At 39.9% G+C, this 72,030-nt stretch overlaps 6 protein-coding genes across 6 annotated transcripts; 1 reads left to right on the forward strand and 5 right to left on the reverse strand.

Annotated features, from left to right (window-relative positions):
* Window positions 1-7,876: 7,876 nt before the first annotated feature.
* On the reverse strand, window positions 7,877-8,803 carry LOC128467047 (olfactory receptor 6Q1-like). The gene has a single exon (XM_053448585.1). It carries the CDS (start codon window positions 8,801-8,803, stop codon window positions 7,877-7,879), a length of 927 nt encoding a protein of 308 aa, XP_053304560.1.
* An 11,038-nt stretch (window positions 8,804-19,841) lies between these two features.
* Window positions 19,842-20,789, forward strand: LOC128467136 (olfactory receptor 6B1-like). The gene has a single exon (XM_053448704.1). The coding sequence runs from the start codon at window positions 19,842-19,844 to the stop codon at window positions 20,787-20,789; it is 948 nt and encodes a 315-aa protein (XP_053304679.1).
* A 7,514-nt stretch (window positions 20,790-28,303) lies between these two features.
* LOC128467216 (olfactory receptor 6B1-like) lies at window positions 28,304-29,227 on the reverse strand. The gene has a single exon (XM_053448820.1). The coding sequence runs from the start codon at window positions 29,225-29,227 to the stop codon at window positions 28,304-28,306; it is 924 nt and encodes a 307-aa protein (XP_053304795.1).
* Window positions 29,228-33,002: 3,775 nt separating this feature from the next.
* On the reverse strand, window positions 33,003-34,951 carry LOC128467307 (olfactory receptor 10A7-like). The gene is made up of 2 exons (XM_053448942.1): window positions 34,937-34,951; window positions 33,003-33,956 (listed from the first exon to the last, which is right to left on the reverse strand). The coding sequence occupies exons 1-2, from the start codon at window positions 34,949-34,951 to the stop codon at window positions 33,003-33,005; spliced, it is 969 nt and encodes a 322-aa protein (XP_053304917.1).
* A 6,959-nt stretch (window positions 34,952-41,910) lies between these two features.
* Window positions 41,911-42,864, reverse strand: LOC128467382 (olfactory receptor 8H1-like). Its single transcript, XM_053449057.1, has one exon. The coding sequence runs from the start codon at window positions 42,862-42,864 to the stop codon at window positions 41,911-41,913; it is 954 nt and encodes a 317-aa protein (XP_053305032.1).
* Window positions 42,865-53,814: 10,950 nt separating this feature from the next.
* On the reverse strand, window positions 53,815-54,645 carry LOC128474606 (olfactory receptor 10A7-like). Its single transcript, XM_053456974.1, has one exon. It carries the CDS (start codon window positions 54,643-54,645, stop codon window positions 53,815-53,817), a length of 831 nt encoding a protein of 276 aa, XP_053312949.1.
* Window positions 54,646-72,030: the final 17,385 nt, after the last annotated feature.

Below are 72,030 nucleotides of genomic sequence, written 5' to 3' on the forward strand. Positions count from 1 at the left end.
CAGGCTTGCCACTCTGCCCCCTGATATGCCTTCTAACCCCCTATATGCCACTCTGCCTCCAGAAATGCCTTATACCCCCTATATGCCACTCTGTCCCATGATATGCCTTCTAACCCCCTATATGCCACTCTGCCATATAGGGGATTAAAAGGCATATCATGGGACAGAGTGGCATATAGTGGGTATAAGGCATTCCTGGAGGCAGAGTGGCATGAAGGGGGTTAAAAGGCATATCATGGGGCACTCTGCCTCCAGAAAAGCCTTATGCCCCCCTATATGCCACTCTGCCTCCCTGATATGCTTTATACCCTCCTATATGCCACTCTGCCCCATAATATGCCTTTTAATCCCCTATATGCCACTCTGCCTCCAGAAATGCCTTTTACTCCCTATGTCACTCTGCCTCCAGAAATGCCTTATACCCCCAAATGCCACTCTGCCTCCCTGACATGCCCCAACCCTCCTATATGCCCCTCTGCCCCGTGATATGCCTTTTAACCCCCTTTTTGCCACTCCACCTCCAGATATGCCTTTTGACCCCCTATATGTCACTCTGCATCCAGAAATGCCTTATACCCCTATATGCCACTCTGTCCCAAGATATGCCTTCTAAGTTCTAACCCCCTATATGCCACTCTGCCATATAGGGGGTTAAAAGGCATATCATGGGACAGAGTGGCATATAGGGGGGTATAAGGCATTTCTGGAGGCAGAGTGGCATAAAGGGGGTTAAAAGGCATATCATGGGGCACTCTGCCTACAGAAAAGCCTTATGCCCCCTATATGCCACTCTGCCTCCCCAATATGCTTTATACTCTCCTATATGCCCCTCTGCCCCATGACATCCCTTTTAACTCCCGTTATGCCACTCTGCCTCCAGATATGCTGTTGACCCCCTATATGTCACTCTGCATCCAGAAATGCCTTATACCCCTATATGCCACTCTGGCATATAGGGGGTTAAAAGGCATATCATGGGACAGAGTGGCATATAGGGGGTATAAGGCATTTCTGGAGGCAGAGTGGCATGAAGGGGGTTAAAAGGCATATCATGGGGCACTCTGCCTCCAGAAAAGCCTTATGCCCCCTATATGACACTCTGCCTCCCCGATATGCTTTATACCCTCCTATATGCTCCTCTGCCCCATGATATACCTTTTAACCCCCTTTATGCCACTCTGCCTCCAGATATGCCTTTTGACCCCCTATATGTCACTCTGCATCCAGAAATGCCTTATACCCCTATATGCAACTCTGGCATATAGGGGGTTAAAAGGCATATCATGGGACAGAGTGGCATATAGGGGGATATAAGGCATTTCTGGAGGCAGAGTGGCATATAGGGGGACACACTTACATACACACACATGCCGATTTTTTTTGTTTTTGACAAATACAAAAAACATTATACAGTACAAAAAATACATTATTTTACTCACCTTCTACTTCTCTTGACTTCCTGGTAGCTGCACACCGTTCTCCTCTATGCTGAGAGCCAGGATGCCACTGACCTGACATCCGGTGCTGCAGCAGTGCGAGGGGGCGGAGCTTCCACCTCACGCGGCTCCCATCACTATGCAGCAATCAGACTGCCGAGAATGTAATCTAAATGGCCGATGCGTGCTGATGCCGCCGGCCGGAGCTACTTTAACACTTTTTTTTTATTTTTTTTATTTATATGGTAAGCTGGATCGGCTTGCCATATAAAGTAAAAAAAAAAGTATAAAAGCAGAGGCGGCCGGCGGCATCAGCACGCACCGGCCGTTCAGATTACATTCCCAGCAATCTGATGGCCGCATAGTGATGGGAGCAGCGTGAGGGGTGAAAGGTCAGTGCGAGGGGCGGAGCTTTCACCCCTCACACTGCTCCCATCACTAGACGGCCATCGCACACGGCTGCTGGGTGCTGATGCCGGCCGGCCGCATTAGCACCCAGCGGCTGCTTTGATTAGTTTTCGGGCAGCCTGGGGGGCAGCTCAGCGGCTGTCTTCATGGCCGCCCAGCCCACGGACCTTCCGGCCCACCGGGAAATTTCCCGGTATCCCGGTGGGCCAGTCCGGCCCTGGCCGGCGTCGTCCAAAATGGAAGAGTCTTGTTCCAATAATGGTGAGGCCCATGCTAAAGCTTTTCCTTTTAATAAATTGATTATAAAAGTCACTCTGTTGTTGTGGAAAGCGAAGGTGTGAGGATATGCACGAAAGTGTAGAGTGCATTGATTCAAGAACCCTCAACACTCATGTGGGTTTCCATAGTATTTTTCAGGCAATGGTATCTTTGGTGCTTTAACAGAAGTGCCTATTCCAGGCGCAGGAGGTGAGGCGCGACGTGGAGGCGCGCGCCCCGTCAAGATCCCTCGAACTCGCCGGGGACGCGCGTCTCGAAGGAGGACGGACCCGGCGGCAGCTCACCGCAACGGAACGAGCAGGGAGCCGACCGCGCAGGCTGCGTCTCGGCGTCCCTGCCGGCGGCAACGTGACGGAAGCGGTAACACATGCACAGGTTGTGCTTTCTGCGTCTAGCCCGCTTCGTATCCGAGATAGGACCTCTGGCCAGACCCATCTGCATGGGTTCCTCCATCGCCGATGCTGATAAGGAGGGTACTGAGACAGAAACAGCAGGACGTGTTGAGAAGCCCGGACGCATGGGGGGTAGAGGGTTGTGTTCCAGGTGGCGTTCACGGATTCTACGATCCATTTGGGTTACGGTGTGGATCATAGCCTCGAGAGTGGGAGGGGACTCAACCCGGGTCAACTCATCCTTGAGGGATTCCGCTAACTTGAGTCGAAACTGATGAAGCAGTCGAACCTCTACGGGTTTTCGACCCTGTCTGAGGTTGTGGAGTGAGGCTTCGGCAGTGGATCTTTTATAGGGGTCCTCGTATAGTTCATCCATGGCCTGGCGAAAGAGTACAAAGAGGGATGCTGGGTGTGCAGCAGGTGATGGGCTTAGGTCATGGGGCCTTCTGGATTTAAAACAAACAAAAGATCACATGACTAGATGAAGGCCCAGTATTTGCTGCGATCCCAAGCAAAGGACGCTGGTAGCCATACATGGAGTTCGGGTGAGACTGCTGCCCCCTCTACCAGGGGGTTCTAATGCGGGTGCTGTCGTTGCTAGCCCCGGTTGTTTTAGGGCTTGTACTTGGTTCTGCAGTTGCATTTGGTTCTCTTGCAAACCTTGCATGGTCTGGGCTATGGTGGCTATTTGTTGGGTGAGGGCTAGGAGGGCTTCAGCCATTCCTGCATGCTCCCTACTTGGCTTACTAGTTTTGTCAGGCCGGGAGGAGCAGGAATAGATAACAAAGTCCAGCACTTCTAAGCAAGAGCGCAAATCCACAAGAGAAGTCGGGGTCACGGTCCAGGGGTCAACGCAGGCAGCAAACAATCGGGGTCACAGTCCAGGGGTCAAGGCAGGCAGCAAACAATCAGTATCGGGGTCATGGTCCAGGAGTTGAGGCAGGCAGCAAAGATCAATAACAGGGTCACAAGCCAAGAGTCAAAACCAGGAAGACTTTGAAGTAGATAGAAGGAACAGGTAACAAATAGGTAAACAGCTCAACCTGTCTGCAGGGTTTATATAGGGGTAGGTATCAGGACCCCCTCCCCCTCTTCTATGGTCCCCCCCATGGCACCTGATAAGAGGTGAAGTCAGAAGATTCCACCTCCCCTCCCTTCCCCCTAGTGTCTCCCTGCCAGGCTGCCACACTCACAGAGGCTAAGCCATGCCCCTTCCTCATCGGAGGAGCGCTCGCATGTGTGAGATGTGGCGTGCTGACCGTGAGGTTGAGGATGCGGCCTGTCTTGTGGTGGCAGTCCCCGAGGCGAGGTAGGACGTGGTCTCCGTGCAGGGGAGGGCTGGCAGCCTAAGGCCTGGGGGGCAAGTCTAGTCAACTGGCCCATTGCACCATCAAAGCGGCTGCGAGCGACATTGAAAGCGGCCGTCGTGCGGCAGTCACTCCACCAGCGCCTAATGAAATTAAAGTGGCCGGCGTGCAGACACCGCATGCCTCAGCTCTTCATCACACCCCTTTTAAGACGTGGGAAGAGGAGCTGAGGCATGGCCATTGGGTCTGACAGCCGCATGATGCAGGGGCGTACCTAGAGTATTTGGCACCTGTGGCAGATCTTGTATGTGCCCCCCCACACACACACACACACTTTAAAACTGCATAGTTTCTATGGTTAGGCAAACATTGACAGGGGTACAGCATAACTGTAATCATTAAATGCTTAGGGATTACGCAGCACCACCGTCAATGCGTGCCTATACCTTGAGCCAGACACTGACAACCCCTATCACTATATACTAAGCCAAACATTGATGTGGTGTAGGCCTACCACTTTAGCGACTGGCATAGTATATAGTAGGGATGCACCGAAATGAAAATTCTGGACTGAAACTAAAAATTCAGCATTCACTTGGCCAAAATTGAAAAAAGAAACAAAAAAAAACCTTTAAAATACTTTATTAAAAGTAACACCAAAATTAGACAAAAAAATCAACAATAATATTAACACACACACATATATATAACAACAATCACAATCCTATCATGTCCAGGTTCTAGCATGTGCTGGCTGACTTAGCATGATAGGAGTGTGATTGCTGTTTGCAATTATATATAAATATATATATATATATATATATATATATATATATATATATATATATTAATACTGTCATTGAATTATTCTGTCCAATAAAAGTGTTAACACACCGAAGTTGGACCAAAAAATAATTTATAACAGCAATCACACTCCTATCATGCCTAGGCAGCCACTACATGCTGGAATCTGGGCATGAAAGGAATGTGATTACGGACTCCCTATGCCAAGCTATCTCCCAACACTTACACATCCATGCTATCTGAAACCCTCATTCACAAACATTCAGCATAACACCCATCACTCTCACACACTTACATTCAGCATAACACCCATCACTCTCACACACTTACATTCAGCATAACACACATCACTCTCATACACTTACATTCAGCATAACACCCATTACTCTCACACACTTACATTCAGCATAACACCCATCACTCTCACACACTTACATTCAGCATAACACCCATCACTCTCACACACTTACATTTAGCATAACACCCATCACTCTCACACACTTACATTCAGCATAACACCCATCACTCTCACACACTTACATTCAGCGTAACACCCATCACTCTCACACACGTACATTTAGCATAACACCCATCACTCTCACACACTTACATTCAGCATAACACCCATCACTCTCACACACTTACATTCAGCGTAACACCCATCACTCTCACACACGTACATTTAGCATAACACCCATCACTCTCACACACTTACATTCAGCATAACACCCATCACTCTCACACACGTACATTTAGCATAACACCCATCACTCTCACACACTTACATTCAGCATAACACCCATCACTCTCACACACTTACATTCAGCATAACACCCATCACTCTCACACACTTACTAATCCACTCTCTCCTACCTTTTCTTCTTTCATTCTCACTTTTCCTCTTCCTCCTCTTCCTCTTCTACTTCTTCTTCTTCTTCCTGTCCTGTGCACTGAGCGCGGAGCGCGGAAGACGGTGGGCGTGGCTTCCACAGTTGCCGCGCGCACCGTTTCTGGAGGCGTGCCGGCATGGTGGCAGCCCTCAGATGAGCGGCAGCCGGGGCGGACCGCCCCCTCCCTCCCCCGCCAGCTACGCGTGACGGCCGCATTCAATCCTGCTCGCGGCCGCTTAGTTTTTAACTTTGCGGCCGCAGCCGCATTGAATGCCTGTCTGCCGGTCGTCCGTCCGGCCCACCGGCCCGGATTTAGGGCGGCCTGGGGGGCAATTTCCCCCCTGCCCCCCGGCCCAGCCCGCCCCTGTCTCCGTGCCTCACAACCAGGCAGCTTTGGGGTTGCTGGAGTCTCTGCCATGAACCTGTCATCCTTACCCATTCCTAACACACTTGCCCAGTGGCAGACTGGCCCAGGAAGCAGGGGGCTATTGTCCACCAGGCCAGTCCAAATTTCTTATAAAGCGGAGGAAGAAACACAGTGAGGGTCACTTAATGAGATGTTACATGGCTCTGCATTAAAAGCGACAAGAAAGAAGGCTGCAGTCAAAGTAAAGTGGTAAAGGAGAAAGAGAGGGAGTAAGAGAGTGAGAGGGAAGGGGTGTTAGAGTGTTTATGTGTAGAAATTGGGTTGGGAGGGAATAATAAATAGTAGGCTAACCAAGTAACCAGGTGGTTGGATATGGGGGCTTGGTTTGTACAGATAATAGGTATTTTTGTTGATGACACAAAGGTTTTTAATTCGGGAACAATCTCACTCACTCACTCTCTCAGACTCTCATTCACTCTTTCCACTTCAGCTTCTGCAGACCGCTTCCCCTTCTTCTTCATAGTCTATCTTTTATCTTAACTTCTCTATCTTCAATCTTCTATTTGCGTCCACATCTCCATGGACATAACCCAGCCGGAACTTCTGCCAAAATAGCAGCGCTTGCATTGCATGCATCAAAACTTTTACCCCTTCGTTCCCCTATAGACGTACCGGGACGTCCAAATAAAAAGGCCCACAAAGAAACCCCTATGGACATCCTGGTACGTCCAGCCCTTCGTGCAGCGTCAGGGACACATCCCTGCCGCTGCACGGGAGACCAGGCTGGACTCCCCACTGACAGCAGAAGCCGGCTTTGCCGGCTTTCTGCTGTCCGATCGCCTGTAACAGCTTCCGGCATGAAAGCCGGTAAGCTGTTACACTGTAAACTGCCCGATCGCGCGATCGCACAGTTGCAAAGGCGCAATCGGGTATTCCCTTCCGGGTTGCGTCACTGCTGACGTAACCCGGAAGGTCATCCGGAAGGTCCCCTGCGGGGATATCCTGCCCTCTGATGAGGCACAGAGACGCTACGATCTCTATGCAGGTCTGTGAGGACCTGCATAGAGATCACAGTGTGATCGGTGCAGGGGGATCGCGGGGAGGGGAGTGAGAAACCATCTCTCTCACTCCCCCTCCCGTCCTGTAAGTGAAAAGCTGGGGAAAAAAACGATTAGTGATTTAAAAATAATATTAAATAAATCATTAAAATAATAATATAAATAATACTAAAAAAAAATATAATGTGAGCTGTGATGTCACTGTGACATCACTGGCATGTTCAGGAGGTCCCTAGGAGGACCTCTTACCATTACTGTGGGAAAAAAAAATACAAAAAAAATGTATAAAAATTAAAATAAAAAAAATATATAAAAAAAAGATAATAAAAAATTTCTTAAAAAAACCTTACATCCCATTGCCCTAGCATAACATCTAGCCAGTATAACCCTCCTGCCCCCGTTCACAACCCCCAAACCCTTTAAGCCATAGGCATAAAAATTATGCAAAATTGTACATCTTATAGTATGCTCCCTGGTGCTGGGAAAGTCTGGAAAATCTATATAAATTAGGTATTTCTGAAATCAGGACACCTGAATTGATAAACTTGGAGGGGATTTTCCATCACTTTACCTAATTTTGTGAGGATTCAGAGGAAATAGGTGAGACTTTGAGAGTGTGAGTTAATGTGGGCCCAAATATTTCAGATGAAAATTCAGAGGTTTTTGCTTTGTTTTCATCTGATTCGTTGCAGGGGGGTCTAGCCTCGCTTTTGTGACTTAATACACATCACAGAATTTACCAAAATTCTGTAAACTTGCAATCCATATCAAACCAAATACACAACTCTACTAATTAACCCTAAATAGGGAGCTCAAACTAAAGAGGGAAAGTGTCAGTACATCTTTTCTTCAAATTAAAAAAGTGAACATTAAAGAAATAGGTGGCTTCTAGGAAGGTAGGCTTAAAAGTGCAGTGTCCCCATTTTTTATATTTTTTACATGCAAACTGGAGTCAACATCTTTTTCAGTGCCTGTTTGATATCATTGTTCCTTAAACTGTAGATGATTGGATTGATCATTGGTGTAATAACAGAGTAAATTAGAGACACAACTTTGTTGAAATCAAACGCATTGATGGTTCTGGGACGGACATATGTGAAAATTGTTGTGCCATAGAAAATAATAACGATCATGAGATGGGATGCACAAGTGGAGAAGGCTTTTTGACGCCCATTTTTGGTAGGAATCTTAAGTATTGTAGAGATTATATGAATATAAGATACCATAGTGAGACAGAACGAAGTTAGAAGAATTAATGAACCCAAGACAAAATTAATCACTTCAATGGAGTCAATATTTTGACAAGAAAGTTTCAACAATGGTGGAGAATCACAGAAAAAATGGTTAATGACATTGGAACCACAAAAGGGCAGTCGAAAAATGAATATTGTTGGCAAAAGTGGTGCTAGAAATCCTGCACACCAGCATCCTCCAGTAAATTTAATGCAAGTTCTTGTGTCCATTATTCCATTATAGTGGAGAGGTACACAGATAGCCAGATATCTGTCATATGCCATTGCAGTCAGTAGAAAACATTCTGTTGTACCCAAGAAGAAAAAGACATACAACTGGGAGAAGCATCCTTTTACAGAGATGGTCTTTATGCCAGATATGAAGCCAGATAACATCTTGGGGACTGTAACAGTGACATAACTAATCTCTAAAAATGAGAGATTAATTATGAAGAAATACATAGGGGTGTGAAGACGATGGTCCAAGTGTATGACCAGAATAATTATCACATGCTGGGTGAATGTGAATACATACATTATCAAAAAAACCGAAAAAAAAATTATTTGAACTTCCTTGATACTAGAAAACCCAATAATTATGAATTCAGACACACGAGTTTGATTTATCATGTTTTCAGAAGCTTTATATATTATGCCTGGAAAATTTTAAAAAACATGAAAAATTGAGGATTATAAAAAACACAATCTGAAAATGTTTTCAAATTCAACCGTAAAATATGTTTGTTTTAAACAAAATGATTTCAATATATTTGTCAATTAATATTTAAACTAGTGATTAGTCTTTATGTTTATTAGTCCCAAGGACTAGTTGTTTTTCTTCTTTATTTGTATAAAGGCATTAAGTCTACATAGTTCTCGAGTAGCATATTTAGGTATGGCATTGTGATATTCAAAGCTGAAATGATCATATAGCTCACTTTAATTTGCAATTGACCATCAATCATCCTATACTTCTCACAAGTTGTCTCCAAAACTAGATGAAATGCAACTGCTGATACATTTAATGAAATAATTATTTTATAAGTATATTACTCAAAATATATTGTTTCATGTTTGATACCTATATTAATTCATTATCTTACAATAGGAATGTGTTTAAAAGTAAATGTTTGGTCTAACATACTTCTCATTTACTTATATCATTTTAGAATATTATATAATGTTATTTTTTATAGTTTCCACAGGATATATAGTTATCAGAATTGATTATTTAATACATTTTTTGATGATTTGTAATTCTGTAGACTATACTAACAAGCTGCTGATAAAAATAATGATAATTAAAAATATTGAAATAATGGTAATTTAATATTATTCAAACTGAAACAACACTAAGAAAACAAATGGCAGTTGACTATAAGTATTATTATTGAGTAGTATCAATTTACTCTATTTCAGTTACCACATTGTCTGCATCAAAATAATATTTGTTGTTATATTAGCTCCAATTCGTTAAAAATATTTTACAGACTTCGCTATTCATTTTGAAGACACAGAAGGGCATAGCTGACAAACTCATATCAATATATGTGCAATAAAACCATACTTATATTACGAAGGAAAAAAACACAATAAAGACAAAACTAAACCTATGTCCATACTTTTGTAATCATCTAACTAGGATTTACAAACCAGCTGATTTTTTTATAACTTTACAACTTTACTATGCTTTAGGACTTCGGACTGCCTGTTAAGAACATGCAGTGCCTAGGAAGACGACACTAAAGAGCCTGTGCTTGCTTGGCACATTTGTCCGAAGTGTGAATGGGCCAGTTGGGGAAAACTTCCCCATAGTGTAACTGGCCCATTGAGCAGCAGTATACTCGTAAGCCTGATCACTCATTAGGGGAAAGTCAACATAGTATTGTTATCAGAAAACATTGGGGATATTTTATTTATTAATACAGATGAGATACTTTATAAGAATATTTCTCAGAATATTGTCTGAATCATGGACATTGTTTGCAGATATTTGTCTGATATGTATATGACAAACACTGATGATTAAGTTAAATAGAAAAAAACATTAGAACACATGTTGCATTGGAAAATAATATACTAGTATGTTAAGATTAATAATTCTTATTTTTTATATCTTTCATATGATAAAAGGTTATCATATTAAGAAGACATTATCAATGTTCATCAAACTACCTGTTCTTGAAAATTAGGCTCAGAAAATAAGTTACGTTTCTCTGTTTCTATGACTGCTACACCTTTCTAAAAGCAATGTTATTTGCAAGGATAACAAATGTGAAGGCTGATGTATATTAGCCTGTAGTTGTGGGAGGGGCTATGGTTATTTAACCAACGCCTCTCCCTTCCACAGCTACGTTACAGCTCCTAACGTTGGCTGATGCTATACAGGAAGTGATGTCACGGAACTTCAGGAAGGAACATTGCAGTTTTCAGCTAGTATTGGCAGTGTGGCATGTCTGCGTTTCAGGAGCCAAAATACTCCTGCAAATCAGGTTTTTTCGGGGTTATTCGAGAGGGGGCACCCCCCCTTCCGGTTATGCTTATTTTCTCGTTGCTTGCTTGGTCGTTTATTAACTCATTTACGGGGTCTATGTGGGGTTTTGTTGTTGTTTACAGACTGCTTTGTGTATGCAGGGCGCTGCACAGGTGCTTTTAATCAAACATAAACCTTCCCAAGCCTGTTTTCACTTTCTTCGTAATCTCTATATGTTTCTTTTACTAACCGTGCCTAATTACAACATCTGTGTTAAAGGTAGCAGTTCAGTGGAGCTATGCTGGGTACTTCCCTTGATTCGGCTTGTTTATATGTATGCATGGCCACTCAGGTGCACTTCTCATACTCAATCGTTACTAAGCCAGTTAACCCTTTTACTACCGATACCTGTTGGTACGTCTAGTCCTGCACTATATATCATTACGCACGCTCTCTTTCCTTCATGCTTTTATACTGTTCAACTCATGTTACTCTGTCTGCACTTTTATGGAGGTTCATTTCCTTTTCCAAGCGTGTTTTCAGTCGCTCGCTATATCGTTCTTGGAGTTACTCGTTGTATGCTACAGCTGGTCAATTACATTGGTTGTACTTTCAAATTATACTTAACTCCAATTAATTCATGAACACACCATTTGTGGATAACAATCAGCATACAAGCTACATTCACTAGTTTACTCTGTTGGGAGACTGGAATTTTCTGTTGCTAGAGTCAGATAAGGGTTGCCAGTTAACCACTTTTTTAATTAACCCTTTGTTCACTATTAGTGCGAGTTATTTAGGCTGGTCACATGATTTGTATGTATATATATTTGTTGCTTTGGTCGCCTCCAAAGCAGTTACAGACGGAACAGCCACCTCATGTTCTGTTATTTCCTCTGTCACTGTTATTGCTAATTGAGGAACTGTCTGTTGCCCTCGGCCGCTTCTGCTGGCAGGCTGCTCCATGTATCAACCGGTCCTCCTCGAATTTTCTTCACGTTACTCTACACTATCCAGCCTGGCCAGGGGATACGTCTGGTTTGTGCTTATGTATTCTCTGTGCTGGTTCTTGTATGTGCAGGTTACATTTGTTGTGTATTTCTGGTAGTAGGGCTGGCCCCCCGAACTCTCGCTGGCCCCCCGAACTCTCGCTGGCCCCCCGAACTCTCGCTGGCCCCCCGAACTCTCGCTGGCCCCCCGAACTCTCGCTGGCCCCCCTCTTTTATTCATTATTGGTGCTTGTTATTTAGGACAAGTGCCCAGGTCATGTGGTCTGTTTATGTATATTTGTTGCGGTTGGTCTTCAAGTACTTTCTGTTACACGTGTTCTTAACTAGTCGTCTAGTCAGGTTCAGTTATTGCCTTTTGTTGCTAATTCAGATACTCATTGTTGGCCTCTACCGCTTCTGCTGGGAGGCGGTTCCACGTATCAACCGCCCCGCTCGGATTTTTCTTCACGTTACTGTACACGATTACAGCTTGGCCCCGAGCGGACTGCCACCTTACGTGGCCACCTTACGAGGCTATTTGCCTCTTGTTGCTAATTCAAGTATTCATGGTTGTCTTCTGCTGGGAGGCAGTTCCACGTATCAACCGTCCCGCTCAAAACATTTTTCTTCACGTTGCTTTACACGATTACAGCTCACGTTATTATTGAGGTACTCTGTTTTATCTCACAGTCTGGTTTCCCATTCCTATAATTAGATTACCGGCAGGTCGGTTCCCATCATTACAACCGGGCCCCTCTTCCAATAATTGGAAGAAACAGATGTTCCAGGGGGTTGCTAACCTTAGAGTGTTAGGTTTAGTGAGTCAGATAGGAGGCAATATTCTCGAGATCTCGTTACGTCCCTCGGTAGATAGATGGCCTCCTTGAACTAGGCAGTTGGCCCCCCCGCCCCACCCCGAGGCAATCTCCCCTCCTCGCTTGGAGGTTACGTCCCACGAGCTAGTTTTCGTGCCTCACTGTTAGTTAATTAGGCCTCCCCCTACGTTTCATCCCGCTCCAGCGCGGAGCTCGGTTAGATATTCAGTTAGTTCAGATTTAGGTCCGGGGTATATGTCCAGGTTCCGTTGCATAGATTTTTCATTCCTATCCGATCAAGAAGAGAGGTCCTCCATTCCCTGTTCACACGCTCCTGGGTCAGACTTTGCCGCCTCACATTCCCTCCATGCTCAGTCTGTTGAAAAATCGACGGCTGTATTAACAAGGTGATACATTCCTTTCTCTGCCTCTGCCAGCATAGCCGAATTTTTCTACCCACCGTTTGCTTGTCCCCTGTCTCCTCTTCATAGATCCAGCCCGCCACAATCTAGTTTTGTGGACAGGGCGCAATGAGGGACATGCTCACCTCACTAGTGGGTGGCATCGGTCTCCTTAATTCACGAGAGATTAGCCAATTTTGGAAGCCCAGCTTGCACCGGCAGGCCTGCCCCCTTCCTCTCCTGCAGGCCCTGCCACCACTGGTTGCCATGTTAGTCTATTCATGCTACATCATATTTGCACGGATGCCATTGGGCACTACCAAAGCGTTGTGCCCCGGGGCATTATTTCTCAAGCAATGTCTAGCTCCTATTAAGTGTGGAATCCCATTTTAAGTGAAGCTGCTGTTTTTCATCCCTCCCCGTAATTCCAGATTAGGGTTTAGCATGTGGTTCCTTTACAGGTATTATGGCTGTACCTCAAGAAGCTCCCTGCCCCTTATTTCCCATACGAGCTTCAGCATAGTTTCCCTCATTCCGGCTGATGCGTTTTCCTTTAAATGCGCCGCTGTGGGTATTCAGGCTAGAGTCTATGTGGGGGGGGGGTAAGATCATGGTTGTTGCTCCATGTCCGTGAATCTGTTACATGGCTGCTTCTCAGGCTCCACGTCTGTGAGTCCGTTACATGGCTGCTTCTCAGGCTCCACGTCTGTGAGTCTGTTACATGGCTGCTTCTCAGGCTCCACGTCTGTGAGTCCGTTACATGGCTGCTTCTCAGGCTCCACGTCTGTGAGTCCGTTACATGGCTGCTTCTCAGGCTCCGCGTCCGTGAGTCCTTTACGTGTCTGCTTCTCCGCGTCCGTGAGTCCGTTACTTGTCTGCTTCTCCGCGTCCGTTACGTGTCTGCTTCTCCGCGTCCGTGAGTCCGTTACGTGTCTGCTTCTCCGCGTCCGTTACGTGTCTGCTTCTCCGCGTCCGTGAGTCCGTTACGTGTCTGCTTCTCCGCGTCCGTGAGTCCGTTACGTGTCTGCTTCTCCGCGTCCGTGAGTCCGTTACGTGTCTGCTTCTCCGCGTCCGTGAGTCCGTTACGTGTCTGCTTCTCCGCGTCCGTGAGTCCGTTACGTGTCTGCTTCTCCGCGTCCGTGAGTCCGTTACGTGTCTGCTTCTCCGCGTCCGTGAGTCCGTTACGTGTCTGCTTCTCCGCGTCCGTGAGTCCGTTACGTGTCTGCTTCTCCGCGTCCGTGAGTCCGTTACGTGTCTGCTTCTCCGCGTCAGTGAGTCCGTTACGTGTCTGCTTCTCCGCGTCAGTGAGTCCGTTACGTGTCTGCTTCTCCGCGTCAGTGAGTCCGTTACGTGTCTGCTTCTCCGCGTCAGTGAGTCCGTTACGTGTCTGCTTCTCCGCGTCCGTGAGTCCGTTACGTGTCTGCTTCTCCGCGTCCGTGAGTCCGTTACGTGTCTGCTTCTCCGCGTCCGTGAGTCCGTTACGTGTCTGCTTCTCTGAGTCGGTTAAGTGTCTGCTTCTCCGCGTCCGTGAGTCTGTTACGTGTCTGCTTCTCCGCGTCCGTGAGTCTGTTACGTGTCTGCTTCTCCGCGTCCGTGAGTCTGTTACGTGTCTGCTTCTCAGGCTCCATGTCCATGAGTCCGTTACATGTCTGCTTCTCAGGCTCTAGCTCCTGTGAGTGGGACGTTTAGAGAACGGATCCAGTGTGAGCCTTCTGGTCTCGCTCAGCGACTGTCCTCATCCACTCATATTCACACATTGACGATTATACGCAAACTGTCCCTCAGAGCTGACAATTTGACCGTATCCGCTATTAGTTCACGGTGAGCACGGTTAAGCCTTTTCACTTAGCGATGAAGCTTTTCCTAACAGAAGATCAATATTGTAGTTCTAAAGAACCTCTCTGGTTTCTTCTCACCCGGATATAACGTATTAGAGTTCTGCAAGGTCAGGCCAGTGAAGTCCCCCGGTAATTCACCAATGGATGGCAAGTAAGAGCTTGTTAATGTTAATGGACATCCTGTTTAGTCCTGGTACATGTATAGTGCTTAAGCTTCCATGTAATTTTTTTTTTTTGGATACAGGCAGCTTGGTGAGCTGGCTACTGTACTTAATTCAGCTTCGGTTCTTCTGATCATTACGAGCTGTCACTCGGTCACACGAAACGAATCAATCCGGTCCGAGTACACTGTTACTTCCTACCAATGTCCCCGGGTGCCCAGTTGCAGTCCTTATTTTACTGGGACGGTAAGTCAGCCTTCGTTGGTTCATGCGACCGAAGGTACTGGCCATTACGCTTATTCTTCGCCATCTCTGAAGTCTCGGACTTGTGTTCTGTTGCTGATCATTTCGTTCTGTCCCTCGGTCGTACGACAACGAATCGGTCCGGCCAAGTACACGAATTACGTTTTTTCTTACCGACTCAGTTTGGTGCCCAGTTGCAGTCCTGGGAGCCTTGTTGTTGGTTTTTGACTGGGAAACCGAAAGCCAGTCTTCTTTTGCCCTTCCCCAGGGAGCCGTTGTCGTCAGTCATGTTTATCAGATATGTTAGGTTATTTAACCCGTTAGCATAATCAGGGCAGCGTCTAAGAATAAGTTCCAGCCCAGGTGATTAAAAGCTAGGCAGATGGAACTCCTCGTGTTTCCTTCTTTATATCTCACAACCACTCGGGAATGCGTAATGCCTTCACGTCACTCGCTTAATAAGCTTGGTCATTCATATTGTCATGTTATGGTACGACTAACTTTGTCTTCTTCTTTTTGCCCTCTATAGGCCTACCTGGTACGTCGGTCATGGCACACCTCAGACCGAATGGACCCTCTCTGGGTCTTTGGTTCTCCGTTCCACTAATCCTATTCGGTTGCCCCTCACACAAATGTGAAGGCTGATGTATATTAGCCTGTAGTTGTGGGAGGGGCTATGGTTATTTAACCAACGCCTCTCCCTTCCACAGCTACGTTACAGCTCCTAACGTTGCCCTCCCTTGCCCCCCCCTATTAATTTCCTTCCTTTTATTTCCTCTTTTCTCCTCTATCCTTTCTTTCATTTCTATTTACGGGGTGGCCCTCTATAGGCCTACCTGGTACGTCGGTCATGGCACACCTCAGACCGAATGGACCCTCTCTGGGTCTTTGGTTCTCCGTTCCACTAATCCTATTCGGTTGCCCCTCACACAACCTATTTTTAAATGCAGGAATGTTACAGAGGTACTTACATTTTTTGGTCAATACAGATTAAATTTATTTAACTTCAGGTCCCGTTGATGAACAGGGAAGAGAAAATAGGTTACATGGCTAAGGTTTTTCAAAGCACATTTATTCAAGGTCATGGGTCACAAAATATTTAAAGTATATGTGGTCAAAATTGGTCCTGGCAAACACTTGCCAGTAATGACAAAGTAGCACAGAGACAGATGTTAAATATTATTTGTCACAAAATCACTTGGGATCCAAGTACTGTCAAAGCTTATGTAACCCAGATTTTCACGCACCTTGTTTTCCTTTTCTTATGATCTCCAAACCATAATCACAAAACAACTTTAATTGTGTCTCTTAAATGGGACTTATTTGTTCCCAAAGCACTTTTGCAAGAAATGTTTGTGATATTGTGTCAGTGGACTTTTAAATAAAGTGGGAGTCATTAAAAACAATTGCAAAAATGTAATTAACATTCCTTTAACAGTATCTTGAAGCAAACAAATTAATGGCAGGACTAAGCCTATGGTCACTGACATCTGGGTGCAAGTTTTTGTTTTGTGCCCCCCAAGTGGGTGTGGCTATATTGATAATACCCCTCCCCTTAAGAAACATAACACTTCTAACCACACCCATTTTGTATGACAGCCACTCCACCTCTTTGGGCCCTCCAAGTTCACCATTTAACATGTGACCCACTTCCTTTAATGCTAGCTTTGCCCCTAAATTGCCATCTTTGCCCCCAAACAGCTTATCTGTACAATCTTTGTGACAAAAGAATGTGTCAGTGCCATCTTTATCCCCAAACAGCTTGTCTGTGCTATCTGTTTCCAAACAGCTTGTCAGCACCATATTTGTTCCCTAACAGCTTGTTAGTGCCATTTTTGTGCCCAAACAGGTTTTCCTGCCAAACAGAACATCTGTCACGCTGCTTTTGCATCTGAGGAACGAACATAAATTTGTGACCCCTCCATTACATTTCTATAGAGTTATTTTGAGGAAAGTATTTAAATAAAAAATAAAGAAATGAATGATATTAGAACTGCAGACAATTAAAATATAATAGTAAAACAAATCTCCCCAAACCCAGTGATTTATTCCCATTTTGTGCTTGTCGGGTCCTGACCGTGTGTTTTGCATGAGCTTAATAGGACATGTGGGACAATGGCACAATAACTTTTGGCACTCTAGAGGTTGTATACTATAATCCCCATTATGCCTGTCCAGGTGTTATCATATCATAGCCTTAATCAACATACAGTTAGCCAGACATAGATATGATACAGTGCAGCTCATAGTGAGCCTAAGCACATAGTGAGCCTGACGTATATGGTACAGCATAAATCCCATTACCACAATAGATATTGAGCCAGTCACTAATGATTGTACTGCTTAACTTCCATCATTATATATTGAATTAAACAATGGCAGTAGTGCATCATAACTCCCATCATGATATACTGAGCCTGACAGTGGTAAAGTACTAAGTATTGAGTACTGAACCAGGCACTAATGGTGGTACACCATAACGCCCATCACTATATACCGAGCCAGACATTAACAGGGATAGAACATAACTCCCATCTCCCATTATCATCATTTTTGCTTGTATTTCACTGCTTTTCACTCCCACTTACTCATTCTCTCTCACATGCTTTCACTTTCTCCCGCAATTTCTCTTTCTATTCTCTGCCCAGTAAGCACAGACTTCACCCTTTGTGCTGTGCTTCCTGCCAGATGTGCTGAAGTTTACAGGTTATGTCCATGGAGAAGAGAGTAAACGAGAATGTGAGTGTGAGAGTTTGAGAGAATGTGATTGAATGTGGACCCACAAATTTCAGACCAAAATTCAGTAAATTTGCAATTCATACATATCCAAATGCATAAGCCTAGTGTATACTATTTACACTGAACATCCAGTCATACCTGTCATACAGTTATTCCTCAAAATATGTTTTTCCCTATCAGTTTGAATAACCATGATATGAATATTATCAACCCTTTTTCCCTGCAAGGAAGGAGAACATTCCTTCTAGTACTTTACCACTTTTGTGATTAATCAATCTGTGGTCTAATTGTTGCATGTTTTTTTCCCCACATATATAATCTTGTCTGGATGTATTCTTATTTCATTATCCCTAAAATCTTGGAACATTTTCTGTATCACATAAATATCATGTACATTTGTATGACTTTTTGTATCATCAATGTTGAATGAAGTTCACTTTATACTTCAAACTTGTAAATGCATTTGTTATTTGTTTTAACCAAATTCCTGTTTCAATGTATATCTGGGTGTGCCCCTTTGGTGTTCTTTGCTATGCTGTCATGAGTAATTGAGACATGTTGTGATGTAAGTAATACTGGGACAAACAGTTTCACTTTGCTAGCCATTTATTATGGATAATGTTTACTTTTTCATTTATAAATATCCAGCCCACATGGTATGTATTGGTATATTCATTTTTATGCTTGTACAGAGTTAGACCTGATACATAAAGTATATAATAACTTTTTTAACATCAGATTAAATCAATTGTCATCTCTAATAAAGATTCACTTTTTAAAAAAAACCAATAACTTTGGAATGGCATATTATCCAAGGAATATTCTATCACGTTATAATCATTAGGGAATTTCAGCATTTTGAGATACATCCACTTCCTGTGGATGAAATCATTCTTGGGAGCAACTGTCTTAAGTAGATGAGCAACACTGCCACAGTTGGAACATTGCTTGAGACAACCACTATTGGAGTCTATCTTCAGCTAAGTTTTGTAGTAACATTCCTTTTTTATTCGATTTTTCATTGGGGTACGTGGAAATACAGAAATAGCTCAGTAATTATAATTGTATTTGTCTAAAATTGTTATGAGCATTTTATGTGCCTAACACTACATAATATCAAATACAGTCATGGTTTATTTAGTTCTATTTCTACTTCACTTAGTATACATTGAAACTTATCTGGAAACATAATAGTGTTTTTAATGTGTCTTTTATTGTGCTTGTGTTTTTCCTTTTAACAAAGTCATTTAACACAATTTTCATTGCATAAAATAACATAGCAGTATGGTACTCTGTAATATTAATTAAACTGTTTATTACTGGTGGGATTGAAATATCTTTGGGTCAGCATTGCAATGAATGGTCTTGATACATATATTTATTATAGATCAGTTCATAACAGTGCTATAAAAGTTATAGATAAGTCTCTGACCTTAACATGTGTGTGTCTTGTGGGGGCTCCCAGAAGTCATTCTTTCATAAAACTCATGAAAAAGTTTTATGAAGTGGTCCTTGTAAGTAAGTGCTGTTATCTTTTTTTTGTACTGGAAATGGGGGTTATAATACACAGCTGAAATGCAGAAATGATTTCATCTTGCTTAACGTAGAGGCTATATGTCAGGAATTATCTGCTCATTTATATTAAAATATTCTACTACAGGTATTGCTATTTTATTCCTAAATTATTCTTCCACAACTTATCTTTAAAAAAGCAATTTGTATTGAAATCATGTAAATAATAGTATATGAGATATTCAGTTTAACAGGGTCTACAGGAGACTGCAGTAATATGTATGACTTGATTCTAGAAGTATAGAATTCCATCAAGGCCTAGAACAATATATAACATAAAAATATTAATAAAAGTGTTTTATTAGTTAATTTAAGTATGACTAAACATACATTCATAGTATGCTCTTTTTATATTAAGAAGGCAATGTTTTGTACTTTTAAGGCAACATACTTATTTCTCTCTCTTTTATTTTGCAACCCATAATCTAGATGTCCAGATGGAGAACAATAATACCACTCAAGTTAAAGAATTCTTTCTTCTTGGATTTCCCAATCTACTGGAAATGCAGATCCTCCTTTTTATATTTTTTTCTGTTGCTTATATCCTAACAGTATCCGAGAACATACTGATTATTCTAATTATACAGCTACATACCAATCTTCAAAAACCAATGTACTTTTTCCTCAGTAACTTATCTTTTTTAGAGATTTGTTACATCTCAGTCACAGTTCCAAATCTACTGGTCAATGTTCTTACGGACATTAAGACTATCTCCTTCTCTGGGTGTATGACACAACTTTTTTTTTTCATATCACTGATGTGTACAGAATGTGTTCTCTTGGCTGTCATGGCTTTTGACAGGTATATTGCAGTTTGCTATCCACTACACTATGTCAGAATCATGAACCATGAGCTTTGTGTTCAATTAGCAGCATTTTCCTGGATAGCAGGGTTTGTTACTACTTTGATTAAGATCTCCTTTATATCCAGATTATCCTTTTGTGGCCCTAACATTATCAATCATTTTTTCTGTGACATTTCTCCTATGTTGAACCTTGCCTGTATAGACATGTCAGTGGCAGAAATGGTAGATTTCATATTAGCATTAGTGATTCTCCTCATCCCTCTTTTGGTTACAGTTATGTCTTACATCCGTATAATTTACAGTATATTGAAAATACCAACCTCTGTAGGGAGACAGAAGGCCTTTTCCACTTGTGCTTCCCATCTGACTGTCGTCACAATATTTTTTTCTACAACATTGTTTATGTATGCTCGCCCAAAGAAGGCCAAATCGGTGGATGGAAACAAAATTGTATCACTATTATATGCTGTTTTCACTCCAATTATAAACCCTTTCATTTATTGCCTCAGAAACAAGGAAATATGGAACATACTAAATAAGTATTTTTGCTGTAAAAGAGTTTTCACCTACTATAAGTAATTATAAAGACAAAAGCGTTCTCAATGAGAGAAGGCATTTGATTTTTTTCTGTAGATCAAAACCAACTTTCATCATTAAGATGAAGCAAAAAAACACACATATAAATGTTATTTTTATAGCAATATATTGAACATTATGTGTGTGTATTTGCTCCAATACCTTGTCTTATATATTCATTTGCGTCAGAATTCTGTGTTACCAAATCTTTTTATTTTGAATATATATATATATATTTCTTTGAGATGCGCTTCAGGTCTTTTCATCATTTTCATTTACAATTTTAATTTTACCTACTGTAAGTTTAAAATAGTGTATTTTTTCTGAAAAGATCCTTTTGTCAATTGACAATTTTGATTGCAAGGGAACTGGCCATTTAAAAAGGTAGTCACACTATCCTCTATAAACTTATCTGTAAATGACACTTATCTGATCAATATGAAAAATAAAGTCACTTTAAATGTACTCATTATTTAAATCTACCTATACATCTTTATCAATAATGTATTAGAATAATGTAAACAATATGTTCCTGCTTGTCCATACAAACATTAACCTCCATCTCCTTTCATGAAAAGCTTAATAAACTATGTGTCTTTTTTTTGTAAGTCATCTGTGTATGCTAGATTAATGCGAGACTGATCTATTGAATCATTCAGGATGGTTGTGGTAAATAAATGTATAAATCAGAGGGGATTCACCAATAGACCATTTCCACAAGCTGCACATGGAGGGATGACAGCTTGGAAATGTCAGGAGGGCTAGCTGATCTAAGAGTGCCTGGGAGATAAACACGTCATGTTTTAAACATGCTTCTCTTTTTTCTCCTCAAGGCTGGATGGTCATGCAGCCAGTGTTCCCCAAGGCAAAAAAAATAAACAAACTTGCTTTGAATTTACATTTACCATATTAAGCATGTTTAACATGTACATAATTAACACCAATAAAACAAAATAACATTTCTAAAATTACAATAATACTTATAAATCTTGCTACAAACTATAGATCATAAACATACCTAGTTACATAACTTGTGGGTCATTCCATTATTAGGGTCCAGAGACTAGGCCTGGACTGGCAACCAGAGACACTGTTGGCCAGTGTCCAATGGTTCCTTCAAGAATCTTTATTGATAAACATGGCCGTCTGCTGCAAAAGTGTAACAGTGTAGCACACAGCCCCGATAAATCCAGCAGGTAGCAACACGTATGTAATTTATCGGTTGGTGATCTTAAAGTGCCAGGCTCACTTGTAATCTTTAGTCTGTCCATGGTGTAGACTCAATGACCCTTCGCCTTGATGGCTTAGCATCATATGGTCTCCTTACATGTGCTTGTGCAAAATATGTACAGACACATATGCAAAACTACAAATATATGCTTAATGGAATATATATACATAGATATCTGTGCAATATACAATATCTACAAGTGTTTGCACACCAATGCAATACATACATCATTTTATGCAACATACCCACAAGTGCACTTGCACAGCATAGAGACTTATCTCAATAACAAGAAAGGACATGTATTAGGGTAAAACAGGAACTGACTTTATTGGGAACAGCACAGATATTTATACACACACAACATAATTGGATCAGGAGTATAATCCCATCAACTACCAGACAGCCCGGCGCCTCCACACAGTTCTATGGCCAGCAATGCCCACCTGATAAAGAGTCACAATTTCGGGGTGATCCTGAGCAAGCGGCATCAAACCTGGGGGACCACTGGAGAGCTCAGAGTCCGAGGCTGTTATGTTCCAAAAAGCTACTTGATCCGAAGTCAGGACCCTGAATCACAGCGGCAGAAACGCCCCCGGGAATAGTCAGCGCAGTAATCGGGCCAGAATTTTAAAGCCGCAGGTGGGTAAACCCCGGTCCTATAGATGGGTAATAAAACCAGGGCTCCCAAATGAGCTCCCTCTCCATAACCACCTCCGAGTGTTACCTACCACAATTTATGTCCGTAGCAACGTAGTTCCAATTGTCAGCGCGCATCGCTGCGGTTCCTAGCCGACATTCAGTTCCATGGATTTGTGGCTAGGTCATAGTCAGGCACATGGAGCATTTCCGGTCATAAGAGTTGACTGCGCAGACAGGCAAGGAGTTTCCCCAGGAATCCATCAGTGCCCCCTCCCAAACTTAAACCTATGTGTCCTCAGCCTCAGAGGGTTACCGTGACAACACCCAATACTGATATTCACATTCCCAGACACTCACACTAACACACACATTCAGACACTCTCACTGCATCTCTCGTCTCTTTGAAGTACACTCTGTCTGTCTGTTCTCCCTAATTGCTCTCTTTGTGACAGTGATCTACTGGCCTCCTGGCCCTACTTCCCAATTCCTGGATCACTTTGCTGCATAGCTCTCTCACATTCTTTCCTCCACAATCCCTAAATTAATCCTAGGGTCTACCACTATACTTATTGATGACCCATCCTCACCTGCTGCTTCTAAACTACTTTCGCTCTCCTCCTCTCTCAGACTCTCCTCGGACAATTGATCTCCCCCATCCACCGTGACAGTAATCAAATTCACGTAGTGTTCTCCCACCTATGTTCAACATCTAATTTCTCCAACTCTGCCTTCTGTCTCTAGCCACCTCCAAAGGTGTTCACATACAGCTGAGCGCATCTGGAGGAAGTCTCGTTCACCTGAACACTTCACTCATTACAAACTCATGTTCCGTTCCTATACATTGGCCCCATGGGAGTAGGAACTGGGGGGGGATGGGGGGACAGATCCCCCCCAGTAACTCATGCGTGGGGACCGATAATAAAGAAATCCCCCCCAGGGCCGTAGGAAGCCCCCCCCATGGAAACCCCGCAGGAAGAGAGAGGTTCCGAACGGTTATTTTCAGCAACCGCTCGGCGTCCTTCTGTCTCCTGTGCTCCCTACCGCCACCCGACTGCAGCGGTGGGAGCGTGAGGCGTCTGTCTCAGTGCCGGCACTTCATGCTGAGCGCCGGGATATGACGTCATATGACGACAGAGGCCTCTCGCTCCCACCACAGGACTGCACGGTAAGTGACCTACAAAGGGGGGTAGGGAGAGGGTAGCTAGTGAGAAGGGGGGGTAGGGAGAGTGTAGCTAGTGAGAAAAAGGGGTAGGGAGAGGGTAGCTAGTGAGAAGGGGGTAGGGAGAGGGTAGCTAGTGAGAAGGGAGGGTAGGGAGAGGGTAGCTAGTGAGAAGGGGGAAGGGAGAGGGTAGCTAGTTAGAAGGGAGGTAGGGAGGGGGTAGATAGTGTTAGAAGGGGGTAGGGAGGGGGTAGATAGCCTGTAATGTTTTAGCAGCAGGGGAGTGGGGAGCAGGAATCCTCAAAAGACCTTAGATCATTCTTCACCTGCAAGCAGAAGGCCAAGTGTCTGGATGCCCCTTTCTTTTTCCTGCCCCACTGATCCGCCCCACAGCATTTTGCATCTGTTGGAGATCCTATCTCTCCTCAAAGTAAGAGGGAGGACTGAGTGTGTGCAATGGCTGGGTGTGATGGGCATGTGTTGTGATGGCTGAATTTGACAGAAGTGAGGTGTGATAGCATGGTATAATAAGCGTGAGGTGTGATGGCTGGGTGTGATAGTGAGGTGTGATGTGTGGTGGCTATGTATAATGGGTGTTAGATGTGATATCTGGGTGTCATAGCAGTGGTGTGTGATTGAAGTGAGGTATGTTGGATGTCAGGTGATGGGAGTAAGGTATGGTAGGATAGGGAATAATTTGTGATGAAGAACGGAAGAAAGGGAGAAAGAAAGGAAAGGGGAAGAGAGGAAAATGAAGTGATAAGGGGAGAAGGAAGTGAGAGAATAAAAAGAGGGAAAGAGAAAAGAATTGAAAGAAGAAAAATAATGGGAAAATGAAAGAGGAAGAAAATACAAGAAACAGGAATAGGCAGTGATAGACTAAATAAAAAGGTGAATATTTGATCAGGACAGAGAAAAACAAGAGTCAGGAAAAAAGAAATGGGGGAAAGGAATGAGATAGAACAAAAACAGAGGAGTAAAGTGAAAGTGAGAGAAATAGAGGATGTGTGATGTGTTGACTGGGTGTAATGGGCATGATGTGTGATGGTTGAGTGTGAGGGACATCAGGTATAATGTGTATAATGAGATAGGGAGACATTAAAAGAGAGAGTAAGAGTGTCAGAGAGCATGAGTAAGAGTCATGGTGTCTCAGCATCAGTGCCTAGCTCAGTATATAGTTATGGGAGTTATGCTGTACCATCGTCTGTGTCTGACTTGCTAATACTGATAGTGGTCATGCTGTATAACTGTCTGTGTCTGGCGCACTATATAATGATGAAAATTGTCTACCTCTGTCAAGGAGTACCATTTTGTCACTAATAAACAATCAGGTTATAATAATTATGTATTAATTTTTGTTCATAATTTGTGTGTGCGTTTTTGTTTTTTTTTACCTTAGATGACCCCTTTCTCTGCGACAGCTGTCACTTATTGGAGTTGGTCCCTTATCCTCAGGGGGACATCTGTGAGGGAAGGCAGCATCAGTCCCAGCAAGGAGAATAAAGAGGCAGCATTTCATATCTAAGATACTAACAAGCCCTCATACAGAGGTATATGAATGTTAGCACACAAGGGCATGGAACGGGAGTCAAGTATTGTCAGTTGAGTTAACCCTTACTCTATTTTTAGTGAATAGACCTTATAGTATAGGTTGCCATTGTGGTGAAGGACTGGGAGTGATGCTCCTTTATCTCAAAGATGTCCCTCTGCAGCAGCGGAGTTTGACAGGGCCTGGTGCAGGGTGACTGCACTCCCCCGGGTGAGCATCTAGGGTTGTGTGGCCACATACCAGCTCCCTGACATAGCAGCTGATGTTGTCCAGAACAAATCAAAACTTGGTGATGTCCTGCAGGCCCCCTGGAGCAGGCATGAGACATAGCACTAGAATCATGTGCAGGATGCTGCAGGCTGGGAGTAGGGAAGCTAAGCAGAGTAACAGCAGAATATAGCAAGCAAAGGGGACAGAGCAAGGAACATAGCCAGACAAGACATATAAGGTACAGGACACAACAAAGGACAGGGAACAAAGGCACAGGAACACAAGGGATGGAGTAAGGAGCCAAGATCCTCAGACGCTTCTCCTTTAAGCAAGGATAGGAAATCTTAACTGGGACATGGGGAAAGGAGAGAGGAACCAAGACCCTCAGATGATAGCCTAGGACTATGTGATAACAATTGGAGATTCCGTCACATCATATGGCCATAGTATGCTTAGCTCACCGCTACGCCAAAGTACTCCAATATTCGGTGGGTCCTAATGCTAAACCCTGCCTACTGAATAACTAAAGCTGAAACTGAACATTGAATCAACACACAGAACAGAGAAGGACATAGCTTTAGACTGCAGACTGAGACAAACATAACAAACGGGTGGGGCACACCTTATAAAGGAAACAGGAGCTGAAGCAAAGAGCAGAACCGGAATGAAGGAATCAGAAGCACAGAACAGAGCATATGGAAATCCAGGAATCAGAGGTTCAGGACAGGTCATACGGAAATGCAGGAACGGATTACAGCAAAACATGGGAACTGAGGCAAGGCAGGAAACTGAAGCAAGGCAAGGGAACCAGGGGTGAGCAGCTCCGCAGCCTGAATGGAGCCTGACAGATGGTTTGATATCCTTTCTGAACAGTTTTAAAAAATCCCTGCATAATAAAATAATACATTACAATTATCATAATGTATTCTGGTATTGTAATTCAAGTATTCATGCCCTGTAAAAAAAATGATGGATTCTTAAAATATAAAAAAATTTCATTACATGTCCGAATTGGTGAACACGTGTAAAATATTAGAAAAGGATGCGGTAAACACAGCTACTATCACTGTAATTCTAGAAACCTGAGTTTCATGGGAATCCATGCCGTCAATAGAAACTGGAGGGGGGGTAATTTTTTTAGAAAGATAGGTCAGGAGGAGATGCGGTGGGTCTACCAACTAAAAACATTACATCCATTTGGACTCAACCAAGACTTTGACTTGTTTCATTTTTTATGAGTTCTGATACTGCCTTCTCCATTCTTTCCCTTTTCTGCAGGAATTCCATCCCAGAATATTTATACATTCTTTGATATATTCAATTGCGCAGTATTATTTTTGAGTTAGTTACCAATGCTGTATTAGACAGATGTGTTCATCCGTAACCTAGTATTTTTTTGTGATAAAACAAGTAGTAAAGTTTCATGCTGCTATGTGTATGCAGGCTATGTGTATAAACAAGCAGACTTTGAAGCAGTTTGCACTTTAAATTAACTATTGCAACACCAGTACTCTGCTATAATTATTAGCCCTTTGCACATTATGCAGCACATACTGTGTCAAAAGGCCTGTATGATGTATTTGTGGCTATTTCTTATGTGATTAACTCATTTAGAACACTAGTATTTTTTACGTGTTTTATCTATTAATTATATTTTATGGTAATTGAGTGATTTTGTAAAGAAAGGGTTAATGGACTCAATTAATTAAGTGATCGGTAAAGAAGGGGTTAATAGCTCTATAAATGGGAAGCCTGGAGGTGGAGAGACTATGCACCTGAGGAAGCCGATTGGTGAAACGCGTTGTGTTGAATATGCCCATTGAGGAAGTGGACACATAGGAATCCTGTGAGAACCAAGCTGTTACTGCTACAACACAGCATTATTCCGGTCCTTTCCGTGGGAGCGTTAAAGTATTCTTATATGTAACATACTACTTTTTTATTTCAATTAAAGTTACTACTTTTTTTTTAACTATCTCTCCTCTGGTCTTTTCTGTTATACTGTTACAAAGAAGAAAATCCATTCCATTCCCCAGAAGGGGCTCTATAGGCTTCCCAACACAGGAACCTATTGAAGAATCCACTTAAATGAATTTAAGTATTATTTAATTTCCGCACATATTGTGGTGGTGTTTGTAAATCTTGCACAGCCCTTTATTTATTTGTTTTATGTATTATCTTTTACACACTTGTAGTCAGTGTGTTGGTTCTGCAGCACCAAGGTATTATACTTGTTTAAGTTGTGTCATTACACCAGATATCTGGCATTTTTATTGTAAGCGCTGAATATCACTTTTTTCTTTCCACTAAGAAATGTCAATTGACTAAATTTGGACACAAATGTAATATTTTGTATCTGCTGGGATCAACACTTTTGTTAATGGGAAGATAATATTGCACAACATGGACCTTATTCAATAAGCACAATAGTGAACAAGAAGAATTATTTGAATATATTTATTTTTAGTGTAATACAGAAGAATATTCCTTATGAGAGAAAAAACTTGCAAAGCCAGCCACATTGACACACAATAGGTTTTATATGGGACAAAACACTAAACTGCACCACTCAACATAAATATTGTAACATAAATATTGCCCCTCTTAAAAATGTCATTCTCTAATCATAAAAGATTATATTTCGGTAACATATAAAAAGAAGAGATGAATTAAAATATTTTCTCATATCACATTGCATACTTCTTATTTTACTATTTGACCAAACAATACTAGATACAAAATGTGTTTTTAAAAGCCTCTTTAACCTCAGTGTTTCTCAAACAATAAATAATAGGATTTAAGAGCGGAGTCACAACAGAATAAAATATAGTCACAAATTTGTTTCTGTCAAAGGGGTTGGCCTTTCTGGGCCTAGCATAAATAAATAACGTGGTTGTAAAAAATATAATAACAATAGTGAGATGTGAAGCACAGGTAGACAAAGCCTTCTGCCTCCCTTGGTTGTTTGGGATTCTCATAACAGTCCAAAGAATGCATATATAGGTGATAATTATTAGCACAAGAGGAATCATGATAACTATCATGGCAAGGATGAAATCCACTAGTTCTGTAAAAGACATGTCAGTACAGGATAGATTTAATAATGGAGAGATATCACAGAAGAAATGATTGATAACATTGGGTCCACAGAATGTCAATCTGAAGATCAAAATGGCTTTGATCATAGCAATGGAAAATCCAACAACCCAGGATCCAATGGCCAGTTGCAGACAGAAAATGTCACTCATAATGACAGTATAGTGAAGAGGGAGACAAATGGCAATATACCGATCGAAGGCCATAACTGCTAGAAGGACGCATTCAGTGCAGGCCAGTGATATGAAAATAGAAAGCTGGGTCATGCATGCTCTAAATGATATCTTCTTGTTTTGAGTCATAAGATTGTAGAGAAGGTTTGGTATGGTGACCGTAACATACCAAATTTCCAAAAAAGAGAGGCTGCACAATAAATAGTACATTGGCTTATGGAGCTTTTTATTAAGTTTGATAGTTACCATGATGACCACATTTTCAGCAAGTATTAGAACATAACTCACTAAGAACACAGCAAAGAGAACACATTGCAACTCTGGACGCGTTGGGAACCCAATAAGTATAAATTCAGTGATGTTGTTTACAAGACTTCTTTCCATCTGTGCAGAAATGTATAACTTATCAGTCAATCACTGTGTGAGATGACAAGGAGAAAGTAGTGCTTACATAAGACAAATCAGAATGTAACCATAAGTATAGCTATATCTAAAATAATTCTAGGAATTATTGTATCAATGTGACACTTTCATTACACAGACCTCTAACAGGAACCACTGACTAATAGCATGGTGTAAATTTAAAAAGCTAAACAATTTTACAGTAAATATAAATTATGCGATTCCATAAGTAATGTGGTCTGAAATCAAGCATATGCAAACCATTAAGAAGGTAGCTGAAGGTAGCAATTAACATGCTACAATTTTAACTAAAAGCATTATGTTTTATATATTAATATATGACAAAATCGAAAAGTGACTTAGGGATGAAAAACATGTGGAATGGCACAGGTGAATAAAGCTACCCCTTATGTCTTTTCAGGAGAATATGATAAAGTTCTAGTTAAGTAGCTTGTACATTAGGTAAGGTTTGAAACAAATTAAAAATTTGTTCAGATCAGTGTTTTTTGGGATTATTAATCTTTTTGGGAATACACAATATATCATAAGAAAAAGCAAACATTACAAGCCATTGACTTCATGTGACAACTGGATTACTCCTGAAAATAGAGGCTACAAGAACACTGTGCAGCAGATTTTTCTTAGCCATAATGTCCAAGTTTCCCATGTTTCACCTAACCAAGCACTTTAATCAATAAAAAAGTGGACATACTTGTCATTTAATTATTTATTTTCTATTGTGGCCCAAACGTACAGTATATGATTATAACCTGCCCTGTAAATATATTGACCTTGTAAAAGGTATCATAAATATATATTTTCTCCTTCAGATTCCTTCATATATTATAATGGACCACTTTATATATAAACATACCAATCATTGTAACTATCAAAGGCAATTAGTATTGGAAGTAAAAATGGGAACTTACTTTGTATTCCGTTCTTTGCCTTTACATATCTAGATGTGTGTGCACCTGGGAGGAAAATACATATCATGATTAGTATAATAACCTGCATTCTATTTGTGAATTATTAAAATTTTAGCAATTGTCAAATGTTCTCTTGAATGTGCATTAAGTTTGCATAATAGAGAACAGTGTTCTAAGACTGCTGACAAAGATCTTTTATAAGTGATTTAATGTTTCTCAATTCTAAAGGGAGAGAGTGAATACACACATATGGGAACTGACTGTTAAACAATTAACTATCAAAACTTTAACCACATATTTATTGTAACAAATTCGGCAAGTATTGTAACCAAGTGTATTTTAACTGTATTTTCTCTATTTAAAATATACGGGGTTTTTTGTTTGTATAGAGAAAGGACTGGACAAAAGCGTCTGCCCATATCAAAAAATATGGTAGCAAGTGGCACTTTCTACTTCACTAGAAATCTTATTAGAAACGTTCTCCTCCCACTAAGATTGTTCATATATAGAGAGTGACCCTGACCATTCGTTCCAGACATGCAGGACAATTGAATTGGCCAAAGCATAATTAATCTCACTTGCCAGGTCAAGGTGAGCTTAATTATGCTTTGGCCAATTCATATAACCAAAACCTCTCATTTATATTATGTTGATATATTTGTTGCCAACTTTATTAGGGTGAGAAGCGCAGACAGTTTTTGTTTTTATATACACTGTACAGTCAATACACTGTATTTGCAGCATGCTCACACCTGTTTGGTAGGCCTCATTTTACACATTTGTATTATTTGAGCCTGGGACTAGCTTAGCGCAACAACATTTTTCTTTTTTCTGCATGCAGCACAGTAAGGTTGAAATTAGATCAGAAAATGGCAAAGAAAGACAATAGAAGACAGGGCTAAAGTTGGAATATTTATGTTTAGTGTCACATATTATCACTTCTTGAGCCAGAGTGCCAATTATGGGCACTCGCCACCCCCGGAAATTTAACCCCTTAAGGACCGGGCTCATTTTTTCTTTTTGTACCTTGTGGGACCGAGGCTGTTTTAACACATTTTTGCGGTGCTTGTGTTCAGCTGTAATTTTCTCCTCACCCATTTAGTGTACCCACACATGTTATATATTGTTTTTTTCAGGGCAAGATGGGCTTTCTTCAGATACCATATGTTTTGATCATATCACCTTATTTACTATAAAAAAAATATTAAAACATGGTGAAAATTGAAAAATCTTTTACTCACCTACAAAAGGAAGTAAAAAAAACTAGCTAAATAGATTCTACTATTTGTCCTACTTTAGAAATACCCAATGTTTTTATGTTTTTTTTGCTGTTTTTTGTTTTCCAAACCTTTTTTTCCAAATCTGGTAATTCTGCCTCCATCTCCTCTTTGGAACATCTTTGAAGCCGGTTAACTCAATTAATCCCCATCAAACCATATATTTTTGAAAAACAGACACCCCAGGGTATTTCAAATGCTGGTATTTTAACCCTTTCCATGCACTAATTATACAACTACACTTTGTCAAACTTTGTAATAGTAATTTTTTTTTTTTTCACACGAATTGTAATTTAGTTATAAATACACAGGTCCTGGTATATGTCACTGTTAAACAACACTCCAATATGTGTTCAGCAACATCTCCTGAGTATGGTGATACCCCACATGCATAGATTTGTCAGATTGTTTGGCTGGTAAAAGGCTACTTTTGGGACATGCGTAATTCAGGTGGTCATTTGGTCATTCTGCCTCTATATCCACTTTGGAACATCTTTGAAGCCGACTACTTCAATTTACCCCATCAAACCATATATTTCTGAAAACTAGACACCACAAAGTATTTCAAATGCTGGTATTTTAACCCTTTTATGCATGAGATTCTACCACCTGCCGTTCCCAAAATTTTATTTTGTATTTTTTCCACACAAATTGTACTTCAGGAATGAATTCATAGCTCCTGGTATGCGTCACTATCAAACAACCCCCCAATGTGTGTTCAGCAACATCTCCCGAGTGCAGTGATACCCCACATGCATGTGTTTGTCGGGTTGTTTGAGATTTAAAATCCCAAATTTGGGAAGTGCGCTTTTTTTCTCTATTTTGGTCTGTACCTATGCCCTATCTTTGAGCCCGGCCACTCCAATTTACCCCATCAAGCCATTTTTTATTAAATTAGACACCCCTTGGTTATTTGAACTGCTTTTATTTTAACTCTTTGTATGTTGAGATTTTTTTTTAGAAATTTTAGCACTTGCTCAAAATAATAAACTTTATTATTTTTTTAAAAAAATTTTTATTTATTTCTTTATTTATTTTTTACACATTTTGCTGGTACTGGATGGTTCCTCTGGTGACATCAATGCATAATTTTTTTTAAATGTTAGCACATTTTTTTTTAAGCATTTTTTTTCCATATTTTTTTTTTTTTATATTTTACTGATCAGATAAGTGATTAGAAAGCTGGGCTCCATTGACTTGTATGGTTGAATGCAGTACCTGTATTAAACCTGCAAGTGAATCCAGAGTTCTCTAGAGGGTCTGGAGACCATCTAGCGAACTTTTTCAACTTTATTTTTTTTTTTACAGGGCGGCCGCCATCTTGCGGATGGTGAAGATCACCGGCAGTGGCGTCCTGGGGTAAGTGGTGTCGCTGAATGCCTCCTGATCCATAGAGCCTTTGTCCCAAAATGTACTATGAGTAAGAAATGATCTTGTAGTTTTTCCTATAGCTAAGCATAACACATTTACAATGTTGCTTAGGTGATCTGATAAATATCCAGTCATAAATGTCAGTGATCAAAAAATGTTATGACATGTAAAAACTTACCGCTAAACATATCCCCTAAAAACCCTAATTATGACTCGCCTCATGGCCTTTTTAACCTCTGTGTTCCTCAAACTGTATATCAAGGGATTGAGCATAGGGGCAAAAATAATGTACAAAAGTGACCATGCTTTGGCTCTACCATGAGTATCAATAGATTTAGTTCTTAGATACATTATAGTAGCTGAACCATAAAACAAGCTGACTGATGTGAGGTGAGAAACACACGTAGAAAATGCTTTGCTGCGCCCAGCTGCAGAGTGTATTTTGAACACAGACTTAAAGATATATACGTAAGACCCAAGAATAAACAGAAATGGCAAAGGTACAACCAAAAAACTGTATATCATGATCGCAATCTCATACGCAAATGTGTTAGTACAGGCTAACTTCACCATTGGAAGTATATCACAGAAAAAATGGTCAATCACGTTGCCATCACAGTAGGGTAAGCTGGAAACAAGAGATATGTTGGTAAGTGGCAGGAACATTCCACCCAACCATGAGGCCAATGAAAACAGTTCACATCTTGTTCTGGTCATTATGGTCATATAGTGAAGAGGATATGAAATGGCTATATATCGATCATAAGCCATAAATGCAAGAATGAAGCATTCTGTTGCACCCAGGAAACAGAAGAAGTAGAGCTGAGCAGCACACCCTACAAAAGAGATACTTTTGTGTTTGTGCAAGAAATCTCTTAGCATCCGAGGGACTGTTGATGACACATAGAAAATTTCAGTCAGAGAAAGGCTCCTTAGAAAAAGGTACATGGGAGAATGAAGCTGACATTCAAAGGTCACTGTTAAAATGATAGTTACATTTCCTATCAAAGTGAGAATATAAATAAGCAAAAAGAATCCAAAAAGGAATGGCTGTGGGTCTGGAGAAAGACCTACTAAAATAAATTCTTTTATTTTCGTTTCATTTCTGTAGAATTTTGGCCATGATTGTAATTCCTATAAAAGAACAGACACGTATTAATTTTATTCACTCAGAGTGGGTTTTAACACAAATAGTACATTGGTCTCTTCTTGTTTCAAAAATATCATAGAGAGTACTTATAACAAAAAAAAATTTTAGACATAGGCAAAGAATAATAAACATCAGAAGGCACACACAGTTATACGTTGGTTTTTAAGACTGAAGATCCACAAGCTTATTAAAGTGGGGGTAAGATTTAGTAGATATTTTTGTAAACGAGATATGATATTTAAGCGATTGTTAGGTTTTGTGTTCACTATATTAGTAGCTAACATTAGTTTTCTGTTTAACATAAAATTTAGAATTTGCAACATTAGGCTTGTTAATTAAAAAAAATATTAAAAGTTAAATAAATTGTTTATAAAAATTGTCATACAATAAACTCAATATGCATGTCTAAGAGACAAAATGCTTTACTGGTCTATCTATTTCTTAAACGCTTACACTATGTTGAAAAAACTTAGTATTTAATTTTTTTGTGATTGAAACCTATTTCATAAAAGCTGTTTTTGACTCCATATGTATCCGAGCCATGTCTTCATGTAACCCTGATTTGTTATCTCTTTTAGGGTAAGTGGAAGATGAATAACAGCTCTGCTTACCACATGAAGTGATACTTTATTTTATAAAATCTGAAATTCATAGACATCTGTATGTAAATGAATGTATTGAAACATAATACATTAGATAGCTTTTCTTACATGTGTATTGCTCGGAGGAAGATCCACAGGTTGATAATTTATGGAATTTAATGATGCAATGGTAAATTAATATATTTGTCACATAAATTGCCTTGAGAATGTGGTGTATTAATCTAGACATAAACTACTTGAGGATTTACAGGTTATCATCACACACTTGCCTATCAGTTAAAAATCATGCAGTTTTGTCCCCTACCTGTAATAGATGTAGATATCACTCTGGTAAAACATATAAGTTACTCCTTTTAAGTTACCTCAGTGTAACGCATTATAGTTTAAAAATAACTTGATCATCAACACAGACTTTGCCATTCAGCTCACACAAGAAGCTGCCATAGAGATCATCTCTTGGTGCTCATGCAGCTGCTTCTACAGTAAGTGGGCACTAGTTTTTGCATGGAATAAGTAGATCTAGTTAAGTTCCCTTCTATTGATCTAGTATAAAAATAATCCACACACGGAAGGAGCACCAGGTGACATGATATTGTCTTCATGCCGACAGCGCTGATCGCTCAGAAATGAGCTTACAACTACAGCCGTATTAAAATAATTTTCTGTTGTCTGTCATGTTGCTGTTTGATGGGATTACGTTATTGTGACAAAACCTCCTTTAGAGCATAAGGTGTTTGTTAGAGATCCTTAAGAACAAATGTCTTCTAGGGTAATAAAAGCACATAGCAGACTTCAGGGAGGTGGTGTTATCAAATACATTAGATTTCTTCAGGAGGGGTCTGGACATTTTTTGTCAATATGTAACTTATTTTGTTCTATACGTATTTGGTGACTTCCCCACTTCTCAACATAACACAAACGTTGTAGCTAAACAGAAAACATTCCAGCAGTTTGATATTACCCAGCTCTCTAATTTGAGCTAAAAGGACAGAATGAATTACACCAGTATAGCCATTTAAAATCCTTCTAGTTAGGCCAGGTGAGCTGCAGTTAGCTTCACCTGTAAATCATGGCCTGGATTTCTAAGGCTATTGGAGCACCAGCCCACTTTGTTCTCTGGAAACTCTACCCCAGGCACTCATAACACAATTTGCAAGTATCACAATCTATTTTTATTCAATTTGCCTATCTTTACCTGGGGCTTTAACTTTGTTAGTAAGGGCAAATAAAATTAGTCAAATTCTAAAAAGCTAAAATTATTTGAAGACATTTCTTTATTGATACATAACATTCACAAATAGGATTACCTAGGTGTAGCTGTAGTTTTGTAAAATTTAATGTAGTCTTAGACACCTACCTTCAATCAAAAGTAAAATACTAAATAAAAAAATAAGGCTCTGCAATAAAAAAAAAATCAGTAATGGTATTAGCATGATATACAACAATGATATACAGATACATTTTTGGGCTGCACCACAGCAGTTTTGTTTTCTTGGGTTTATGTTTAGATTGCCTTAATAAGTATAATAATATTAAACCCTGCTGAGTGACACCCAACTTACCCCAAGACGATTAAGGTAATACGACTGCATGATAATATAAATCAATTATTGATATCCAAAAAGTCCATTCTTTAATGAATTTGTAATCTAAACTCATTGTTGAATATTCTATAATAAAAAAAGCTTTTGATATGGTGGTCCGGAATATGTATAAAGGTTTAGGCAATTCATTATTGTGCCAAGTTATACTTTTGCTTTATCTATGTCTGTAGAAAGTTTAAAAAAAATATGGAACATACTGTAATTTTGATTCTCAAATTTAAGACTATTTTAAAAGTCAATAGCAATTTACAAGGCACTTACCATATCAACAAAAAATATCAAAGTTTGCAATGTTCCTGTACTAGATGTGCAAAGGGAAATAGATTTATTTTCAAACAATAGCCCAGCTTTATTACGAAACTTGTCCTTTGAGGGATTAAGAGCACAGGGAGCTTTATTGTAGGTCAATTGTAAGTATGTTTTGTATTTTCTATTTTTAAAAATTAATAATTGTTTGCAATACACAGTTGTATACTTTTCATATGTATTACTGTATACTATTTTATTAATGTTGTTATTCAGCTATTGCTGAGATATAAAATGCAATCTCACCTCATAAGCTATTGGGTCTATTCACTCGACTGACCAGACTTGACTTCAGGGCTGTCTTAACAGCATTGTATGCCCTGGGTAGAGTAATGCACTGGCACTCCTACCCACCCAAGAAACAAGGGAAGTAAATTTTAACATCATTATACTGTATGTATTATTATTATCTTTTATTTATCTAGCACCAACAATATACGCAGTGCTTCTTACAATGCATATATTCAAAGGGCATGACAAGACTAGAATTCACAGACTATGACAAATATAATAAATAAATAAATTATTTTATTACTTGATCTGCTCCTTTTCTCTCCTCTTTGAGTGCGCAACACCTGGGTGGTTTACTATTTTTACATATAACTATTTGAAGAATATTTTGGGTGTTTTTACAGCATTGAAAAATATATATTTTCTTTTTTTGTGAATACAACCACACATATAGAAAGTGTGATGACACATATCAATGTTTGTTTGTTTGCTTGCCATACATTTTGGCCCCAGTTAGAAGAGGGAGAATCAGACATAATTGTATGTCCTCTGGAGCCAACTGCTGGAATTGTGCAACATACTATTATGTTCTTCATCACAAAAGGGTTAATTTATTTTATATATTAACTTTAAATATAATGCAGTGGGGAGCCACCACCTCTGTGGTTTGCAAAGTGAAGTTTGCAACATGGTTCCGCAATATTCCAACTCACACTTAAAGTTGGAGACAACTAGCAGATGACTGAATTTCAGTGGCGACTCTAGAAACAATATATAGGGGGGGGCACACAAGATACCACAGTCAAACTGGGGGGGGCATTAATAATTTCCACCATTAAATCATACCACTGAAAAAACACACACACACACACACACACACATATATATATATATATATATATATATATATATATATATATATATATATATATATATATATATATATATATATATTGCCAAAAGTAATGTGCTATGGAATGATACTTTTGTTATTGGACAATACAATACTTGATCATTCAACATGGGAAGCCTGAAGCCACAATTTAGTATGACTAATCCTTGAAATCCTTTAAACAACACAATACCTTAACTTTTCCACTAAATGATTTCAGGGCCTAATATTATTATATTTATAAATATATATATAAATATTAGACCCTGCTGCCGATAGCAGGTATAGATTAACACATTAACACACAAACCCAGCTTTGCATGTATAGATCAATTGAAATACACTTGTGATCTCAGCACTGAAGGTATATATATCAAATAAACAGAATCAGACATACAAATCCTGTATTTGCAGGTATACAATAATAATATATGAAATGTAGCATTGCAGGTATAGATCAAATCAATACATGGAAACAGCATTGCAGGTATTAATCAACTGAACAAGACATACAAACCCTGTATTTGCAGGTATACATAAATAATGTATGGAAACATAGCATAGCAGATATGGATCTACAGAATAACACAGAAACCCAGCTTTGCAGGTATAGATCAATTGGAATTCACATAAAAACACGGCATTAAAGGTATATTTAAAACCCCCTAAATTACAGGGATAGATCACAGGTTGCACACCCCAACCACACTGCCCACATAGAACCTGGCCAGCACCCAGATAACACACATACGATTTGCCATCTTTGTCCCATATACACCCTGCCTGTGCCATCTTGGTCCCCAAGGCTCAAACATCCTGCTAGTGCCATCTTTGCCCTTCCACAATTATACATCTATGATACACACAATCACATTAACTCATGCTCTCCCTCATTCAGACAAATCATCCATTTTAAGAAACTACACCCCTTGGAGCTTCAAATGAGGGGCTACATGTATTTCTAGGACAAAAGTTGAGTGCACAAATAATGATGGAATATGTTGCTTTGGCTTGAAAATATGTTTTTTCTAACCATAATGACATGTTCATTTGTGTCTTGCGCACTCCAGGTTTGTACTAGAAACACATGCAGCCCCTCATTTGATGCGCCAAGGGGTGTAGTTTTTGCAAATATGTACTTTTTGTGCCATAATTTAACTTCTAACGTGAGCAGTAATGCCATGTCAAGGCTTCAACCCTAATTACTGATCATTCACACGCCTTTCATGTCTTCATTCACTCACAGAAGCACACGCCATTCTTTCCATACATTTACTCACAGTAGCACACACCATTCTTTCCCCTTACAATCCCAAAGAAATGGTAAAGGGAGAAAAAAAAAATCACTTTTACAGCAAAAATAAGTTTTGCAGTAAAAATGCAAGGCGCTCCAGGGATGATATGGTTACTCACGTACCGCACAGGCTAAATGGCTGATTTTTAATAATTTATTTTTATCTGCCCTCAGAGACCCCCAAATCATTTTTTTTATATTTTTATTTTTTTTAACTTAATATTTTTTATTCTTTTTTTACAATCTATATACCGTTAGAAAGGTGAGTCGATTACCTTTCCAACGGTATATGTTGGTGGTATGTAGCTGCTTAGGTGCCTGAGATACAGGCATCTAAGCAGCATGCCCCCATACCTCTTTAACTGACAATTGTCAGTTGTTAATAAAGTTGCGCGGTGACGTCATCGCGTCATTGCGCGAGACGTCACCGGGCAGATCGGGTGGCCCCGGTGATGCCCTTCAGTGTGAGGGGCAGATCGCCGGGGTAGGTGGTGATGGAGGTCCACAGACCTCCATGAAGGTAAGATAGTCCTAGTGACGGCCGTCGTTAGCACCTGACTGGGACTGCTAGCGACGGTACCACGCCGTCGTTAGCAGTCAAGGACTGTCCTGGGTGGTTACAAATTCGGCGGGGGGGCAACAGGGGGGGCAAGGAATAACCTAGGGGGGGCAATTGCCCCCCCTTGCCCCCCTGTAGCGACGCCACTGCTGAATTTACAAGCTGCCTGCTTTTTTTCAACTTGCACATACTTGTATCTCGTACATTAAAAGCAGGGTAGTGCTGACACCTTCTGGCCCAGGAGCAGGTAAAGCCAACTCTGCCCCATCGGCCCTTTGCCCCCCCCCCCATGGGGTAATTAACATATTTTTTTCACGCTTACAGAACCGTACACATGCATACTTACACTAACACACTGATGTTATGTTGACACAAACATACTCATGCTAACACATACACAATTATGCTAACAAGTTGACCAGTCCAAGTTAGACTAGTGCATTTTTAAAAAATTTGGGGAGCCCTGTTTAAAAAGAGAATAAATATACTCGAAACAAATATAATAATGCAACTTAAGGTGGTGGGATTATTTTTATTAAGTTTGCACTATTTCGATTCACTGTGAGAAAAATATTATTTCTATTTTGGTATTTTATTTAATTCAGCTTCACTGTACAGGTTTGTATACATGACTATCTTTTGTATACCATAAGTTATGATGGTATAAATGGTATAAATATCTAAGTATATGTTAAGATGATGAATGCCTTTTAATGGAGACTAATCTAGTAAATCTGTCCTTTATAGTATAATAAAATCATATTATATCTGACTTGAGTAACCCATCTCACTACTTCTCATTTACTTTTAGAAATAGAGTAGTGCATAAGATGTTTTAGTGTTGCTTCTAATTACCGTATTTGCTTGATTATAAGACGAGGTTTTTTTCAGAGCAAATGCTCTGAAAAATACCCCTCGTCTTATAATCGAGGTCGTCTTATAATCAGACCTCAAAATGTCTGCTGGGCCATGCTACTTACCGGGCTTTGATCGCGAGCAGCAGGAGAAGAAGAAGCTAGCAGCGTGTCACATAACTCTGCCTCCCCCCTCCTTCCTCTGGGGGTGGGGCCAGAGAAGTTGCACGCACAGCCGGGCCCCTGCAGAAGTCTTCGAGTGGGAGATCTGCAGTTCAGGTAAGAGGGTGGGGGAGGGTTTTTGTGATTAATGTGTGAAGTATGTTTGATTAATGGAATGAATGAGTATTTAAATGTTTGTGAATGAGTGTGTGTTAGTATGGATGTGTAAGGGTGGTGATGGTAGCATGGCATAGGGAGGCTGTACTCACACTCCTATCATCCTCAGGTTCCAGCATGTACTGGCTGCCTTGGCTTGATAGGAGTGTGATTGCTATATATATACCTCCAGAAATGCCTTTTAACCTCCTATATGCCACTCTGCCCCATGATATGCCTTTTAACCCCCTATATGCCACTCTGGACATTTCTGGAGGCAGAGTGGCATATAGAGGGTTAAAAGGCACATCATGGGGCAGAGTGGCAAATAGGGGGTATAAGGCATTTCTGGGGGCAGAGTGGCAAACCTGGGGGCAGATGTGCATAACTGGGGGGGCAGGTTGGCAAATAAAAGGAAATAAAAAAATATATATTTTTCTCAATCAAAGCTTTATTAAATATGAAAATATTGTTTACATGAATTGATATTTACTAGTAAAACTTTTTTCCTATAGTGTAGTCTTATATTCAGGCTTTTTGTTTTTTTCCTAAATTAATATTTAGATTTTGGGGGGTCGTCTTATAATCAGGGTCGTCTTATAATTGAGCAAATACGGTAAATGCCAAACTAAAGCTACCTGATACACAGATATCAATATATAGTGCATAGTACGTGACATTCTCCTTTAGGATTTTCTGGTAGAGAACAGAATTCACGGTTCCATCCCAGTGCACTTCGGCAAAAGGGTGGAGCTTCCCGAAACACTGTCTCCCCTCAATTGGAGGAACGGAGTAGAGGCTATCCCCCTGACTCTTGTGAAATCACACCGAGTGGTCAGTGATGCAGGTAGATTAGTTGAGAAAAAGAGGTACAGAAACTTATTTTTTTCCATGAACCTAACCGGGAAAAACTCAGGACCAATGTAGGGGATGACTCTGGGGGGCAGCTCTAGGCCAAGATACAGTCCTGGTTTTATCATGTTTTATCTGATGATGAGAGATGTAATCTTTGGTTATGTTTATAATCCTTGAGATTTAGTTGAGGCATCAGTAGTATGTTACTGTAAAGCATTAGTACATAACACTGATCATTAATTGTTTTTTTTCCTAAAGTCTTTGATAGATACACGGCAGCATTGTTGCCATAGTATGCATATACTGTACTCAATGCAAAGCTTTGTTTTAAATGACGTTGCAAGTATTATAGTTTAATACAATAACACTGCAGTGATTGGATACAGTAAAGGCAAAGCATTCATTCATGTCCCCTTGACACCTTCATTGTGCTGTCCATTTTTTTTTCTCTTTTAATTTTACAAATAATGTTTCAATAGCATTCTTAACCTGAGAATTTCTTAAACTGTATATGAGTGGATTAAGCATTGGAATAAAAATGCTATATAGGAGTGACATTAACTTAGCTTCACCAGTAGTGTAATTAGACTTTGTCCTGAGGTAGGTAACAGTAGCTGTTCCATAAAATAAAGTGACAGACATTAGGTGTGAACCACAAGTGGCAAAGGCCTTATGTCGGCCAACAGTAGAGTCTATTCTAAATACAGCAGCCAAAATTTGTACATAGGACACTAGAATGAGTACAAAGGGAGAAGCTATGACTAAGGACCCATACATAAAAATAGCCATTTCATTGACATAAGTATCACCACACACAAGCCCAACTACAGGAAGTATATCGCAGAAAAAGTGGTCAATTATGTTCAATCCACAGAATGGCAAGCTAAATACAAAGGTAATTTGTCCCAAAGAAAGAGTCATTGCAGCCAAAACACATCCAAGTGAAAGCTTGAAACACTGTTTCTTAGTCATAATGCTCATGTAAAGAAGGGGTTGACAGATGGCTATGTATCTATCATATGCCATAGTTGCAAGGAGGAAACACTCAGTAGTACCCAAAAAACAGAAGAAGTAGAGTTGAGTTGCACATCCAAGAAAAGAAATAAAATTATCACTCTGCAAGAAGTCTCTGAGCATACGTGGGACGGTTACTGAAATATAGCAAAGTTCAGTAAAAGACAAATTCCGGAGAAAAAAATACATAGGTGAGTAAAGCTGAGTTACTAAGGTTATAATCACAATGATTGTTGTGTTTCCCAATATGGTGAATAGATAGATTAGGAAAAACATCCCAAAGAGATATAGCCGGATAACATGTGAATCAGTGAGACCCAAAAGAATAAATCCAGCAATTTCTGTTACGTTGCTCCTGGCCATTGATCCATGTGCTTCTTATCTATATAGATTAAACAAAATTTGGTTACAAAACCAATGTTAACCTTATTTGAGCAAATTAATTTATTATGCATGAGACAAAATAATGCTGTGTCTGAAATTTTTTTAAAGAATAATAGAATTAATTGATGTGACTGATTCAACTGGATTATCTGCATAAATGTAAGATGCCATGTATTACTGGTACATCAAAACACAGTCTAGCACTTACACTCTTTACAAATTATACTAAACTAACTAAACTACAATAATTTTTTTGTCGATAAAGGCAATTAACCTGTAAAGATGAAGTCACATGAAAGAAATATTTTACCCTTGTATACAAATATGTAGGTAAGCATTAACAAAAACTTTGTTATTTCATTTTGCTCCGATAAAATTCCTCAATCTGCAGATCAGGAAGCTGCCACTGTTGTCTGTCGTTTGACATTTTGAATGACTCTCCTTGCTGAAATCCCACATTAATATGATTGTTCATAGCAGTGCTAATGAAATCCTGGTAGTAAAAATCTAATCTGTTCAAGAAAGGGTTAAATGCACAATATGAGCCTCCGTGTCTTAAAATAAAATCTATGGTTTAGCTCAAGGCTGCATGATAAGGTATAAGGGTGTTCTAACACAGATAGAACACATACAATGACTAACAGGCATATGTCTAAAAACATCACATTTTGTAAAAAAAGAGGGGAAAAAAACAAAAGCCCCAAAATACTTTTGAAAACTTATTTTTATCTGATGTTAGTAACACAAGTATTTGATAGAGACAGGTAAAATCCCTGTCTCATAGACAAAAATCCTGCCAAAAATAATAAAACCTGATTTAACCATTGGTCTTGTCATTCAGAATAGTCTTGTGCCAATCCCATGCATAGTGAAAATGCCTCCAGACTCCATGGTAAGCAGGCACATTAGGATTAGATAAGACTCTTTGAAATTGGGGTGCTTTGACGTAGTGGCAGGCTAAGCATTATATGGCCATGTAGTTGAACAGAATCCCCAGTATGTATCTGCTAGGTCTTGTATTACAACCTCTGTTGGGCGGTTGTTTCACTCTTCTACTAAGCAAAACCTCTGTACATTACTATGACACTTCCTTAATTTACATCTGAATTAAATTTACATTTTGAAGATTCCCATTATAACTAATGTGACACATTTTGAAAAAGTGTTTTAACAATTTGAAGCTATTGCAGTTTCTCTTAAATAGTAAATAGTACTTAAACCAATGTGTGCACAACAAAACAGTCTCCCCCTGTATCTTAAGATTAACATATCCTGAGACCTTCATGATGAGCATCACAGTTGCCCATTTTTTACTAGAATACTATAACCATACCTGGGAATAAATTAACTGACCCTGAGACTCTTCAAATAATAACTCATTAATAACCTATGCCAATGTTTTATCATAATTCTAGCAGTTTATATAAAAATAACTATGACTTGTCAGGAAATAAATGTATTCTCAAATTACCTGTACTCAAGCAGGTGATATCAGTTAGAAAATGTTTTTTTTGTGTAGATCATTTCATAATGAATTCCATGTTTTAGTATTATTTATTTGTAATCCTGGCCAGACAAAAACTAATAAAACTACTGGAAGATTTTAAAATAGACTTAGGAACAAGTACTTTAGTTGAAAATTTAAATTAAATTTGAATAGCCTTATTAATTCTGTTCCTGTATAGTTACTGGGTCATGACCAAAATAATAATATTAATTAAAAAACCTGAAATTTTATGAAATAGGATATTCACTCAAGGAAGTTTGTTAAGGGGGAGCAGGGCCCTCTTTTTTTCTTTTCAGTTTGTGTCTGTTTCACTGACTTATTGTAACAGCGCTACTGAATCTGATGGCGCTATATAAATAAATGTAATGTATGTTACACAGATGTTCCTAAAGCAAAAATGTGTACTAAATATATGCAACCCATTATAAGTGATACATTGTTTAATTAAAATAAAATCATGTGCTTACCAATGAAGGTCCACAGTCAAATGATGCATTGTAACACGAATATAGTGAACCTATATATTCTATTCTCCAGTATTCTCCAGAGGATAATGATAATGTTTATTGTGTCATTGTTCTATAGAGTTATTTTTAAGCAAAAGCTTTATATATTTATTGTTATAATACATATGGGTTATATTGATTTAATTCTTATTTGACAGTGACAATGATACATCATGAATATACCGTATTTGCTCGATTATAAGACGACCCCGATTATAAGACGACCCCCCAAAATCAAAATATTAATTTAGGAAAAAAACAAAAAGCCTGAATATAAGACGACCCTATAGGAAAAAAAGTTTTACCAGTAAATATTAATTCATGTAAATATATTTTTTAAATTTCCTTTTATTTGCCAACCTGCCCCCCCAGTTATGCCACTCTGCCCCCAGAAATGCTTTATACCCCCCCTATTTGCCACTCTGCCCCATGATATGCCTTATACCCCTATATGCCACTCTGGCATATAGGGGGTTAAAAGGCATTTCATGGGGCTGAGTGGCATATAGGGGGTTAAAATGCATTTCTGGAGGTATATATGCATATCATGGGGCTGAGTGGCATATAGGGGGTTAAAATGCATTTCTGGAGGTCCAGAAATGCATTTTAACCCCCTATATGCCACTCAGCCCCATGATATGCCTTTTAACCCAGCATGTACTGGCTGCCTTGGCTTGATAGGAGTGTGATTGCTGCTAACAGCAATCACACTCCTATCAAGCCAAGGCAGCCAGTACATGCTGGAACCTGGGGATGATAGTAGTGGGATTACAGCCTCCCTATGCCATGCTACAACCCCCACCCCCCTTACACATCCATGCTATCACACACAAACACACATTCACAAACATTTAAATACTCATTCATTCCATTAATCACACATACTTCACACATTAATCACACATACTTACCCAAAAACCCTCCCCCACCCCCTTACCTGAACTGCAGATCTCTCACTCGAAGACTTCTGCAGGGGACCGGCTGTACCAGCAACTTCTCTGGCCCCGCCCCCAGAGGAGGGAGGGGGAGATAGAGTTCTGTGAGGAAGCTACAAGCTTCCTGTCCTCCTGCTTCTAACGGAAGAGACGCTGCTCGCGACCGGTAAGCAGCATGGCCCCAGCCATTTTTTTGGGGTCTGATTAGAAGACGACCCCGATTATAAGACGAGGGGTATTTTTCAGAGCATTTGCTCTGGAAAAAACCTCGTCTTATAATCGAGCAAATACGGTAAATCACCCTGTATTCTGTCAGAGGTGATTTTAATTTACTTTCTATACATTCCTTGTCTGACTTTCTGCACTGTAAATGAATGCAACGTTCCTACTACTCTGCTCTCAACCTTACTAAGGACACCTACTTCACCTCCCTCATCTCCTCCCTGTCTCATAACCCCAAACGACTCTTTAGTACTTTTAATTCCCTTCTATGACCTATCCCTCTTACCCCTTCCACTAACCCTAATGCCTCCACCACATACTTCAAAAATAAAATCACCACCCTGCCCTCATCTTCCCTCAGACCATGCACGCTCCTACCAACTGACCTCTTCTTCCTTTGCTACATTAAAGCAATTCTCTGCCATCACTGAAGAAGAGGTAAATGCTCTTCTTCTTTCCTAGTGTCCAACCACAGGTCCCCTAGACCTGATCCCTTCCTATCTTACCCAGTCTCTTTCAATTACTATTGTCCCTACTCCGGCTCCCATCTTCAACCTCTCCCTCTCTACTGAATCTGTCCCATCCTTCTTCAAGCATGCTACCATTACTCCAATCATGAAAAAGCCCTCCTTGGACCTGACTGACCTGTCCAATAACTGTCCCATCGCTCTACTTCCTCTCTCTTCCAATCTTCTTGAAAGCATTGTTTATACCTACTTGATTCCAATTCCTTACTTGTCCCTCTTCAATCTGGTTTTTGCCCTTGACACTCAACTGATACCACCCTTACTAAAATTGCTAATGACCTACTCACTGCTAAATCCAAGGACCACTACTCCATGTTAATCATACTGGACCTTTCTGTTGCTTTCAACATTGTAGACCACCATCTTCTCCTTCAAACTCTTTATGCTCTTAGCCCCTGTGACACTGTTCTCTCCTGATTTACTTCCTACTTCTCTGTTCATACCTTCTGTTATAGGTATTTACAATACCTCACTTGGCCAACTAATCTCATCCTTTGGCTTTCAATACCACCTGTATGCTGAGGACACCCAGATATAGCTATCCTCTCCCGATCGATCTTCTCTGTCTTAGATTGTGTAACTAACTGTCTTGCATCTGTCTCTACCTGGATGTCTGCATGTTTCTTGAAACTTAATCTCTCCAAATCCCAATTTCCCTCCAATGCCAAGATTCCCTCATCAGTTTCCCTTAATGTTAATGGTGCTATCGTCTCCCCGTTTCCTCATGCTTGTTGTCTTGGTGTCACCTTTTACTCTGACCTCTCGTTCACCCCCATTCAGTCTGTCTCTAAAACCTGCCGTCTACATCTCCCACCTTGATTATTGTAACTCTGTTTTAGCTGGTCTCCCTCCTCTACAATCCACCATGAACGCTGCTGCCAGACTTATCTTCCTTTCCCATCGCTTCTATCACCTCTACCCTCTGTCAGTCTCTTCACTGGCTGCCTGTGCGCTTCAGGATTCCTTTAAACATCCTGACTCTTACTTTCAAAGCCCTTCACAGTGGTTCCCATACCTACCATCACTCATCTCTAAATGCACTCCTAGTCGCTCATCTAATGATCTCCTTCCATCCTCTGATATCTTGCTTTCATACACACTTACAAGATTTCTCAAGGGCAGCCCCTATCCTCTGGAATGCCCTCCCTGGCCTATCCTTCTTTCCCCTTGCCTTCGGTCCTTCAAAAAAACCCTCAAGACCCACTTCTTTAAGGATACTTACAACATTGCACAAGAATGTAAGTTCCTGTGGGAACAGGGCCCTTCATTCCACTTGTATCTGTATGTCAATTGCTGTATTGTACTTGTCGTTATCTGTAAAATTTTCATCTTGTACAGCGCTGCGGAATCTGTCGGCGTTTTATAAAGTATAATAATAATAATAATAACGCCCTCCATATTCCTTTAGCTCACCTTTCCTAGTCCCTCTCCTGCAATACTTACAGTAGTGTGGCTGGTCCATCCCTAACAATAGCCCTTTTACCTATTGTGTAATACACCCTAACTCCTTCTAGATTGTAAACTTGTTTGGGCAGGGCCCACCCCACCTGTTTCTGTAAGTCAAACTGTTATTTTATATACTACATGTTATGTCCTGTCTATCTTTTGTACAGCGCTACAGAATTTGATGGCGTTATATAAAACAATAAATATTAGCACACTCATACAGAGACACACATTAACACACCCATGCAGGCATGTACAATTATGCACTCAATGCTAGCATACAGGCTAACACACACAGACACTTACACAGTCACACACATTAGCACAGATACACACATTGACCACACTAACATACCCCCACACACACACTCACACAGACACTTACACTAACATACCCAGATGCACAAACACACTAACATACCCAAACACACACTTCCACCTACACACACAAACAGTTACACATACTAACATACTCAGACACACACACTAACAAACACACAAACTAACACACCCAGTCACCACACTAACATAGCATGCAACATAAAACAAAACACTTAATAAATTATGTGAAATCACTGTGTGATGCACAGTATATTGGAAGTGACAATCACTTAAAATGAATACATAAAATAGTGAATGAAGCCCACGGGGGCCAGAATGGACTAGAGTTGGCCCTGACAGAGTGCTGAGCAGGGCTAGGCTAAGCCATGAATTGTGGGGAAGAGTTCTTGGTAGGAGGAGATTTAAGTTTGGTGATCACAGGGGAAACAATCCATATTATTTAACCTTACCTGGTGTTGTTTGTCCCACCCTTCCTACCCTTATGTGGTTGAGTTTGTGGAGTGATGTTGCTGCATTAGTCACAGTCGTGGGCGGTAGCTTGCCAGGTATCCAAGGGGTTAATGTGGTGGTATGATCATTGGTGGTCATAACCGGTGGGAGGTTCCTTGCAAGGAGTGGTGCTCGGAACCTCAGGTCCGGGTTGGGGCATCCTGGTATGTCCCCTTCCAAAATTGGTGTGTGGTATGGTATCTGGATAACTTGGCAAGCTAGGTTGGTTTTGGTTACATTATTGTCTCTGTTAACGCATCTATGTTTACTATTTCAGGTTTTACGGGACAATGACTGTTAAATAAAACAGCTCTGGCCTTTTCAAACCCATATTGTGGGTATTTAATTGAGTAACTGAGCTGAAGCTACATCTGCCATAACTTTGAACACTTCTTCTCTCAAGATCCGGAGGAACATGTGCATGACAAGATACTGGTATTGAACTTTGAAGTGCAGTTTTGTTTTTTCACAACCATATACATTGGTGGATTAAAGTTTTGCTTTACCTTGGAAAACAGAGACCAAGCCAAGTTCACAGATGTGAGAGGAAGTATACAGTAGAGCCCTGCGCGGGACTGCTTTTTTAATCCCGCTCTTGCCCGCTCCTGCTGTTTTTAATCCCGCTCCCGCAATGTGGGTGTTCCGCTCCTGCCCGCTCCCGCCACATTTGTGGCCAATCCTGCCCGCTCCCGCAACCTGCCTCCTTACCTGATTTCCCACGAAGTCCCGCAAGGCTGCCCTCGAGTTGTTCCCTCACTGCATCTCTTTTCTTGCTCCGCCCAGGAACAAGGCGGAGTCACAGGAAGTGACGTCACATCACGTGACTCCGTTTTGTTCCTGGGCAGAGCAAGAGAGGAGACACTGTAATGGAGCAGTGAGAAGGCAGCCTTGCGGGACTGCGCAGGATTACCGGGACCAGCAGGTACAGTGCCTGATTGCTCGCTCCCGCCTGCAGCCCCAGCAAGACCGCCCGCGCCCGCAAGTTTTTTGCTGATGTCTGGTGGGGGCAGCGGGAGGAGGCCGTTTATGAAATTAAAGAGACCGCCGTGCACGCACCACGCCGCCCAACGGCCGTGCCTCAGCACTTCGTCCCACTTCTTAAAAGGGATGGGGCGAAGAGCTGAGGCATGGCCATTGGGCAGCGCGGTGCGTGCACGACGGCCTTTTTAATTTCATTAGACGCCGGCGGCCGGAAGAGGCTTTCAATCCCGTTCGCAGCTGCTCAGCAGCTGTTTTGAATGTTGGTCTGCGAACGGGATTGAAAGGATCCTCCAGCCGCCGGTATCCCGGTGGGCCAGCCCGGCCCAGGCCTCACCCTTCCTCTGCCCCTGCAAAGCGGGACGGGGGAGAGGATAGGTGGGACGGAGGGACAGAGACCCAAAATCGGGACTGTCCCACCTAAATCGGGACAGTTGGGGGCATGCAATGTACCATTGTTTTCGAAGACCAAATAGTTTCTAAGCTTTACTCGTGAAATATAGCTTTACTCGTGTCATTGTGGAATAGCAGAACAGTCACATTTAAAGCTTAGGGTGGATTTAAGAACATCAAATTGTTTTACAAATCACAATTTAGTCTTGTTAAAAACATAAGCAGAAAGCCAATATCACTAAATGTGTACCTCTTGGAAAATAAGCCATACACGCCCTATCCCATGTAATCCAGGTTAGGAATTCAGTCCCTAAAAGCTGTAAAAACTCTGCATAGGGTGTCAGGTCATTATCAGTTGGATGACTAGCACCTACCATAGAAATTCCCTGTCCTGCATCCCTTGCATCGCATTATCCACTTATTGTCTTGATATCTGAGAAACAAATTATAGGGAATTAATAAAATAATCATGTACAGTTTACCATGCCATACACACACATGGTCACTTTAGCAACCTTTAGCAACATTTGAAAGCACACTAAGAAACATGAACACATATAATTAAAACTTAAATTACACATGTTTTAAAATGTAAAAAAATACATGAAAGTGTACTCACTTCAATTTAACTGCCGTCTCTTAGAAGTTGTTATTCTCCCCACCAGCAGTCATAACGTTGGGTATTTGGCCGTAGTTCTCCTGTTTATGCACCTGGCATGTTCTTGCCTTGGATTCAAATAGTAGCATTATTTTTTACAGGCAAACCCAATATTGGTCTTCCGACCGATGGGTTTTACCCTGGTCTCTTGGCCTTGCCCTTACCTTTGTAAGCTTCCCTCTTCTGCCATTTCCCTACACTTTCCTCCCTGCTGACCTGCTCCCTACCCCTGCCCTGTTAATCCCTCTCTTCCCATGACTCATCTCTGGCATGGACGCCTTAGCTGTTTTGCATAAGCGTTTCATGGCCTCCCTAGACCCCACTCTCTCTTGTGTTTTCTAGATAACTAAAAATCCCCTCTGACCCTTAATACTGGTTCTAGCTAATAGTTGGTTGGTTGGTTATTGTGAGAATTAAATATATGAGGAGTCCGGTTTGCAGGAAGAAGCACCAAAGAAGGTTCTAGGAGCACTGTATATATGATCCTATATATGAACGTTCCCGGGCTGGATGACATCACCGGGAGCGGGCACAGTCAACCAGCTCCCGGCAGCAGAGAAAAAAGGGGCAGGGATCGCACGCGGGGGCCAGTTTCAGCGAGGACGCGGCGGAGGACCAACCCGCGGGTATTTTGGTGAGTGGCTGTAGGTCGGTTGCTGACAGTTATATATATATCAGTTTTGATATTATGACATGTTTGCAAGTCAACTAAGACCTTGCTTAAACATTTAAAATGTAAACATTCAAATATTTTTAACAGTAGATGAGAGCAAGTATCAAGCACTTTTATTACTACTTACCTAATCAATGAAGCTGTATGAAGTCATAATCAGTTTAGTTATGATAAAATCTGTGAAGACAAGTATATATAAGATATGTGCAGATGACGAGAGAAGATACAGTATTAAGGATTGAAGATTGAAAATAGCATAGAGAAGAGAGGAGAAAAGGGAGAAGATGAAGAAGATGTGGAAGCAGAAGCAGACAGTAGGGAATTTAGAGTGTGTGAGAGAGAGAGAGTGAATGAGTATGAGAGAGTGAGAATGTGAGAGGGTGTGAGTGAATGTGGACCCACAAATTTTGTCTGATTCGTAAGGGGTCTGGCCTTATTGACAGGGCATCAGAATGGGGGGGGTGAGGGGGCCATGGTCCCCCTACATCATGCTGTGCCCCCCCCCGTGTGCCCCCCAATTGAAGCACCGTCTTTTTTTTGTGCAGCCGTGATAGATGCGGAGGAGAGTGAGAGGCGACAATCGGTCGCTCAGGAATAAGTTTTCAGCTACCGTTCGGAGCCTCTCACTCTCCTCCGCGAGGCCTCTGTCTTGGTCGTGGTGCTGGCATTTCATGCTGAGCATGAGTATATGAAGTCATATTCCAGCACTTAGCAGTGAAGCAGAGCACACCGCAGTGAATGAGGGGACAAAGGGACTCTTGGGATGATTACGGTGCAGTCAGAAGGAGGGAAGACTGTACTGACTCACAGTCTTCCCCTGATCTGCAGTCAGTGTGGCAAATATTTTCTTTTTGGTGTGGTAGCGGAGGGAGTGATTGCATGCTAGGGAGCATGGAGCGGGGCCCAGGGAAATGCTTGGGTAGTGTCAAATTTTTTCACTATAAAATATATTGGCAACAGGGGCTAATATTTAAATATACAGTATCTCAAAAGAGTGAGTACACCCTCACATTTTTGTAAATTTTTTATTATATCTTTTCATGTGACAACACTGAAGAAATGACACTCTGCTACAATGTAAAGTAATGAGTGTACAGCCTGTATAACAGTGTAAATCAATACACTGCCATTAATGTCTAAACCTTGGCAACAAAAGTGAGTACGCCCCTAAGTGGAAATGTCCAAATTGGGCCCAATTAGCCACTTTCCCCGGTGCCATGTGACTCATTAGTGTTACAAGGTCTCAGGTGTGAATGGGGGGAAGGTGTGTTAAATTTGGTGTGCCCCACCTATATATGAAAGCTGGAGATGCCACTGGATGCCCCTTAGGACATATCTAAACATCTTGATTTTTTGGCAGCAGCAGGGACATCTCTGCTGCATGGGAGATCATCAGGCAGCCTGGACTCTCCCCTGTTAGCAGAAGGCAGCAAAGTTTTACATCATCCAAAAAATTTTTTAGGGAGGCTCCATCTGCAAGACAGATCCCCAAAATGATCTCTATCCACATTGCATTAGAAAAAGACTAAAAACAAGAATAATAAATATATATATATATATATTATTTAATAAACAATTAATAATATTCGTTAGCCCCATTGCTACAAATAAATATATAAAAAAGTAACCCCCCCCCAATCCTATATAAAAAATACAAGATATGGTAATATGTGAAGGAAGAATCGGCCCTCTAGAAAATCTTCTATTCTATTTTAGTATAGTTTTTTTTTACATATCAGACACTAATACGGTAATTATTACATTTTTCATATTTATATCATTTTAAAAGAGGCATTACTTATAATTTATATTTTGTGTTGGTACATTAAATATGGAAAAAATGAATAGTGGTTTTAACAAGCTTATTGTTAAAGATTAGAAAATAAATCCCATCCTTAAAAAAAACCCAGTCCCGAAGAGTTTCTGTCTTTAGTTTAATTTATAAAAGCAGAATATCATTTTTGTTTTATATTAGTCTTTGTGCGAATGAAAGGCTGTAAGTTAGTCTCTCAGCAATGAGATGAAGTTTGATTGATCAGTAATAAGCACTTTCAATTAGACTAAACAAAACACACACAAGAAAGAATTAGAGTTCAGTTTATAGTAGCCTAATAAAGTGAAAACATACAGAAATATACATGATATTGAATTGTTTGTTTCCTACTTGATTTTTATGAGTTTCCTGATAGATTTTTTAATTTTAGTATTCCTTAAACTATATATTAGGGGATTGAGCATAGGAATGAAAACAATCTATAAAAGTGACCACATTTTCCCCCCATAAGTATCAGTTGATTTAGTTCTTAGATATGTTAAAGTTGCTGATCCATAGAACAAGCTGACTGATGTTAGGTGAGATCCACATGTAGAAAATGCCTTTTTCCTGCCAACTGCAGAAGGTATTTTTAGCACAGTAACAATAATATGAATGTATGATACTAAAATAAGCAAGAAGGGTAAGGGTATGACCAATGAACTGTATATCAAAATGGCAATTTCATTTGCAAAAGTATCAGCGCAAGCTAACCTCACCACAGGTAGTATATCGCAGAAGAAATGGTCAATTATGCCTGACTTACAGTAGGGGAGGCTGAAAACATAGGAAATTTGACCCAGTGATAGAAGCATCCCAGCGAGCCATGATCCCACTAAAAGATCAATACACTTTTTGTTTGTAATTATAGTTGTATAACGAAGAGAATGGCAGATGGCCACATATCTGTCATAGGCCATAAATGCAAGAGTGAAACATTCTGTGGTACCAAGAAAACAGAAGAAATAGAGTTGAGCAGCACATCCTATAAAAGAAATAGCTCTGTTTTTGCTTAAAATGTCTTTGAGTATTCGTGGGACGGTCACTGATATATAGACAATCTCGGTAAGAGACAAGCTTCTGAGAAAGAGATACATGGGAGACTGAAGCTGAAGCTCTAAGGTCACTGTGGCAATGATCATCATGTTGCCGATTAATGTGATAGTATAGATTAGCAAAAATATTCCAAAAAGTCCTGATTGAAAGTTCAGATCATCAGAAAATCCCTGGAGAATGAATTCTATGATTTGGGTGTCATTTATTTTGGCCATGGGTTTTAATCTACCATAGAAAAGAAAATCATGTAACAAATTAATAGGATCGTTTGCCCATAAATTAAAATGATGTTTTTTTTTTTTACCATACTCCAAGCACAAAAGGTTTTTTCTTTTGTACATACAGAGCTAAATACTGTAATGCAAATAATCCAAATCTATCAGTTTATCAGGGAAGAAATATTCTGCCAGCTACAGATAGAGTAACCTGGTGTTATGAAGAAACAGAGGTAGGTATTAATAATCCAGGACCGAGAAGGGAAGCTTCATTGTTAATATATCAGTATGGATAGCAGATTACAGAAAACAAAGTAACAGCAGTGATTTTCTTAATCGGATGAATATTTACAACTACCATTTAGGTTCTGAAAGCCAGAACATAGTAAGCATGCTTGGAGGACTCAAATAACACATTTGGTTTGTTCTAACTGTGCTAATGTGTTTAAACAGTATATTTGTAATTTTAGGCTACAGGTATATGAACATATTTTATGGACGTATTGTAATAAATGATTTAGACTACTTGACTGTATACCACCTTCCGCTATTATGTCCTCACAGGATCTTTAAAAGCACAGGATAATTTAAAATGCATCACAAATAAATGTTGTTTCATAAAATATTCAAAATCTTATCTGCCTTCTGACTTTAGTAATGATTAAATTGAAAAAAAAAATGCTAGCAACAAAAAGGTAGTTTTTACTTATACTTATTATGTCTTAATGTACTTTTCCTCATCTGTTTTTAAGTTATCAATTTGGGATAAATGTTATCAAGTGACACACCACTGGAAACAAGGAAATGATGCGTATACTAAGCCAAGTACTATCATAAGATAGCTAAGAAAGATTAGGACGTTTTATGCAAGAAATGTAACGATTAGATTTTATAGCAACAAATGTTGCCTTTTCAATGCACAAGTCATTAATAACGTAGCATGTTCCATAAACATAAACACACCATGGCAAGTAACAACTAAAAATAGATTTAATATTGCTTGACATATATTAAATGTGATAGATTATCTGTGGTAGCTTGTAAATGTAAAATAATAAACAGTTGTAAACTCATGCTAATCTGACAAGACAGCAGTCAACACTTTACAGTTTTTTAATCGATCACAAATATATGATTTTCGAAATATGGTCTTCTTTTATAGGGTCAGCAGGCTGTTCTTAACAATCATATTTTAACTAACCTTGAGTTGAATAGACTCAAGAATACCTTGAGAATAAGGTCTCAATAACACTTAGAACATTTCAATTTATCTTCTGTATATCTGTGTTCTTCTATGTTCTTCTGTGAACTTCTGTGTTCCGGTGAAATGCCTTTTATGCACATGGCCATTCCTTGAGGGCCTAGGGCTGAGGGACTCTCTCATGTGCTGCTTAGAACTTTTTCTACTATTTCTTGTTTTTCAATACCCATAGATGTTATGTTTACTGTCTGATATAAGTTAAGTTCTTAAGTTAAGTTGATTTTTTTAAATGTGATATTCATAGAGTGTATCAGTATCATGTAGTATCCATTAACATTTATATCCAAGTTAAAGTTGGGTGATTTTGCTAACATTGGGATGCAAAATAATGATTTTTGTTAAGACAGGAGGCGAATATTATGCATTATGTTTCTTTACTACTCCCATAGCAGCAAATAAAAATGTACACAGCATTGAGATAGTTCTACATTCTAAACAGTTTTATAATGTTCAATGGACCAATAGCATGATAACAGAATATATTTTAAAAAATCCTCTTTCTTCTGCTGTACAAAGGTAAAAAAATTATGGAAAACTGAATATAACGATCAATAAGATGCAGAAACTGGAAAGGACAACACATGGAAGAAGTGATGATCCTTAACCACTTTTCTTCAGATATAATGAACTTTTGACCTAAGAAAAAACATAGAAGAAAGAAAAAAATGGGGATTAGTAAATATCATAGGGAGGGATAATATTTGAATCCTGCCTTTACTAAAATCATTATTTTAGTAAAGGCAGGAGGCTTCATATTATGCAAGTTTAAAGCACATATCAAAGATATAGAAGCATGAGGAACATGTTTCAAATAAAACTCTTTAAAAGTAGATTCTCTAAACCAGTCCACTGCTCTAAGAATATCCTCAAGTCCAACTCCCGAAGTGAATGCCTTAGAGGTCATAGCTCCTCTAACACAGCGAGCTTTAAAATGTGACAAATCAATACCTTCCAATTCCATAACCCATCTAATCCACCTTGCAAGAGAAATGGACAAGAAGTTTAGGAGTGAGTGGCTTGAAGCAGCACTGATGTCTTATGTAGATAATGTTGTATACGTCGAACTACACACAAATTGGGATGGTTAGGAAAACTTGGATTAAAAAAAAGAAAGGTAAAATGTAACACCAAGAGGATCAAAAGATTTATTGTGATATGTCTGGGAAAGTCTACACTTGATTCCAGGAGAGTTGGGTACCATGACTGTGCTTGCCAAAACAGAGTCAGGAGAACTATTGTTACCTTCTGACCATTGAAATTCTTAGAATCATTGAGTGTGACAGAATGACCTGTCATACAAGGCCCCAAGGTAGTCAGAGATGGCTTCAGCCTGGCTGCCAAACAAATATTGCACAGGCAGGAACTCCATTGTGTAAACTAATCACATTAACAGGATTGCTGCCAGGGGGGGATTCAGTAGCTAAAGGGGGTTAAAGGTTGGGTTGTCTACACGTACCTGTTTATCAATGTTAATTTATGTTAATGAAGTTCTGTGGATATATGAGTCTATGTTTTACAATAATAAACTGTCCATTCCTGCTGTACTCAGTTCAAGGTCGTTGTGTCTACTTATTGGGTACACATAGCAGGGTTCCAAGGTGCGCATGCTGGCTGGTGCTGGAAGTTATTCCGGGGACAACAGGAGGATACTGGGTGATCTCTGGGAGTTACTACAGCTCTCTTGGTGAACCCGTTACATGGAGAATGGTGGGAAGGCAGAAAAAATTGAAGAAAAACGTCCACTGCAAAGGTCTGAAGAATTTGAGTAACTGGGTGTTTAGATGGGTTGCAAAAAGATCCATATGGAATGGTCCCCAAATCAAAGAAATTTGATGGAAAATTGATGTGTGAATTTTGCAGTCACTGGAATCCCTCAAGTATCTGGAGTTCCAATCTGCAATTGTATTTGAGAGGCCAGGTATGTATTCCGCCTGGATTGTAATTGCTGGATCCAAACAAAAATGTCAGAAAACTTTTGCTTAATCGGCTAAAGGTTTTGATTTTGTTCCTCTTACCCGGTTTATGTATTGAACTACTGATTCATTCTCCATCTTCAGCAAGATACAACAATTAACCCTGTCTTTGACAAAAAAACTTTAGTGCAAATGATCCTGCTGGTAGTTCAAGACAGTTGATGTAAAGATCCATTTCTTGAGAAGACCATTTGCAGTCCATAGTTTAAGTACCACATCTTGCTGCGCCCCAACCTATCCAACTGCCATTTCAGTCTATAATCAGGTCTGGAAGGGAACCAAAGATTGCCCTGCCAGTCTAGGCTTCCACATTTTTGAGCCACCAAAGGAGTTCTTCCTTTGCTCCAAAGGACAGGGGGACTAGATCTGTTTATTGGAGACCGTTCCTCAAATAGATTTTGCAGTGGTATCAGACATGACGGATATGGCCTACTAAAAATCCTTAGAAATAGATTAAGATACTGTATTTTCCATTTAGGCTTTAAATTGCAATTCAGAAAACATTGGGAGAGATATGACAAGCATCCATGTATGTGGAATTTGATCTAGGAGAATCCATCTAATTGGATAATGTAAATATAATATAATTAATGTAAATGTAATAAATAATAATTTCAGAATAAATTCAATGTAATTCAATGTAAGTGATAAGTCTAACCTGAAAGGTGAAAAACTACAACAAAGTAGTCACCATGAAGATGCATTCACTGTTCAGTGATGCGAAATACTGCACTGACAGCCTGTCAAAGCAGTATCTCAGTCACAAACAGCAAGAGTACTAAATGAGGTAACGCACATGCATGAAAGAAATCCATGAATCCACAATAGGCGTTCAGGAAAGATAAACAAAGTACAAAACAAAATGGCGAAAGCAACAGCAAAAAAACTGTTTAGAACGTTTAAGTATCTAATTGCTGTATAAAATGTTTCTTTGCTGATATGGGGGTAGTAAAGGAAGATATAATATAAAGGAACATAATATGAAGCCCCCTGTCTTGTACTAAAATCTAGATTATCCAGGATACTTACATTTTAAATAACATATTTTATGTTTTATGACATGGCACCACCTCTATCTTAGCTCTTATATTCTAATTGCCCTTTTCAACTGTTTATGGCTTATGTCTCTCTTCAACGGTTATCATGTTTTCCCTCTTGTGTATACAGGATTTGACTGATTCTGTATTTATTCTCTGGATTCCCCCATTCTGTCAGATTCTTTAATGTTTGTGTTGGTTGTTAATGCTGGCATGGAAAAATAAATCTGTGAAATATGTGTCACCTTTTTTTGTTCATTCTGGTACTGATTGACATTTTGCCATCTGTGTGGACTAACCTCCCACCTCTGCTCCACCTACCTATAATCCTTTACATGTAAAAGGTTTATTGGGCCTCACAAATGTCACCTTCTTTTGATGTAATTGATCTGACAATACTTCAGATCCAAAGGTGTGTAGTAAATCCAGGGTTATAAATGCTGTCCTTTACATTCATCATATTGCATAATTATTATTCTATGCCTCCACCAAGACTTCTTCCTGTGATTTGTGCTTTGCTGATGAATATGAGACTTGGTAGAGTGCCCCAAGTGATAGAGATATTTGTGGGGGTCTTGATTGTTGTATTTCAAAACATGCCACAACAGTTCTGTATCTGTTACAGCATGTAAAAAAAAAAAGAAAGTACACCCTTCTGTTCTGTTTTTTTTAAGCAATGTGTCAAAAACTAAATCTAAAAACGTAATATTATTGCTGATAAATGTTAAATAAATACACAATTCAGCAGGGATAATATTCAGTTTTTAGATATAGACATGTATATAGAGAATGGACAAATAAAAAAATGGGTGGAATAAGTGAGTTAGTGAATGTATTTAGGGGCAGAAATTGTACAGACAGGCTGTTTAAAGCCAGAGGAGGCACAGGCAGGCTGATTGGGGGCACTGAAAAGCAGTTTGGGGAGCAAGGGTGGCACAGACAACCTATATGGGGCAAATGCGTCAGTGTGGGACATGTTGCTTGTGATGTTGTGCTGAGGTTCCTAGTTACTCCCCTGGTGTGGCATGTGAGCACGTGAGCTGCATCTCATGCACCCTATACACAAGCATATCCCTTTTATCAAGGGTTAACTTGCCCTTTACCCTGGGGTCACAGAGGGTAGCCAGTACCTCTACATATAATCTGTCACCCAGAAGTTTTTTTTTCAGGAATTCCAGGAATTCATTCAAGTGTTGTTTAAGGTAGCTAAGCAAGGGGATGACCTGGCCCATAGTAGCAGTACTCTGGCTTAAGTTCTCCCTGAATGGCTTTAAGACTGCCACAACCCATCCCATTAATGCCCATTCTCCTCTCCCCAAAGGGCTGCACACTTAATTGTTCTGCTCAGAGTACATGGAGCAAATAGCCCATTGCTGCTCTAGGATCCGCTCCATCATGTCCATGGTGGAGTGTGACAACGGATAACTTACCTTCCACCGCCCGAACCCACTCCAGGGTCCCTTGATGCCAGCAGCTGCCGGCAAGATCCTCTGACGCCGACTGCATGGTCTCGGGTACTAACAAGCGCACACGCCCCCGTGTTGCTAATATTGGCTGTACGGAATCTCGTCTTCTCCAGGACCCGTACAGCCTCTTAAAGGGACATGAACCTATGCGTTCCAAGCCTCCATTTTAAACCTGGGCGGGAGATTCAATAGCTAGGAGTATTTAAACCTGGTTCTTATGCTGTATCAGTGACTGTGATAGTGCCTTGTGCATTTGTCGGAGTATAAATAGATGGAAGGGTAATCCAGCAGAGGTGGTTCATTTCTTTGTATAAGGATTGAATGGATTAATCTGATTTAATCAGTTTCTTTGTGCATGCCCTCTGTATCTGTTCTGGCTAGAGGTGTCATCTTCCCAGGGGACCCCTGTGGTGATTCATGGCCCATAAGGATCCTGAGTTATATGAATTCCATTCCTAGCTTAAGTGGAGGGGTTTTCCATTACCTTTACTCCACCATAAACTTTCTGCAGATCAAAGATGGGAATCAATTCTTGGAAATCTAATTTAATATAATTGGTCATGGGGTGATTTCTTGCTAAAGAGTCTGAGTTAGGGGCAATGCAGTGACCTCAAAGAAGAATTCCGTGATATACTCTGATTGGAACATGATCATAAGAAACCATCTGGAGTTTCCACAGGCCTGCTTATTGAAGAAACTTGTGAGTGAGGGTCCTGTGTTAAAGTCCCAACAGTTTGCTTGTTTTGTTTTTCTTTTATATGTCTTGTTTTTTGTAATTGTGGCACTGTGTAATATGTGTCTTTTTGTTATTAAAATATCAGTAATCCAAATCTTTGGCCTCTAGTATTGATATCCACAAACCGTAAGAGAGAATAACACGTTACAAAATTGTTATTACCTAATTTCTAGAGGATATATATGTTATTTGCCCAGGGTGGGTTGATCATATTGCATAATTATTATTCTATGCCTCCACCAAGACCTGCCTTGGGGGGATACAGGCAGAATTTGGTGGTTAATTTGGTATAACTGATGCCTTCTTAATGGGTGAAGTTAGTAATAGCCTGGTGCTATGAACCCTTCATGACCACGCTTTCCACACCGTCACGGCTTGGAAAGTAGTCCTGACCGTGACAGGCAGTGGATCACCAAATGTCAAAGTTCAACATTGAAAAATGCGCAATGCGCCAAATGTGGCCCTTTTTGTCCCCAAACAGCCAGGAAAACCTATGAATGGGTGGTATCTGTACTCGGGACACTGACGGTGACATATACCAGATGCTATAAATTAATTAACTGAATTAAAATGTGTGTAGGATATATGGTTAGATGGGGTATATTCCATTGGACTGTTTCAAAGCTGCTCCAAATAGCACATGGGGACAGTATTACCATATTTGGAAAAAATGGTTTTGAAACAGCAAAACACTACTTGTAATTATTGCCCTATAACATGCAGTAAAATGCAAAAAACAAAAAAATATTGGGTATTTCTAAACTCAGGACAAATGGTACAATCTATTTAACAGTTACTTTCATTAGCTTTTATAGATGAGTGAAAGATTTTTCAAGTAAAAATTCAGAAAAAGTAATTTTTTCAATTTTCACCATATTTTATACTTCTTTTAATAGTAAAGTATATGATACAATCAAAAGAAAGCCCTTCGTGTCCTGAAAAAAATAATATATAACTTGAGTGGGTTCGGAAAATAGGAAAGAAGAAAATTACAGTTAAATATGAGCACAGCAAGCATTTTAAAACAGCCATGGTCATGGAGGGTACAAAAAATAAAATAAGCCATTGTGACGAAGGGGTTAAGGAGCAGTTGTTTGTGTCTGTTTTTGCGCCTCAATTCCAATGATTCATCATTAAATCATTTTGATAATTATTATACACTGTATCCAGAAATTAAGTTCTAGCAAGCATTTTACAACAATATTTCTGAGTGAAGGATGAGGCATTTTATGACCAATACAACTTCTTCATTTGATTGATTTCAGCATCAAAAGCCTTATGGAAGTTTTGATTTCTTAAAGTATATATTATAGGATTTATCAGTGGCATCACCAAAATGTACATGAAAGAAAGTCCCTTACGCACACTTGGAGTGTTAGTACTGGTTGGTAATACATACACACCAATAATGGTCCCATAACTCATGATAATAACAAAAAGATGAGAGCTACAAGTGGAGAAAGCTTTCTTTCTACCAGTGGCCGAGGGTATCTGGAGTATTGTGTATATAATAAATATATATGATAAAAAGCCAAATAACAAAGGTAATAATGTGAGCAAACTACTCAATAAGACAGTACCAGATTTAACGTACGTTGTGTCTGAACAAGAAAGATCCACCAGTGGAGTGAAATCACAGTAAAAGTGGTCAATAACATTAGAAACACAGAATTTCAGTTGTCCAATAAATATATCCATTACAAGACTAGATATAAATGAAATTAAAAGAAATACAACAGTTGAGTGAAAACAGATTCTATTAGTTATTAGAGCAGAATATCTCAGTGGGTTAGAGATAGCCAAGTACCTGTCATAGGACATCAGTGCATAAAGCAAAGTCATTGAATTCCCCATTGTTCCGAATATGTTTAATTGTGTGATACATCCAACAATAGAAATGGTTGGCCTTTCTGAGAGAATGTCGTGGAGCATCTTTGGAACCAAGTTTGTTATGTAGACTAATTCACATGATGACATACTCCTGAGTATTATATACATGGGAGTTTTAAGGTGAATACTGGCAGTCACCAACATGATAATAAGAAGGCTCTCTAAACAAGTTGCTATGTAAATCATTAGAAATAAGATGAAGAGTGGTATTCTGAAACAGTGAACGTTTTGGAAACCAATGATCAGAAATTCAGAGAAAACTGTTTCATTTTGCAGATGCATTTTCTATGCAAAAAAGAAAAGAAGACTTGTCATTAAAGATATGTAACAAATGCTGAAAACATCCACCCTTTAACATGACGTGTTCCTCAAAACCCTCTTTATAAACAGTTTTGCAATCCAATTCAAGTATAGGATTTCATAACATGACTATAAGGTAATGGAGGATTTAGTAAAATTACTTGTTACCAATATAGTTTCAAATAAGACAGATTTGCAGCTTCAAGTTCGCTATTCACCATGTTTAGAGTTCTAGGTGTCCAATAACTGACATTCAAATCTTAGTGGATCAACAGTTTAAACATAACCAGTTATGGTGGTCCAGATTTTTGGAACCCTTGGTATCCTTTGTTTATTTATGACTAGATAATAAAGCCTGTGGTACCACTGACACTGTGGACAGGGATGAAAATTCTTACATATCAAAAATCTGTTTGTTAACAACAATATTTATGGTTTAACCCTTTACCTCAGGGTACCAAGCAAGCCTCAGAGGGGATATGATAGCATTATATAAATATATTCGGGGCCAATCCAAACCATTGTGTGGAAATCTGTTCATAAACAGGACTATGCATAGGACACGTGGTCATGCATTTAGACTGGAAGAAAGGAGATTTAGACTAAAGCAGAGGAAAGGGTTTTTTACAGTAAGGACAATAAGGATGTGGAATTCTCTGCCTGCAGAGGTAGTTTTATCGGAGTCTGTACAGAAGTTTAAACAGCAACTGGATGGATACTTGGAAAAACATAATATTCGGGGATATAATCTTTAATTATGGGGAAACAGCTTATTGATCCAAGGAGAAATCTGACTGCCATTTTGGGGTCAAGAAGGATTTTTTTCCCTGGTTAGTGCAAAATTGGAAAGAGCAAAACTGGGGGGGGGTTTGCCTTCTTTTGGATCAACAAACAAATTAACAGATATAGGAAAGGCTGAACTTGATGGACGCATGTCTTTTGTAAGCCTATATAACTATGTAACTATGTAAAGAAGTGAAAATAATGGTGCAGTCTGAAAGCACAGCGCAGAGAGAGAAAGGAAGGGTAGGAACATATAAAAAGGCAAAAAAGCAAAGCATGGTGGATTACAGTGAGAATGGCAGGAAAAAGTTATAAAATCTTAATATAAGAATACAACGCAAACAAATTTGACTTGGGAAGGTAAGAGAGGGTGGAAGTCGTTTGTAGATTTTAAAAGGTCTTAAAAAGAGAGGAGATAGAATGGAAGAAAATACAAGATGTACATAGTGGAGATTAAATTGAAGCCAGAGAACGTTTGCAATAGACATAAATATCAAGGATGGAGGATTTGACAGAGCAGTAAGGGAAACACATTTGCTGAAATAGTACCGGGATATATAATTATTTTTACATGTATTATTTATGTTATATAAAACTAATTTTTAATCTTATTTTTTCATTTATTTGAAAATGAAATGTATCCAACTCACCAGATGTTAAGAGATGCAGAAGCGCTATGGGGTTATTATGAACCTGCTGCTGATCATTGAATCTAAGAATTAGATTATATTTTGTTACCAATGACAGACTGCATCAATCCACTTATTCCTTTTATTTCTGATTAAGCTTGTTACAAAGCCTTTTATATTACCCACGTTTTACTATGTATTAGCTGTACCTTCTCCAAAGTATCACTGGTGTCCCTGAGGGTACAATTAATATATATGTTATTCAGGTTTCATAAATAAAGGTGGAAGATGTGTGTGCTTAATTTGTTTGCCTAGGATGGATGCTAACATTGGTTTAATTAGTCAATACATAGAGCAGTCCCGAACCCTGTTCACACAGTACATAGATTGCAGCTCTGTAGAGTTAGTAATCAAAAAGGTTGAATACATCAATTAATCCGATTTATGTTGGCTTACACCTGAATCATGCATACATATATAACATATAACAAAAGAAAGGAAAATATGATTATGCCCTTCTCAGTTAGAGCTGGCCAAAATATATGTAGCTGCAACCAGATGGGTTTTTCACAACTATCATGATATCGATGACCTCTTCATCAATCCAAAGGAAGGTGGCCAATTAGATATGGAGATCTATTCACTAAACCGCAAGCACTTGCAATTTTAACTACATAAACTGGGTATGGTTTAGAAAAGCCACATTGTCAGGGGAGGGAAAACAAAGGCACAAGACTAATGTCATGGCACAGGCACTAGCAAATACATACAGGTAAAGGGATAAAGTAAGTAACACCTAAACGTAGCGTTGGATGTTCTTTGAATCCATATATATGCAAAGAAGGGTCAAAACACCAAATGTTACAACTTAACCCCTGCAAGTCAATTGTAAAATTGCAGTCCAAAAATCTTCGTACAATGGGGGTTTAGCAAGCTTGTAAAGTCAAATGTTAGATAATCTAAATGATACAGAACCTGTGGCTGGTGACACTGTTGTTTACAGTAGCATGGATACCATGTTGATTTGACACCCTCAGATGCAAAGGCAGTTTCCAGTACATTTAAGTTTTGCAAAGAGCATGGCTGGGAGGAATTGCTTGGCAGGAGCAGCACAGGTGGACGCTGGGAGGGGTTGGACATTTCCAGGAGAATTTGGCAGGGGCGGGTGTGCTTAGGCCGCCTGGGTTGGAGGCTAGGTCAGTTAGCGTTGGGGATGTTTAGGCAAGGCGGGGGGAAGGTAGCAGCTTGTCTGTTTCCAGGGGTTGCTCTGGTGGCAGTAGTCAGGTTGTTTCTCCTTGTTGGGGGCTCAATAAGGTCTTCTGCATGGTGACAGTCTGGACATTGCTCTAAGTTGTCTTATAGGTCTCGCTACAGGTCTGCACATAGGTCTGGTGGGGGCTTCTGTGGTAGGTCGGAGCAAGCGGGGACGATGGGCGTCAAGGTCCAAGGCTAGATGCAGGTCCAGAAAGGCTGCTTTCCAACCTACAGGATTGTCCAGGGTGTCATGGAGGCTCAACGATGCAGCTCAGGGAGCAGGTTCTGAGAACAGGCATTGCAACCTCTCCAAGGTTACGGCAAGGCAGGACAACATGGCCGGGCTTTGCAGTCATGTTGGCTCTGCTGGCCATGGGGCAGTGGTTGGCTGGTGGATTCCTTAGTGAGGTTGGTCTTTTGGGGGCCAGGTGGCAATGGAGGGGTCCTCAAGTAGTTTTGGGGCTGCTTGGGATCCAGGGGCTAAGGGGCACGGAGTTGGCCATGACACTTGGTGGGGGGACTCTAGCAGTTGTTGGTGGGGCTCTACTAGTGGCTACGGAGGGTGAAGGCCTCATACCATGGATCCGGAGTTATGGGTATGGGTGATGTGTGGCAGATGGAAGGGCTTTGGGGGTAGGGTATTGGAGGGAACGCGGCAGACGGTATAAGTCACCTTCACTGGACCCCTTGGGTGCTGCTGGGGCTAAAGGGCAAGACTCTAGAGAGGAATGACACAATGCTGCCATGACTAAACCACTACGGTAGGAGGGGGGGGACATGGCTTTGGTTGATGTTGGGTGTGTGTACGGTCTTTGGATACTGTTTGTGATGAGGGGGAGCGCTTATCTTGGGGTAATTTGAAGTCCAAACCATGGCTTTCTAGGTTGCCGGTGGGTGGTATTTGTTGTTATAGCACTCCAAAACCTTAGTTTTGTTTCTTTACCACCACTTCCGCATCTTCTTCTATCTTCTCCCTCATTGCCTTCAGTTCAGCTGAGGGCAATATGGCAGCGATTGGAGGATTTGGAGAGGACTTCACCGCAAGCGCTGCCATATTGCCTTAAATTGGCTCTTTAAGCGACATCCTTGTCCTCGATTGGAGGATTGGGGAGGACGTCACCTCAGGGCCGCCGTTTTGGAGGAAGAAGATACTAGATTAAGGATTAAAAATTGAAGATAGAATAGAGAAGAGAGAGGAGAAGATAGAAGATGAAGAAGAAGGTGTGGAAGCGGAAGTGGTTGGCAGAGAAGGTAGGGAAACATTTAGAGAGCGTGAGAGAGAGAATGAACGAGAATGAGAGTGTGAAAGAGTGAATGTGGGCACCGGGCAATGAATTTCGTTCCCAAATGCCTCCCTCCGAATTTCCGGCCAAACTGAATGAGCAGGGAACAAAATTTGTTGCCTGAAAACAAATGGGCCAAAAACAAACTCATTTTTGGCCCATTTGCACAAGTCTAGTCTTTGTGTTCTTTGCTTTTCATGACTTGCCATAATCTATGGAACCATGAATTCGGCTCAATGTCCGAATGTCCGGCCATCAGTGTGTGACCTAAAGCTCAAGCGCAGTTGGATTATGCATCAGGACAGTGATCGAAGCGCACAGGCAAGTTTATCTTTAAATGGCTCAAAAGAAACAAAATTAATGTTTTGGGGTGTTATAATTTAAAAAAAAATAAAGGAACCACACAGCTATCATATGCACTAACAATTGTATGAACTTTATTTATAAAATCTTACCTATTTTTGTACATCTATTATATTGAATCAACAACAGAATAATCTATCGATTAAGAACTTGAAGATTGTAATTGTGTTTAAGTTTGTGGTTATTTAATATTTCTTTGTCTGAATATTAGTTTTCTGGGCTGAAATCATTTTTATGAGATGCTCGTGTTGTTCTGCAAATTAGACCGTGAAGTAATTCAATGATGTTGAACTAAATAAGCAGCCACTTGTTTCCAGGCATGTACTTAACACATGGATTAATGCCAAGCTTGTTCTGTAGGCATGTGAAGTGGAGCTGTGAAACTCTACCAAACAAATTAGAAATTAGTCGTCTTTTCGACCCTGCTGGTGACTCACCCAACAAAAGGTAAATCAAGCGGTTATCCTATTTGAAGAATTTTGAAGTAATTCTTCTTTTTCTGTATCATTTTGTTGTTGCTAGTGGGGGTAATTAACATATTTGTTATCTCACATTCTTAATGTGTCACTCAGTCTCAGTATATTTTGCTATATGTTTCAGGTTACACCAATATACATGCACCTAAGACAACTATAGTCCCTTTCCTGCATTCTCAAAAGTGTAACCCTACATCCCCTGCAGTGTAGCATTATACGCTTTGGCAACGCTGTCCCTTCTATTACTTTATATGGTGTAGAACTCCTTGTCTGTGTGCCCCATAGAAAAATATCCTTCGCAGACCCTGGCATATGATTCAGGCAGTGTTCAACTCATAGAGATTTTGTCACTTAAGTGGAGATTTGATTTTAAAAATGAGTTTGCATGTAAGCTACAGATTCAGCAGGCTCTGCATTCGCATAGTTATATTATTAAGGTGATTTTGTAAATCTATACAGGCAAAGGTCTTCTTGCAGAAGAAGGTAACGGCAGTTGACCTTTCATAAAGTTCTTTAAGTTCAGTGAATTGAAACAGCAGCTGTCCACGTAAATTCCGCTTCGATGTGTAATTACAGCGCTTGGTTATGTGGAACGTCAGCAGTATCCTGTGTTTGAATAAAAGCACAAATAGATCAGTACTACGTTGTAGGACATAAAAATTAGTAAGAATCAACATTACTGTACGTATTTCTTTTAAGACTTGTAGGAGACATAGGGTTAACTTCTAACAGGTGGGCACATTCAGCAGATACCTGAATGTTTCAGATCACATGATTAACCTCTTCAATCCCAGGGGTTTTTGGTACCTCAAGTCCCGGAGCAATTTTGTCATTCAATAATGTCGGTTCAGCGATGATTCTCTTTTCCTGTGAATAGTGTACCCATGTATACTATATATTGTTTTTTTAAGGAGAGATAGTTTTCTTTTGATACCATAGTTGGATGATTAGCTGAAAATTTAGCATGAGAAATTTAGTAAAAACTAGCGAAAATTAGAAAAAACACCTATTTTTTTAATTTTCCCTCTGAATCCTCACAAAATTAGGTAAAGTGATGGAAAATCCCCTCCAAATGTATCAATTCAGGTGTCCTGATTTCAGAAATTTATTATAATTTATATAGATTTATATATATAATTTGTATGATTTGGGGTTGTGAACGGGGGCAGGAGGGTTATACTGGGTAGATGTTGTGGTAGGGCAATGGGATGTAAGGTTTTTTTTATTTTTTTATTATTATTATTATATTTTTTATAATTTTTTTATTTTATTTTTGTGTTTTTTTATTTTGTTGTATTGTTTATATATATATATATATATATATATATATTTTTTTTTTAATGGTTAGAGGTCCTCTTAGGGTCGTCTTGAACATGTTATTAATGCCAGTGATTTCACAATGACATCACTAAGCTCACTTTATTGTTTTTTTAAACTTATTATTTATTGTATTATTTTAATGATTTTTTTATTATTATTTTTTTTAAATGACTAACCGTTTTTTTTTTTTGTATGAAAAGGAAAGAGGATGTTGCTTATTGCAAAAAGGCCCCACATTTTTTGGAGTAAACTAAACAGCGCTTATATTCTTGAAACTGGCCCCAGTATGCTTGAAACTGCCTGCTTGCGCAATTAGGACCCTTTAAGATAAGATATAAAAGGTCTCAAGAAAATGTTTTTGTTTTAGAGCTTGCATATTACTGCTATGTAACCTGCACATTCTGTTCGTGAATACATTTCTTCTTGTTTTACCAAAGTTCTCTTATCGTCTGTTGTACTTTATTACGGAACGAGGAGTCAGACAGTTTTGCAAACAGACTGAAGTTCAAAGGAGGGACAACAAAGCATAGGTGTGTCAGCTGCACTTAATTTTAAAAATATAGCTCCTGTGCTTTTCCACTTATTGGCTCTTTATTGTTTCTAGCTAAAAGGCCGTCCCCATTCCCCACACCTGTTATGTTATTTCAGCAAAATACTTGCAAAGAAACAGGTCATTCCATTGCAGAGTGGAGGGTAAGCATTTGATTCAAATAATTTCAAGTGAGTTTTATCATAGAGAATGAAATTATTAACTGTAAAATCGCTCCAAAATTTTATATACTGGAATTTGCCATTGTGTAAATAGCTCACACTTTCTACAATTATTTTTCACAGTTTTTTCGGCTGTAATGATAAGGGAGGTAAACAAATGTAGAGTTTTGATTGCCACTGGCGTCCACTGATAAGCATAAACCAATATGACACTGTTAGAATTATAATTACTATATATATTAACCAAATAAAATGCACATTCCCTACATGTTTTAGTTTTGCATACGCAGTAAATTCTATCAGAGTTTATTTTGCAACAGCATGGGATATGCTTAGGACCAGATTTGTAGGACGAGAAAGTAAAGAAAAAGGGAGTCTGGAAAAAGAAAAATAGGGAGAAAGAAGAAATATAGAAAGGAAGAGAAAAGAAAAAGGGGATTGAGGGAAGAGAAAAAAAGAAAAGGAACAAAGAAAAAGAGAGGCGGATGAAATACCAGAAAGAAAGCAATACAGACAAAAAGCTGTGTATACTGTAGTTTAATTTATAAACACATTTCCTCTTCTATATATATACATTATTAGCATTTAGGGATGTAGAGCAGTGTGATACTGTTAATACATACTAAATATTGTGAGCTACTAGAAACATGGGACATTAGAGAGAAAAGCAGGACAGATGAATTTGGGTCTAGAACAGGGACTATTCCCTAGAAAAGGCACTTGGGGTTATGTAGTCAACAGCCTGAGTGAGGTCTCTAATCCCAGACACTAAGAGGTCTGGTCTCAAATCAAAACACAACAGAGGAGAACAAGAGAGGAGTATGAGTATCTTCATGGCAGTCTGCCGAGTGCTTTTACAATTATGCCAAGTCACTTAAGTCCTGAAGCAGCTCCAGACCATCACACCACCCCTGTATTTGACTGTTGGTTGATGTTCTTTTTGTGGAATTCTGTGCCATCTTTACTCCAGATGTAATGTCTTCCAAAAAGTTCCGCTTTTGACTCAACAGTTCACAGCATAGTATGCCAAGAGTCTTCGGGGTTATCACCTTGCAATTCTCGCATGGATGCCATTTTTGCATAGTCTCTTTCTTGTTGTGGAATCATGAGCACTGATCTTAACTGAGGCAAGTGTAGGACTTGGTTCTTTTGTGACCTCCTGGATCATACCTGGGAACTCTCCGGGTTTGACCCGGAGATTGCCGAGTGAACGCTGCTCGCCCCGCTCCCCGCCCATTCTTTCCTTTAAATGCGGGTGTTTCCGACGTCAGCCGGACCGCTCACTGACTTCAGCGGGACCGCCCACCGACGTCAGTGTGCAGTCCTGGCCGCGTCCTGCAAGGGAAGGCTCCGGGAAGTTCCCAGGTATGTCCTGGATGATTCGTTGATAGGCTCTTGGAGGAATTTTGGCCAGTACTGGGAGATTCATCACTGTTCCAAGCTTTCTCCATTTGTAGATAATGTCTCTCACCATGGTTCACTGGAGTCCTAGAGCCTTAGAAATGGCTTTGTAACCCTACTTCACTTTGCTAGATAGATTCTAATTTATTGATGTTTATATTTAAAAAGGGGAAATTTACTTTTTCACCTAGGGCCAGGTAGGGTTGGATTGCAAAAAGCTATTTACAGCATTGTATGTCTATGTGTGTGTGTTAGTTACGCGGTGGAGGGGGGGGTGCAGGAGAAATATTGTACCCAGGCATTCACCGATCAATTTCAGTGGCCTCAACTTGTCACTTATAAGTGATCTTATAAATTGATCATTGGTTGTTCTCACTGATCATTAGCCTAATGACCTAGTGACCTAATCCGATAATCAACCTTATTACTTACATTGTACATCAACTGTAAACCTAAATCTAACTACATTTAACACTTTCACTATTCACTACCAGTACCTCAA

This window comes from Spea bombifrons, chromosome 1 (assembly GCF_027358695.1).
Source record: "Spea bombifrons isolate aSpeBom1 chromosome 1, aSpeBom1.2.pri, whole genome shotgun sequence".
NCBI classification, from domain to species: Eukaryota; Metazoa; Chordata; class Amphibia; order Anura; family Pelobatidae; genus Spea; species Spea bombifrons.

What these genes read in the sequence shown, in the direction of transcription:
- LOC128467047 (XM_053448585.1), bottom strand. Translation starts at nt 8,803, where the DNA reads ATGATAAATCAAACTCGTGTGTCTGAATTCATAATTATTGGGTTTTCT.
- LOC128467136 (XM_053448704.1), top strand. Translation starts at nt 19,842, where the DNA reads ATGGAGAACAATAATACCACTCAAGTTAAAGAATTCTTTCTTCTTGGA.
- LOC128467216 (XM_053448820.1), bottom strand. Translation starts at nt 29,227, where the DNA reads ATGGAAAGAAGTCTTGTAAACAACATCACTGAATTTATACTTATTGGG.
- LOC128467382 (XM_053449057.1), bottom strand. Translation starts at nt 42,864, where the DNA reads ATGGCCAGGAGCAACGTAACAGAAATTGCTGGATTTATTCTTTTGGGT.
- LOC128474606 (XM_053456974.1), bottom strand. Translation starts at nt 54,645, where the DNA reads ATGGCCAAAATAAATGACACCCAAATCATAGAATTCATTCTCCAGGGA.